General features: G+C 54.5%; 5 protein-coding genes across 16 annotated transcripts in view; 2 read left to right on the forward strand and 3 right to left on the reverse strand.

The window, feature by feature from the left end:
• The window catches only part of TMEM145 (transmembrane protein 145), a 21188-nt gene extending 19114 nt beyond the window's left edge, over positions 1–2074 (forward strand). The window contains exons 14-15 of the mRNA XM_044435299.1: positions 246–446; positions 1755–2074. Of these exons, the coding sequence (XP_044291234.1) occupies positions 246–446; positions 1755–1976 (423 nt within the window). The 3' untranslated portion in view covers positions 1977–2074. The remainder of the gene's footprint in view (positions 1–245; positions 447–1754) is intronic.
• A 2890-nt stretch (positions 2075–4964) lies between these two features.
• MEGF8 (multiple EGF like domains 8) lies at positions 4965–40705 on the forward strand. Of its 2 annotated transcripts, XM_044435110.1 has the most exons (43): positions 4965–5109; positions 5980–6247; positions 7279–7442; positions 8442–8648; positions 8833–9013; positions 9958–10046; positions 10921–11143; positions 12112–12292; positions 12386–12531; positions 13301–13420; positions 13513–13679; positions 14310–14417; positions 14629–14776; positions 15648–15811; positions 16421–16612; positions 17160–17360; positions 18122–18361; positions 19405–19523; positions 20102–20233; positions 21249–21362; positions 22038–22286; positions 23259–23452; positions 24077–24287; positions 24846–25065; positions 25196–25328; positions 25792–26006; positions 26980–27090; positions 27848–27966; positions 28051–28255; positions 28767–28938; positions 29245–29408; positions 30529–30673; positions 31669–31903; positions 32941–33073; positions 33693–33903; positions 34569–34783; positions 35037–35244; positions 35623–35785; positions 36044–36236; positions 36387–36557; positions 37278–37408; positions 38177–38309; positions 39089–40705. In XM_044435110.1, the coding sequence occupies exons 2-43, from the start codon at positions 6061–6063 to the stop codon at positions 40289–40291; spliced, it is 8217 nt and encodes a 2738-aa protein (XP_044291045.1). In that variant the 5' UTR covers positions 4965–5109; positions 5980–6060; the 3' UTR covers positions 40292–40705. The 2 variants fall into 2 exon arrangements, with proteins under 2 accessions (XP_044291045.1, XP_044291046.1); XM_044435111.1 differs by lacking the exons at positions 37278–37408; positions 38177–38309; positions 39089–40705 and adding an exon at positions 36865–37123.
• Positions 40706–41566: 861 nt separating this feature from the next.
• On the reverse strand, positions 41567–42817 carry LOC123026065 (cornifelin-like). Its single transcript, XM_044435301.1, has 3 exons — positions 42700–42817; positions 42328–42464; positions 41567–41596 (listed from the first exon to the last, which is right to left on the reverse strand). Exons 1-3 carry the CDS (start codon positions 42815–42817, stop codon positions 41567–41569), a joined length of 285 nt encoding a protein of 94 aa, XP_044291236.1.
• A 9722-nt stretch (positions 42818–52539) lies between these two features.
• Positions 52540–56024, reverse strand: LOC123026103 (zinc finger and BTB domain-containing protein 26-like). The gene is made up of 2 exons (XM_044435367.1): positions 55974–56024; positions 52540–54511 (listed from the first exon to the last, which is right to left on the reverse strand). Exon 2 carries the CDS (start codon positions 54498–54500, stop codon positions 53325–53327), a length of 1176 nt encoding a protein of 391 aa, XP_044291302.1. The 5' UTR covers positions 54501–54511; positions 55974–56024; the 3' UTR covers positions 52540–53324.
• Positions 56025–61984: 5960 nt separating this feature from the next.
• Positions 61985–67587, reverse strand: part of LIPE (lipase E, hormone sensitive type) — an 18012-nt gene continuing 12409 nt past the window's right edge. For all 11 annotated transcript variants that reach the window (XM_044434998.1, XM_044434989.1, XM_044434997.1 and 8 more), the window contains 4 exons: positions 66921–67148; positions 66292–66456; positions 63649–64025; positions 61985–63272 (listed from right to left, as the gene is read on the reverse strand). In XM_044434998.1, the coding sequence (XP_044290933.1) occupies positions 62739–63272; positions 63649–64025; positions 66292–66456; positions 66921–67148 (1304 nt within the window). In that variant the 3' untranslated portion in view covers positions 61985–62738. The remainder of the gene's footprint in view (positions 63273–63648; positions 64026–66291; positions 66457–66920; positions 67149–67587) is intronic.

Below are 67587 nucleotides of genomic sequence, written 5' to 3' on the forward strand. Positions count from 1 at the left end.
AAAGAATAGCAGAGGCAGTGATCTTCATGGGAAAATGCAATCCTATGCGAGCTTAGACTCGGTGGCTGAGGAATGCTGGGAACTGGGGAGCTTTCTTCTGTCTCAGCCTCCAGAGGATTGTGCCCCAGATTGCTTGCACACACCCTGACTGGGCACAGGAGGTGAAAGAAGAAGGGGCGGTCTCCTCCGGAGGAAGCGTGCACAGCCGAGCTTCCACCTGCTCACCCAGCTGGCTTCTTCTTCAGATTATGACGCGGCCCTCGGCAGCCAACAAGAACTTCCCTTACCACGTGCGGACGTCACAGATCGGGATTGTGGAAGAGGTGGTGGCGGGGTCCAAGTTCCCCCACCACGTGTACGGCAATGTCACTTTCATCAGCGACTCGGTGCCGAACTTCACCGAACTCTTCTCCATCCCGCAGAGCACAGGGAGCAGCACCAGCAACGTGAGAACCGGGGAGTCCTTGGGGTCCCCCCTCCCACTCTGCGTCCTGAGTTTGTGTTCTGCCACTGTTACGGATAGGTTTCTCCACGGGGTCTCTGACATCCCGGGGGGGGGGGGGCTGCACCTGGCTTGGCCTGGGATGGATGTGCTTGGGCTAGGTGGGTTTGCAGAGCCATGGTGGCTCGCCAGGTGCAGGTCGTCATAAGCTGGACATGCGCATTGTAGGCATGTCCTGAGCGGAGTCGGCTGGAGCCGGGGGTGAGAATAACGAATTACCAAGCTGCATCGCAGTCAAGCAGCTGCGCATCATGGCTTGCCAGGTGCTTGGGAAACCATGTTTTATTACTGTAGCCTCAGAGTTTTCCTGCACAAGGCCATCAGTCTGCTGTATCGACTCTTGGTCTTGTTGGAGACTTGAAATCAGAGCAGTGCCTGGAAAGCATCTCCTTTGCTGCTTTGCTGCGCATAACCTCTAGGTGGCACTGTGGGATAGCGGAACAATGCAGGTGCAAAAGTGAAGGGGAAAAAGCATTTCTTTCTTGCCTTTTCCAGAAAATACTACATTTCCCCTGCTGTAAAACAGCGCCGGCAACTTGCCAAAAGCGGTCTTTAGACACAGAAATGAAACTAGAGGGTCACAATTGTTGTCTAAACAAACTAAATAAAGAAATGAATAAATAAAGTTAGGGACTTAGTGTCCTGCAATGGCTGTGGGTTGGACCCAATGGCCTTCTGATCCCTTCCAATTCGGCTATTCTATGATTCTATAAGAACACATTGTTTCTAGTCTGGTACATACATTTTAATGAATGTATGTACTGACGTGTATGTAAATGCATGTATTTACGCATGTATGTGCATACTTATTTTAATGTATTCAGGATAAGTGATCCTTCCAAGGTAGTTTATAGTAGTCAGTAAAATCACATGATAAGATTATACCAAAGTAATATTAAAATATTAAAGCAACAGCAACACATAAATCAAACAAATCAGATAAAAATATCAGCAGCACATATGAATCACATTAAAATATTGGCCCCAGATAAAGCAGTTGACAGCACCATGAATCTTTCTCAAGTCAACTGGAATGAGAAAGGGGCTAGAGCCCATCTGGATTATTTATTTATTCATTTATTATATGAACTAGGCAGGCCTGTACTAAGCCTTATAAGCCCAAAGAACTGCTTTGTTCCCTCAGTACAATTGCAATCTGGTTTGTGGAGGGAAGCAGTGGTGGTTTTCCGGGGGGCGTTTTTTCACCCCTGCCAATGCTCACTCAGCTGTTCTTCTGCTTTTCCCCATCCAGCCCCGGAAACAGCTGGAGGAAACCTCGTCTGCCGATCGTAACCTGACCCCCAGCTGCGTGGTCACCACCTCAGAGCTGAGCGGTGCCCCTGTGCTGTTAAAACCCGCCCTGGGAAGTGAGAGCCAGCCACCGCCCTATCAGCTCCATGCACCCCAGCTTCACCAACACAATGGCTACACCGAGTATTTTAGCATGCACACCACCGGTGCTCGGCCTGTGTAGGGTCCTCTTCACTCTCCCGGTCCTTTGTGGCTTCCCTGCCTCCTCATTCCACATTTTCTGGGGCGTCCTGCCTCCCATCCCTCCCTGGTTTCTCTTCTGCCCCCTTCTTCCTAGTTCCCTCTGCCACCTTTTCTTTCCTTGGGTGCCCAATCATATCAGAGGGTTGATCTATCCCGTATCTCCCTGAATCCCGCCGAACGGCTCTTTTAGTGAGAGTACAGAGAAGCCAGGCGTATGGACTGCGATTCCTCTTCCCGTCGCTTGCCCACTTAGTAGGACAGAAGGAGCGAGTCCTCACGGTATGATACATTTGCTGTGCTCCCCCGTGAGAGGGACTTCAGCTGTCCACCTCTGGGAAGTTTTCCCTTGGGAGAAGCCAGAAACCAGGTGAACATGGGCAGTGATTCTCTCCTAGCTGTAGTTCATTTAGAGTGACAGGCCTTTTCCTGGAGACTGAGCAAGTCTTTCCCAACCACCTGTTTGATCAACCGATTTTCCCGTTGGATGCAGGCAGGAGAGGCTACAGACAGGCCGGCCCAGATGGGCCTTGTAATCATGCGTCCGCGCCCTTTTTGTGTCCCTTCCGTCTTACGCTGCCCTTCCCTTGCCCGCTCGCCTACAATGGCAAAAGGACTCTCCTCCATCCCTTTGCCCTGACCGCCTGGGGGTGATGGTGTTGCCCTCCCGGGGATGATGCCGTGGGTTCTGCCCCCTGATGACGGTGAATTTCTAAAATCCACCAGAGTGGGTTTTTTGCCAAAATAAAGAGAATTCTTGTGTTTCTATCTCATTGGGAAAGCATGTGACTGTTTTGGGGGAATCAGGCCGATGTGAAAAGGGGGAGAGCTATTTCCACGTGGTGACTGTAATTGTCCTCATGGATCCACTTAAAGAGGCTGTTAATCACAAAAGAGGATGGCCCAGGTGGGTCTGTCACTTGCCCCCCCCCCCCCGGGTGCTTGTGCGTGACTGTGAATTCCACACCTGGTTTTGAAGAGACAAATTAACCTCTGAGAAAGGACTAGGGAAACGCTCCAGATCTCAGCATCACTATGGTCACATTGCCTTAAAAATAGGTTGAAATTGGTAGTCTAGATGTGCCCTGATTAATTCACAATAGGACTGCTTCTTGCATTGCTGCAGGGTTGCCAATATGGCAACCAACTCTTGCAGCTGTGCCATTAACCACGACTTTATCAGCAGCGCTTCTGGTCTCTCGGTTGTGAATGCCCATTGATTTCTACACACCAAGTTGTGGCTAAATGTGAGAACCTACACTGCTTAGTCAGCATCCATAACCAGTGGAGATGGGGTGGGGTGGGGGAGATACCATCCACTTTTCTTCTCATGGTTCCCTCAAAATTCTGCCTGGAAAAGCTCTCCAATAATGATCCGTTTGTGGGGGCTGCTGTACGCGTGCTGATTTTGCCATTTTTCCTTCACATACTGCAGTAACCTTAAGAAAATGCCTCAGCCATTCTATAAATCCCATGATGAAACAATCACACAATCACTTCACTATGAGCAAAATTTATCATCATCATCTCTATACCGCCCATAGCCAAAGCTCTCTGGTTGGTTCACAACATTAAGTCACCCATCCACATTTCAACCTGGCCCAACCCCGCTTAGCTTCCTAGGTTAGGCAAGGACTCCACAAGGAATACCTGTGCAGTATTCACAAGTAAACCTTAAGCACTCCACAAGGAAAATACATCTGAGCAGCTAGATATGGGACCTTGCCAGAAGTTCTTTCTGTGAATTTCTTTTGGTTTTTTGTTTAGGCCTGCAAAAATGGGGGTGGAGGGTCAGTTGACACTCACCTGTACATGAGTGGTAAGTTTCATGCATCTTGATGACGCCAGGCGCCTTCAGCTAACACATACAGACTGGGTTCAAACGTAATGGGTTGAGTGTGGTTCGTTATTGAACTGTGACTAATGTGGATGCTGCGCGAGACAAGCACCCATGGGGTGAAGAGGGATTCCCTTGTTTACTTCCCTTGGCAAGTTGACTTGGGCAGAGCTGCTCTCACCTGGGCTGAAGGGAGACGGGGAGTCCCAAGGTGACTGCAGTAGGGAAGGAGTCACTCCAAGGGGATTGCTGCCAATGGGGGTGCCCAGCCATTCAGACTTTTGATGTACCTATCCAAACTCCCCCCCACCCCACTAATACACAATCTGCCAGTCTCAGATGAAGGGAACTCTTGCCACCTTCTCAGCTTCCTGCTGCTTGCAAGGTGGGGACGATACTGCTTTCAGAGGATCCAGACAAACAAATACACACAAGACATTAAAAGTTGCATGTGTGAAGTCCAGTGTAGAAAGGAACATTAGTGCTTCATCCCATCCCGTATTTCATGGAAGTAACGGCCTGCTTCTATTGCCTTTATTTTCATAAAGGAGAGCACCAATGCAAAGCAAGCTACTCAGTTCATATTCCTTGACACTGCAATAGTCGCTCCTCCCGTCATTTAAAAGCCAAGGTGGTGTACAGTTAAAGAAATAGTAGAAAAACATGATTATCTTACAAGATGGCATTAATATTTTAAAATATATTTCAGTAATGCAATGTATGAAATGACAGGCCAAGCTGCTACATGGCACCTTCATTTGCATGCACACTCGACTCATCAGGGAAGGTGGCTGAACCTGACAAGTCACAGTTGTAGCATCACCGGCAAGCGTTCTAAAAAGCAAATATGGGCGGCAAATTAGGAAAAGAAAACAGGCGTTGTTCCTAGTAAATGGTGACAGTTGGAGCATCCTTATTTATTTATATATTTATTTGATCATTAGCTTCATGCTCCCTTGTGAGGCGGGGAAAGCTTTTCTTTCCTCTAAACAGAAACCCATATAAATGCACATATGGTCGCTCCCGTTGCCAGGACAACCTTCCCGCCTCTAGAGCGTCGCTCTAGCCTCCAATTCCCACTAGCCTCTATGGTGTGTCTCGCCGATTTCCTTCCCGCGGAATCGAAGGAAAAGCGGATCTCCCCGTCCTCGGCCCGCTCTGTTCTCCGCTCTCTATGCGCCATTCCTCCCGCGGCCTTTCCGTCCCTCTCGTCTCTTTGCCCTCCGCCGTCCTGGGCTGTGCCTCCGTATGGGCCGAGGAGCCGCCGGCAGTCGCGGAGGTGGGTTACTGGGGCGGCGGCGGGGTCTCCCCTCCAGCCTCGGCAGGGGATCTCGTGTTTCCCCGCGGGTCCCCCACCTTTGACAGCCGCGCCCGGAGCGTCCCGTGTGGAGGTGCCCCTCCCCCCTCCCCCCGCTTTCCTCCGGCTTGGAAGTCAGCAATTTATGGGGTTTCTCCATATAGGTACCCCCGCCCGGCACTCGCACTCAGCTCCCCCTCAGCTCTGGCCTTTCCATCTGCAGGTTCCTTGCACAGTGGCATTTGCATGCATGAAGATGCCGTGCTGCAGTTTAATTGGGCATCTGTGGGGTGCCACCCCACATCCACACCCGGTTCTAATAGGGATCTGTTTCCCCGCGTCCACTTTAAAGTTTCCTTCTAAAGGGCCGTTGATTCCAAAGCAGCGATGCTTTTCCTCTTTGCAGTGGAACTGCGCTTCCTCTTCAGGCTTGTTTTGATGCCCAGAATAGCATCAGTTCTAGGGAGGGCTGGCGACTAGGGGCCAGAATCCATATCCCCCAGTCCCCATTCGAGCACCCTTAATCCCCATGCCACTTTGGCTTCAGCGGCCTGCCTGGTGGCCCCTTGCCCCATTTTCAGAGCGCAAGCAAGTGTGGAAGTGTGTGTCTGACTGGGTGGAGGTAGCTGGGAGGCATCTTGAGAAAAAGAAACCAAGGACACACATTTGTACTTCCTATTTTATAATAAGTCCTGGAGCAAACTATGCCTGAGATCAATATATGGGAATGAGATGTATATCAAAGTGTGCATGTGCTTAGTAAGGATGTACCGTCTCGAATACTTTCCTTATGGCCCCTCCAGGCAGTTTACTACACCTCCAAGTTCTAAAGTTCTCACCTGGTTCTTTTAGGCTCAGCTATGGCATTTCCTCCACCTTTTGGACTGTGCTGACTAAGCCTCTCCTGCCTGGAGGGGAGATCCGAAAACGATCATGGATCCCTCACAGGCCCGCTGCCCAGGGCTGCTGACTGCACTGCTCCTTGCCCTCTGCTGTATCCAGCAGTCCCATGGCGGTGACTGTAAGGGGCACCGCCAGGTGCTTCGCAGTGTATCTGGCTATGTGACGGATGGGCCAGGCAACTATTCTGTCAATGGAGACTGCGAGTGGCTCGTGGAAGGTGAGAATACGACGAGGGGCATTCTCTTTCTTTTGGGGGCTGGCGATGGCGGTTGACGTTTTCCCAAGTCATGGCACCCTCAAAAGCACAGGCCTGCCCACTTGCTGGGCTCCGAATAATGTTTCTTTCTCTGTGTCCCCTCAGAAGCCCTTAGCTTATGCTGGCTGCTTTAACCCTCCGATAGCAGAGACAGTCGGCTAGTTCACACCATCATGGAGGGAGACTAGGATTCCCTGCCTCGTCTCCCTTCACACATGCCCGAAGGATCCACATATTTGGTCTTGCCAGCCATATCATATGAGAAAGTGTATGTTGCTACAGTAAAGAAGCTCTCCAGAATCCTAAATCAGCCCATGGGTTCTGCATGGCAAGAATAATGGTGCAAATTCCCTGCAGAATGTAGCTGTCACTCACAGCAGGGCGAGCCAGCCATCATGGGCGAATCTTGCCAAGCCATGGCGTATTTACTCTATGTTCGTGTGAACCCAGTCAGGAGCCAGGGCTAACAGAACATAAGAACCTGCCCTCAGAAGTTGAGTGTGGCTTGTCACTGAACCGCCAGCAATTGTTGAAATGTAGATTATTGCCTCGACCTAGCTGTGCTTTGTAACCCATAAATAATCTATAGTTTACAACTCAATAACCAATCATGGGTTCTCTTTGTGTGTTGTTCATGCCATGCCGGCTGGGAATTATGGGAGCTGTAGCTCCACATACCAGGTTAGGGAACCTCGATGTACCTTGGCTTTATTTCTTAATTTATTGCCTCTTTCCTCAGTCAGTCAATCAATTATAAACTTGAGAAACCTTGTCAAGTATCGGCCGCAATATAATTGCAAAACAACACAAATGGTCGTGTAAGCGGGCATTCTGGGATAGCTGTGCATTTTTTTCTTTTAATGGAAAGAGGTTCTGTGCCTCTTATCAGAAGCATCTTTATAGGATTTTGGACTCTTGGGGACCAGTAAACAACTGCCCCATTGGTCCTGGGACTGGTCCTCTAACCCACCTCCCCTTTTGTACCCTCTCAGCCCCCAGCAGCAGCTACCGCATCCTCCTGACCTTCATGTTCATGGATACAGAATGCACCTATGACTACCTCTTCGTTTACGATGGCGATTCCCCCAGCAGCCCTTTGCTGGCCAGCCTCAGTGGCAGCACGCTGCCCCCCACCATTGAAGCAACCTCGGGCAAGGTACTGACCCGTGGGGCAGGGAACTGCTCCCACAGAGCTGGAGACCTAGATGTGCAATGCACCCTGCTCCCTTCAAGCAGGGGCAGGCAAGCAGCCAGCCAGTTAGGGCTGCATACAGCCCTCACTGAATTTTAAAATCCCTCTGCGAGCCATCGGTTTCACACTCTGGGCTAGCACTGTTAATCTTTCCTGGCTGCCATCTGGAGGGGTATGTGTGATGGTGGGGGAGTGAGAGCGGGAGAGACGAGGGTGTCATAAAGGAGTGTCAGAGAGAGAGAGAGGAAAATGGGGCGGTCAGAAGAGAAAGGGACTCGTCCCCCACATTTGGGCTCTGATCCCAGGCCAGAGGTGGTAGGAGGCAGAGGGAAGCAGAGTTTCTATTATGGGGCATTTCTCTGTGATGGGGACGCCATCCTACCCCTCCAGACTGAATACGCTTTATGCAAAGCATGCCTTCTTCCTCAATTGAAATTTCCTGATGGAAACTCCTCAACATCTAAGCTAGGAGAAAAGCATTCTGGCTGAATTCAGTGTCCCCAAGCTTGATCCAGAAGGAGTTGTTCAGCTCTTGCATCTTGGCATGACAACTTCTTGGCAGTGGTCTGGCTGAGATCTTAAGCCAGTGTTAGAGAGGAGCTGTGTTTATGCCAGACTTAAACACAATCCTACTTTCTGTTGTGAAATAGCAGACAAGTTTATTAACTCTGGAGTAAACTGGGAAAGAATGAATTATATGATTGGACAGGGCTTACTCCAAGGTAAATGCGCAGCAGATTGTCATAATTTGTGTCTCTAATTGTGCTTGGCCCTGGGGTCAGTATATATCGATGCTAAACGGTTGCTTCCTCAAGCATCACTTTGTATAAATGCTTTGTGGAACAGGACCCAGCCTTGGGCAGCATTCGGCCTGGTCCCCTAGCAGATGCCGGAAGCACCACCCTGGCACCTGGACTCCGGCATCCTGGGAGTGCTCATCGCTTCTTCCCCCACACTTTGCAGATGCTGTTGCACCTGTTCAGCGATGCCAACTACAACCTGCTGGGCTTCAATGCCACTTACACCATCTCGCTCTGCCCAATGGGCTGCTCGGGACACGGCATCTGTGGCAACGACGGGCGCTGTGCCTGCTTCCAGGATTGGGGTGGGGACGACTGCTCCGTGCCCACCTGTGCCACCTACTGTCAGAACCATGGTTCCTGCAGCCAGGTAAGGCCTGCTGCCCAAACACCAGCTGGTTGTGCAGTGTCAAAAAGCCCGTTGGCTTTCGGGATACAAAAGGCCGCATTTCCATCTCAGTGGGTTGCAAACCGGGCTGCCAGAGATCGCATGGTCGCGTCGGTTCCGTCAGCCTGATGGGATGTGTTTTGTTGCTCTCCGCTTCTCCCTGCAGGAGTCAGGGCACTGCCAGTGTGAGCCTGGATTTGTGGGCCGGGCGTGTGACTTAGCCCTGAGCGAGAACCAAGGAGCTGGCAAGTGGTACAATGTGAGCGCCTGGGATCCCCGCTTCCGGCCCCGGACAGCTGCTGCTGGTGCTTTCCTGCCCTCCACTGGAGCACTGTACATCTTTGGAGGTCAGGAGTCTTCTTCCTTGGGCAGCAGAGTGAAGGCAGCAGCTGGGCAGGTCCTTACGGTGGCTTGAAGCGGAAACGCTTAACTGGCAGGATCATGCGCTCCCACTCCTGCGAGGCTGAGCAGCTGCACACGCCAGGATTGCCTGATCCTTCATATTTAAAAAAAATCCAGCGTGAAAGCAAACCAAATGCCAGGGAGAATACTCCCTGCTGCTCTACGTATTACCGTTTTTTTTCCAATGGGAGAGCATTCAGCCACACAAGGCCCCCCCCCCACAGTCTGAACCGTGTGGGAAACAAAAATACCGCGTGCAGTTCCTGATCACGTGCCTCCGATTTTAGTTTAATTTTAAGTGGCTGGCCAAGCTGAGGCCACGGCTGGCGGAACAGCTGGAAGGGAGGCAAGGGGCAAGCGGGTTGTCTGGGGCTTTGCGGGGCCCCTTCAGCAGCCGGGCATTTGCTTCTCTCGATGGCCGAGCACCATGGCCCCAACTGCTTTAGGATGCTGCAGGCATGCCTCAGAAGGCAAAGACTGCATCGTCAAGAAGCCTGGCAGCCAGGGCTGGCCGGTGGAGGAAGGGTCTGGTAGCCACCTGGAGCAGCAGGTTCAAAGGACAGGATTCTGCCCCACGGGAAGCAGCCTGGCTTGATCTCACTGTTTGATTCATGCTGGTGGCTGATGGTGTTGATTCTCTAGAAGGTTTGCATCGTGCCTTTGATTCCGGTGGTCTCCCAGGTGGCTTGTGGCCTTCTCGTGGGTTTTGCATGGGCAGCTGGCAGGCCACTGTGTGAAGAATGCTGGACCTGTTCTCTGATCTCACATGGTGGTTCTTAATGTCCAGAAGTAGAGCATGATAATATAACATGCTTAGAGGCCTGGATCCTCCGACCAGGGGCTCCTTCCCCCTTCTGCTTCTGCAGGCTGCTTCTGCTTCCTTCCCCAGGTCTGGATTTAAACACAGCCCTCGGTGACCTTGTCTTTTATAACTTCACCACCAACGTCTGGCATCGACGAGTGCTCAGCCCCTCCCCGGTAAGTGCCCTTGCTGTTGGGGACCACTCTGGACAGTATCGTCTGATGATGCGGGGGCTGGGGGGGCTTCCCTTCAGAGACTGGAAGCATCTACCTGAAAATGTCATGTGGAGGTGTGTGTCCCACAGGCGCAGGCCCATCCTGGCACCCGCATCCCGGGCCTGGGCACTCTGCTACGGATTCTGCTTGCAGGGGTGTCTCTTCAGCTTCAAATAAGCAGGCCCCAATTACCAGAAAGGAGATTTTGACAAAGGGCTCTTTATTTATATTATTTCCATAAACTGTTTCCTCTCCCCACTTCTTAGTCAGGAGCTCTCCCAAGGTGGCATTCAGCCATAAAAACATAGCAAGATCCAACCTGGTCCTAAAAAGCAATAAAACAACAACAACGGTGAACCTATCGGGATGGTCAAAGCAAAATGATATGTTTGGGGGCCTTTGTCACAGAGGGGGTCCAGTGGGCCCACCAAGAACTTTTATTCTGGATGAGTGGGGCCACTGCAGAAAAGCTCGACTCTGACCTAACGTCTTTCATAGCAGGGCAAATGAGAAGGGCTTCCCTTGTTGATCTTTACATGTGGGCAGGCCGAAATGGGTAAGCGCGGTCTCTCAAATAGTTTGGGAGGTATTTAGGAGGAAATGCCCGATGATAATGGCTGTCTGACAGGAGCACTGTCTGCTTGATTAGAGATTTCAGCCGAACAGGAGTATATGGCCACCAATCAGGAAAATGGTAGCATGAGCTGTGGGTTGGTCTGGATGACCTCTTGAGGACCCTCCCAGCCAGGAGATGTTAGAATACTCAGGAGGAGGACAAACATCCTTGATCCACTGTGAATCTCTCTCACAGCTGCCCCTTTTGTTCCCTTTACAGTCGGCACGTCACTCGCACACAGCAGTGGCCTGGGAGGGGTTTCTCATCCTGTTTGGGGGAGAGTTGGCCAGTGGCTTTCTCGCCAGCGATGTCTGGATGTACCTTCCCCGGGAGGGGCGCTGGTGGGAGTTGGAGCCTCTCAACATCACGTGGTTCCCTCCCCCTCCCGGACTGGCCGGCCACGCATCTGCAGTGGTGGATGAATGGCTGTATGTGTTCGGAGGTGAGTCGCCGTGTCCCGAGTCTGGGCTGAGCTTGGCTCCGGGGTCCTGAGAATCTGTCACAGCCCTGAGTGGAGAGCAGGGAGGGGCGGAGAATTGCCTAGTTTGGATTCTGAGGTCCCCATGGTTGCCACCTGCACAGTTTTCTGCCCTGGATCACTGCAGCCCTACTCAGAGAAATGCCAAATTCTGTGCTCAAAGTACCTTATGTATTCCACGCAGCTCTGTTTGGCTTTGCGAACTGGATCCATTTGCACATTTAAGTTACAAAACTGAAATGTGGAGAGGAACGAGCAAGACATGGCTCAGGACAAAGGGAGCGTGTGCAGGTGTTTGGGGGGATGATGGTGGAAGAGAGGAGCAGCCCTTGGAGGCTGTGCTTCATAGGCAACTGGAGGACATTCCTTGCGTTGAGTTTATGTTTTAATTACTCCAGATTGGGTCCTGGAGACAGGAGCCCATTGTTCTGTGTGCTGCTTCCTAGCATGGGAAGCCAGCCTGCGTTTGAAGGGTTCCCCTGGCAGAGAAGTGCTTTCAAAGCACTGGCCATGGCTAAGTGTCAGAGTCCCGCTTTGCTTGCTGAGTACGTCCAACTTGATCCCCAGCATCTCCAGGTAGGCCTGGAAAATCTCCCAGGGCCTCCAAGCCACCTCTGCCACTCCATGTCGACACTCCTGGGCTGGGCAGACCAAAGGCCTGGCTTAGTGCGGGGCAGCTGCTGATGTGCTTGTGTCCAGCCAGGGCTGCTGTTACCTGTCACTAGCACGAAATACTTACGACGGCTTCCAAGCTAGCCTAGAAGCCAGCAGCAGAACCTGCAAATAGGACTGTCCTAATTCTTTCCTCGGGGCCTCATAAAGTCTAGCACTGAGTGGGCACGTCCCCCAAATTCCACTTGTAGAACAGGAATAGCTGCAGGGATCGCCATTTCAGTGGACGATGTCTCAGCCTCACCCATCCCGATTTGCAGGCCGCACCTCCGTGGACGTCTTCTCCGCGCAGATGTACCGCTTCCACCTGCGGCAGTGGCGCTGGGAGTCGGTGGTGCCGTCGGGGGGCAAGGCCCCTGCCGCAGCCGGCCACTCCATGGTTTTCCACCCTGCCTCCCGCACCCTCCTGGTTTATGGTGGACACCGGCCCTCCACTGCCCGGTAAGCGGGGACGAGCGAAGGAGGAGGAGACAGTGGACAGTTGGAAAGGGGTCCCGGGAGACCTGACTCGCCCGCACTCTTCCCCCACCTCAGGTTCAGTGTCCGAGTGAACACCACCGACCTCTTCCACGTGGGCCTGCGCTACTGGAGCACGTTGCGCGCCAAAGACTCGCACCGCGGACCTCGCGAAAGGGCTTTCCACTCCGCCACCGTCATCGGCAACTACATGGTCGTTTACGGTGAGGGCGGCGTGGCCAGCCAAAGGGGGGCGCTGGGATTCCTGGGCTGGCGTCATCCTATCTTTTGTTCTGTGCTAAGGCGTCACATTTTTGGCCCAGAGGGTTCGTGGAAGGGCGCCTACATTTCCCCCCTGCTCTTCTGCAGTCTGGTCCCCAACATCTTTATTCCATTTCCTTGCATGGTAGGGAAGTTTTGCGCTCATTTTCTTTATATTATGTTGTTAATAAAGGCGCAGGAGCAGAGCTGATGAGAAAAGATGGCAATTCACTTCCCAAACTTGGCACTTGTATTGCTAACTGTTCTATTTTCACCCCCATTTCTGCTTGTCACTCTTTTACTATAGGGGAAAAAAACTGGAGTTTGGGAAGGGGAATGAGTGCTTCTTCCTTATCTTTTAAGAGGAGAAGCCCAGGCCAGGGCATGCACGCTGTCCGCTCCTGAACCCCAAGAGACCCCCCCACTTTCTCTTGGGAGTACTTAAGACCTCTGTGCCTTTGGGGGGGGGCTTTGGGGTAGACACTATTTGTTTATTTTAGGCCTCAATGCTACACCTAGTTAGATTTTTAAAAGCCTGTGGAATGACTTTGTGGAATGCTGGGGGCAGTAGGAGTTTTCTCTTGTCTAAATGTGCCCAGATCCCTTCCTCAGGCTTTTAAAATTGTAAGCTGCCTTGGAGGAAAAAGGCAGTATAAGCATTCAGGAGATAAGTAATGATCAGGAGAGGCTGCTGCACTAACTGATGCTCCACACTCCCCTCCTGTCCGCCAGGGGGCAACGTGCACATCCACTACCACGAGGAGAAATGCTACGAGGACGAGATCTTCTTCTACCACCTGGGCTGCCATCAGTGGGTCTCGAGCCACGAGCTGGCCCCTCCGATCACGCACGGTGAGGGATCGCGCAGGGTCCGGCGGGCGCGGCCGTAGTCGATGCGCACGGCGGCCCAGCAACACCGTCTCCGCTGTGTGTCCCCCCCGCAGAGCACGAGGCGAAGGCCCAGTCCCCGGCGCGCGGGCGCTACTCCCACGTGGCCGCCGTGATGAACGGCAACGTGCTGCTCGTCGCGGGAGGCTACAGCGGGGTGCCGCGCGGCGACCTGCTGGCCTACAAGGTGCCCACCTTCGTCTTCCAGGTGCCGTCCCAAATGGTAGGTGCCCTTCCCTGCCTGAGCACTGGCCCGCCCGAGTCCTCTCCCCGTAAGGGCTGGTCTGGCCGGGGCTTCCGCGTGCCTTTCCAGGCCGCTCCGGGCGGGGTGGGTCCTTACAGAATTGGACGACGTGAGCCTCGTTCGCGCCAGAAAATGGGAATAGCTTGTTCTCTGCAGAAAGGGATGGTCCCGCTGCAGGTGTTCATGCACCCCAGCCTTCTCCAACCTGGTGCTCCCCGCTGCATTGGACTAGCCCCCCCAGCCTCTTCATGCTGGCTGGGGATGAAGGGGATCCTGCTCCCAAAACTCTGCAGCACACCACGCTTGGGGGAGACGGAAATGCACAATGCATTTGCCGCTCCTGCCCGTTGCCAGTTGCGGGGTGTGGGCTGCGCCACGCTAGTCGAATGGGATCTTTAACTCTCTTCGACCAAGAATCTTGATGCTTGAGGTGTCTGGCGAGGGAGGCCCTCCTCTGGGCAGCCTCAGATTCTGCCATCGGGCAGGGAGCTGCACCTCCGCCCCACCTGCTCGAGGTGCTTTGAGAGCGACCTGTCGAAAGCCTTTCTGGCCGCAGGGCTGACGTGCGGTGCCTCTGGCCTCCCTTTCCTTCTCTCCTCCCGGCCCCAGTACCACCTGGATTACTGCTCCATTTACACGGAGAAAAGCACGTGTGCCAAGGACCCCGAGTGTGCCTGGTGCCAGAGAGGGTGTCAGAGTGCTCAGCCCCACAGCATCGTGAGTATCGGGGCAGGGCAGCGCTTCCCCTTCCGGAGAGGCGTAGGCTGAAGAGATGGGTGCTGGGGTGCCTCTGGCTTGGAGCCCCGTGCTTGGGGGGTTCCTTGCATCTTGGGGGGCACCTGGGTCAAGACGTCTCCCGGAAGAGCAGCGATGGCTCACCAGGGGATTCTGCACACCCCCTGATGGGTGTCCCTTTCCTCCCACTTAGTGCCCCAGTACCGGTTGCCTGGGCTTGGCCCGCCTCTTGGTGGACTGCCAGTCCTGCCTGGCATTTGCCGGCGCCAACGCTTCCCTGCCCCGTGCTCCAGGACCCTTTGGCTGGTGCGTGCAGAACGAGACATGCACGCCTCTTTCTGGTAAGTGAGCCAGGCTGACTCTGCCCCCGGTGGCCACAGTGCTATGTTTCTGGCATGTGGCTTCAGCGTCGCTGAGACCACCTTGCGTCTTTATGCCAGGGATGCAGATCACAGGCTTCGGGCCAACCTTGAGCCTCCGCGGACCCAGTCTTGCTCTCCGGTGTTCCCCCAGAAGGCTGTGTGGCCCATCTTTGTTGGCAGAATCCTGGCTTTTGTGCCATTTCTCTTCTCAAAGTTGAGATGGACCAAGCAGCACCTCCAAACGCCACACTTGCTCTTCCGAGGGAATGCCACACTGTCCAGAACGGGCTGAGCACCTGGTCAGAGGAACCCCCCCACTGGCAGCATCTCAGTCTCCTCTGGACTGAGCCTCAGTGTCTTAGCTCTCATCCAGTCCTCCGTCGCAGCAGGTACCACTTTAGTGCACCTGCTGAAGAGGAAGCAGAGGAATAGAGCCGCGTGTCATTGGTGTACCGATGGCAACGCGCTCCAGAGCTCCGCATGACCTCACTCTGCAGTTTCATGTAGATGCTGGGCAGCATGAGAGCTGAGACTGACCCCTGAGGAACCCTGTACCTGAGAATCTGTGGGGCCAAGGAGTATCCGCAAGTACCACCTTCAGGAGCTGGCACCCCGAGGAGGAGCAGGGCTACTTCAGGGCAGCACCCCTCACTACCACCTGAGACAGTTGCCCCTGAAGGCTTGCCCATGGTTGAAGGGATCGAAAGGGGCAAAGGGATCCAGGACGATCAGCAGGGACATGGCACAGGGCAACCGCCACGGACATGTTCCATCACATGCTCTGTAATTCGTACAGCTTATTTGAAGAACAATTCTTTCTTAACTCTCCCATTTCCTTTTCCTTCCCCAGAACGAGGCAGGTGCCAGGTAGGAAAGCTTTCGGGAACATACGGCTGGTGGGGTCCACAGCCTTTCTTTGTGACCTCCTTGGCACAATGCCAGCATGAAAATTTCCTGCCTGGCCTTCACCTCATCACCTACCAGCAGCCACGGAACAACTCCCAGCCTGATAAGGTGAGGGGGCTGAACTCGCCATGCTCATTCCTTAATGCGCCTCTTGCTGGGGGAACAGAACGGTGGCTTTTTAAAATAAATAAGTACATCAGTAAATGCAAACGTTTGTGTCTTTTGTTATCGTAACTGTGCCACAGGCAATCTTAAATTGAAAGCTTTGAAAAAAGTAGCAAGGTTAACATTCAGAAGAATTCAGAGAAAATTGCAGTATTGCAGAGAAGGTGTGCGATAGGCCACACATCACGCTGGCAGACAACGGGGGCAGGTGGCTAGGCTGGGGGAGACGGGCTTTTCACTCTCGAAAGGATGCAGAGAACTCATTTGCATTGGCCATTTGTTAATTTCTGTGAACAAGGTAAATTAAGGCGTGTTCGTCAGCAAATTGTAAAACCTGTTGCAGAGCAGTATTTATCTGTGTCATAGCCTCCCCCCGTGGGTAGATGTGGAAGTGATGATCCACCGCTTGGGTATTGGCGGTGGTGTCCACGGCAGTTTCCCAAGTTCCCATATGTGCCCATGGGTCCAGAAAGTTTGGGGAGCCCCTGCCTTCGTCTAGCCCCACCCTCCACTCTGTAGGGCTCAGACCTGACCGTCGTGTCCCTGTCACAGGTCTCCATTGTCCGGAGCACCACCATCACCCTCAACCCCAGCACCGAGATGGACGTCTCTCTGGTCTACAAGGGGTTCATCCACCCGCTGGTGAGCAGCTCTGGGCCTGCGGAAGACATCTCCATCTGGGCACGCATCCAGCGCCTCTTTGTGATCGCCAAGCTGGCCCGAGCACCGGGCGCCTCTGAACTGGTGAGGAGGAGCTGGGCTCTCCCTTTTCCCCCTTCCAGTGATGGAGGCCGCACCGGCGCGAAGGTTGGGGGCCGGATCACTTGTGGGCCATTTCAGAGGGGCAGACTGCTGAGCAGATGCTGCCGGTTTTGTTTCCTGGTGGGAGGCCTTGTCTCGCTTTGCAGAGTGGCCGTCCGCTTTCTTCGGTGAAGTCACTGGTCATCACAAGTCCGGATTTGTTAACAAGTCCAAAAGTAGGGGCTTTGCAGGTTCAAGGCAAATCTTGCAACATGAGTGCATAAGTTGCCCAAAATACAAATGAGAATTCCTGTGATACACATCAAATGGTATCTATATTAGATGATCACCGTTACGAGAATCTAAAGTTTCCTGGAGTACAGGCTTTCCCCGAGTTACGAATGTCCAAGTTACAATCAACCTGTACTTAGAAACTAACTGCCATCAAGCTTCTATTCCATCATAAGGAAGTTCACTTAAAAATATTGAAGCCTTTTTTAATAGCATCACTAGAGCCTTTTCTTCCTGATCCTTCTGCCGTTTCTTTCAGGAGGAGGTGGGCCGCTGGGCAGTCCAGCAAGATAAGGAGAAGCGGCTGCTTCAGCGTCCTGGAGCGGAACGCCTCTTCCCCAGCACCGAGCGAGGCAACAAGTACACAGTGCTGGTGGAAGGCCACCTCAACAACTCTGGCAACGGCCAAACGAGCGAACTGACCCTCACCTGGGACCGTACAGGTGTGCCTGGGGGCAGCGTAAGTATCTTGGCTTCCCCAGGGTAAGAGCTGTAACTTGGCCAGTCCTTCTGGCTGTTGTGCATGTTAATTCTAATGTAAGAATTAAAGAATTCTAATTTCTGTTCTGGTAAGAATGGCGCAATCTTAGGGCGTATGTATGTTTAGTCTGGAAAACGGCCAACGAGCCTCAGCAGCTCCCAAGCAGCATGACTGGCTGGGGAATGTTAGGAGTTGTGCGCGCTTTTTCTGTTTCAACATGTGTTGGGTGCTCCCCTTGGTAATTCGTCTCTTGGATGCAAGTCTTACTGAATGATTTAGAAAGACAGAGCTGGAAGGTGCCTTGAGGGCCACCTACTCTATCCCCTTGCCTCTGTTATAGCATCCCTGGCATGTGGCGGCTCAGCCTCTGCTTACCACCTCTCTCTGAAGCAGCCTGCTCCACTCCCAGTCAGCTCAGATGTTCAAGTCCTTTCCTTGAAATTGCTTAGCTTAACCTCAGAACCTCTTCCGTTGGGTCCTGCCCTCTGGAGCAAGGGTAGGGACTGTGGCGCTTTCCAGGAGGTTTGGACTATGACTCCCATCAGCCCCAGCCAGCATCGCCAACTCTGTGGATCAAGGGGATTGCAGTCCAGAACCCCTGGAAGGCACCAGCTTGCCTTCCTCTGTCCCCTGCCTGTCAGCCCTGCAAACATTCGAAGACGGTCCTCGTAGCACCTCTGTGGAGCTCGGCTCCAAGGCGCCCTCATTCTCAAGGCTCCCCCCCCTTCTGTGCTGCACAGGAGATCTCCTACTTCTTCCTGGAGCCCTTCCGCTCGGAGCTGTGTGCCGCTTACCGCTCGTGCCTCGCCTGCCTGGCCGACCAGGGCTGCGGCTGGTGCCCGCTCAGCGCTACCTGCCACCGGCGGCTGGCGCGCGGGGACGACGCGGGGCCCTGCGGCGCTGGCAGCGTGCGCCTCGTCCTGGTCCCGGGCAACTGCATCCTGTGCGAGGACTACCGGGACTGCCACGCCTGCAGCAAGGTGGGGGAACGGCGGGTGGGGCGCTTTCCTTGGCCCAGCATCTGCATTGGAGGTGGAGAACAGTGTGGGAGCAGGGCAGCGCTGGGTGGAACCGCTGTGTCTTAGATGCTAAGCGCTCGTGGGGAGAAGGGCGAGCTTTGTCTGCATCCAGGCCCGGGATGGTAGAGTCGGAGGGGGCCAGAAGGCCATCAGGCGCAACCCGCTGCTCGGTGCAGGGCCGCCATCCCTCTCAGACGGCTGTCCAGCTGCCTCTTGGATCCCTCCAGCGTGGGAGAACCCACAACTTCCCTAGGCCATTGGCCCCGTTGTCCTGTTGCTCTAACACTCAGGAAGTTTTTCCTGATGTTCAGCTGGAATCCGCCTTCCTGGATTATGACCCCATATTACCCCGTCCTGCACTCTGGGAGAATCGAGAAGAGATCCTGCAGCTTTCCCAGTACTTGCAGGCTGCTAATTTCTCTCTCCCCGACTTCTTTTTCACACTTAACATGACCAGTTCAGTAAGAAATTCAGTAAATCCCCCGACCCAGGTGGTATCCATCCAAGAATTTTTAAAGAACACAAATCTGAAATAATATTTAGCATGTTCCTAAAATCAGCCATTGTAGCAGAGGACTGGAGAATGGCCAATGTAACACCAGTTTTTGAAAGGGGTCCAGGGAGAATCCAGGGAATCAGCAGTTGGCTAACATCTATTCAGGGTGACTTGCGTGAGAGTCATTAAATATAGACTCAGCAATCAGAGGAGCAAGCCCTGCTGAAAAAGAACCTGCATGGCCTCCGCAAGGGCTTGTCCCTCTGTCTCCACCCAGAGAGAGGGGCTGCTTTGTTGGGTACGAGCATTATGTGTGATGTGCGCGATGACTTGCCTTAAGCTGGGCCAGGTCTTTGCTTTAGAAGCACCGGATACGGTCTGTCCCTGCGGCCGGGGGGACACCCTTGTGATCCCGCACACGGGCTGCCTGCTGCCAGCTGCTTGCTTTGCCAGGGGAACCCCGGCTGTCGGAATCCCTTCACCATGTCCACCTCGTTCTTCGCCCCAGGACCCCTTCTGTGAGTGGCAAGTGAACAGCAGCAAGAAAGGAGATTTTCTCTGCAGCCGCCGAGGTCGCCTCCCCACTGCTATCCGCTCTCCCAAGGACTGTCCCAAGCTCTGCAATCAGTGAGTACGTGGTGTGGGTGGGGTGGCCTCTGGGGACTGGGCCGTGGGGTCAGGAAGCATCAAGCTGACGCCTTCCCATAGTGCAGGCTGGGCTGACGAAAGCCAGCGGGTGGGCTGGAGGTGCTGCAGACCTGGGCTCAGCTGCAGGCGGGTTCAGCCTCCCCCAGCCTGGTGCCCTTTAGCTGTGCTGGACTAGAACTCCCGCCATATCCCAGCCAGCCGTGCGCAAGGTGAACGGGTCCTCACTGGGCAGCAGGCAGAGGCACAAGAGTGGCAGAGACTTGCTGGAAGGTGTGTGTTGAGTCCCCCTGGCCGTTAGGGCCAGAGAGCTGCCTCTGGTCCTGGGAGCACCTGGAATGGCCAGGTGAGCATCCTCGCTCAGCCCGGGGAGGACCGTTTCTGACTTCCCCGCGTGTCCTTGTGGCCCTGGGTGGCGAACCGCCCGCTCGGCCTCCGCATGGGGAGCTCTGCTTCGGTGGGGGACTGGGCAATCGAGGAAGCGGGGAGGCGGGCAGGTGGCTGGCGGCAGAGAGGACGTGCCTCACGGTGGTTTTGCGCCCGCTCCGCTCTCCCCGCAGGCGCGCCACCTGCTCCGAGTGCCTCTCCAACTCCAGCCAGTGCGCCTGGTGCCAGTCCACTCGCAGCTGTTTCTTCTTTGCCGCCTACCTGGCGAAGTACCCCTACGGGGACTGCCGCGGGTGGTACGACAGGTGAGCCGGGCACACGGCAGAAGGGCAGCGGGACGGCCGGGGAGCGAGGCAGCCCTTTGCGGCTCTCCGGCGGAAAGGAGAAAGGCAGCTCCCCAGCGCCCCGAGGGGCAGCCCCCTCCAGTCGGGCGGCAGGTTGGGAGAGCAGCCCTCCAGCCCAGCGACGAGCGAGAAGCCTGGCGCAGACACGTGCCGCACGGGAGGGCTGCAGACTAAATCAGGCTCTGGATGCAGGGAGTGGAGAGCAGGAGGAGGCAGCCTGGCTGGTGGGGATTGTGCCTCCTTTGATTTTGAAAGAGGGGAGGCTCCACGTTAGCTTGAGTAGGATGCGGGGAACTGTCAGCACAAGGGTGCGGGACCACAAGCCCGGGGGCCATATCAGGCTCGCTTCCCCCTCCGGCTCTCTGGGGTCCTCCAGGGCCTCATGCCTGTCTTCCCTGGCCTGCCACAAGTGTCCGGCCTTGGGTGGGTTCCCGGCTCTTGCGCTTTCTTGCCCCTTTTGACAGACTGAAATGTGTCTCCTGAGGCTAAATTGCTGGCTTCGAGCTGAAATAGGGGGGTAGTGGGGGGTTTGGCCCTTTCCGGCTGGGCTGCAGCACCCCTGCTTCGGCAAGCCCCCTGTGGGCATAGCAGCAGCAGCAGCATCTCCTGATCCAGGAGAAACGTTCACATCCTTTCTCCTCCTCACGGTGTTCTGTGGTAACATCTGCTCTCCTCTCGTGAGTGATTCGATTCAGATCCCACCTTTCTACCAACAAATGCTGCTCCAGGTGGCTTGAATTAGAATGGATAAGACAATCCTTACCGCCTGGCCCCGCCCCAAGCCACTGCTGGCCTTGCCTCTGAAGGCTGCCCTCTTGAACGAAGGGCCTTTCCAGAAGATCTTAAGTGCCAGGGAGGATCGTGCAGGGAAAGCCAGGCCGGAGAGTCGTGCGGCTGTGATTTGCTGTGCCTGCAGCCTTGCAAGCACAGCTGGCTGAGTGCTCTCCTCCTCCTCCTCCTCCCCTCGTTGCCCCAGCGTCCATTCCGTGCCCCAGTGCCTGGACTGCACCCGATTCAACACCTGCCGTGAGTGCCTGCAGAACTTCGAATGTGGCTGGTGCGGCAACTCGGACAACCCAACCCTGGGCAGGTAAGACTGCTCTTTGAGAGACCGGGTCTTTCTGACTCTGTGATCCACCCACGAGCTTGAGGAATCCAGCCAAGGAATCTGGCTGCCGCAGGACCATATGCAGAAGTGTGACTCTGCCCACAGAACAGATTGCATTGAACTGGGAACTGGAAATTTCTGGTTTAACCTTAAATTAATAGCATTACAATCAAGTTAGTCCTTTTAATTTGGCACTCATTAGGTATTTGCTTAATGCATCGAAGCAGGGTCAGGCCTGGTTGGAATCCGGATGGGGGACTTCAGTGTTGTGAACCACCCAGAGAGCTTCGGCTTTGGGTGGTATAGAAATATAATAATAACTAATAATAAGAATAATTTCTATACTGCCACATTAGCCCAGGGGTTCTCTGGGCAGTTTACAGCTCTGAAGATTTCAGGCTCCTATAATTTCCCTGCTGAAAAGTTTGCCAGCTTTTTGCAACAGATGCTCCTGGCTTGATTTTGGTGCATTTTCTGTGGGAGAGCAAAAAATCCAGCAGACACACTTCCCACGTCGCTGCAATGTTGCTCCTGGGGAAAGTGGCCCCGTGTTGAATTTCTCCCTCTCGTACAGTTGCTGCAGGCTTGGGAGCGTTTGACTGGGAAGGCTTCGCTCGCACACCTGAGGCTGTTGCATCCATCCCGCTCTGTCTGCAGGTGCCTCTCGGGGGACTTCTCGGGCCTGAACACCTACCTGAACTGCTCGGTGGCCCTGTGGGAGTCCCACGGGCTGCTGCCCACCCATCCTGCCCAGTGGTCGTACGGGCAGTGCCCGGATGTGGACGAGTGTCGGCTGGGCCTGGCCAACTGCCACCCCTTCGCCAGCTGCAAGAACACAGCCGACTCCTTTGAGTGCCACTGCAACCGGGGCTATGCTGGCGACGGGGTGACCTACTGCAACCAGACGTGAGTTGGGGAGGGGGGGAACCAGCCTGCCGGCCGGCCCCTCCAATGTTTTTAGCCAGTCTGGGGGCTGATTGAGCAGGGAAACTGCAGGCCGAGACTGGAAAGGTGATAAGGCATTTTCCGTAGCCCCTGCGTGAAACCCCCGTTTGCGTTTGGCTGCTCTTGCTGAGTGAGGCTGCCCTTTGGGCGACACACCGATGGAAGGCACCGTCCGGTTCAGTGGTGTGCGCTTCTGGGTTCAGTGCTCCTTGCAGGCTTCCAAGCATGAAGGGAAATTGTCAGCTACTGTGCACACTTTGCTAGCCATTGCTGCTGTGTAGGAATTCCCGGAGAGGCAAGTAAGTCTTTACTTAGTGTTGGTGGCGAACTGGTTTCTTCGCTCACTGCAAGTGACTGTTCTGAGCGTTCCTGTGCAAAACTCTGCTACAGGGGTCACATTTCACGAAACTTTATTGTCATGCAGTGCTTTGAGCTTTTGTCAATTTAACTGGTGGATTGGAAAGCTCAGATCTTAGCAGTTTGGTCTGTGGGGGCACATTTTGATCACTGAATTAAGGGCAGGCTTGCTTTATTTTTAAAAACTTTTTATTCCTGGTGTGTTGTTGTACCAGGAAAGGAAAAAGTAAACCTTAAAGAGGGCATTTCCTTCTTGCAAGAGTGGGGGCGTTTGCTTACTCAGTTGTAAGCTGCCACACCTCTTCCATATCTCCAAGTTCTGCAACATCTCAAATGTTCTAGGCCTCGCTTGATGGATCGCTCCTTTGATTCCGTCCTCTGCCTTTTGACCGGATAATCAGCTATCAAACGTCTCTTGGGCTGGCTGCTCGGGTGTTGCGTGAATCCAGGCTCCAAGGCCCAGGACAAAAGTCTTCGTGGCCAGGGCCACGATGGACGTGGGCCAGCCTGATTCTGCCCCCTTGCTAACCAGCCTGCGTTCCTTCCTCCCTTTCTCTCCCCGCTCCCGCCCCACAGCTGCTACGATGAATGCGCCCACGGCGAATGCAGTGGGGCTCCCCACTTCTCCTGCTTGTGCGATTTAGGCTGGACCTCCGAGGTCATGGGGGCCACCCCTCCCCCCAACGGGGTGCAGTGCAACGTGGACTGTGGCTGCCACTTCCACAGCACCTGCGCGGTCAAGGGGGCCGGTTTCTGCGACGAGTGCCAGAGTGAGTGCCGCCTTGCCTGTCTCCGCCTTTTCAGAAACGGTTACCATCGGGATGCGTTGGGTGCGGCGTCACTGGTATTTGGGGTGCTGCCCGGCAATGGCAGGGGACACAGAATGGTTCCCCCAGGCCCCAGCGGGTCCCAGCCACCTTGCTTGGTGCTCACCGAGATGGCTCTTGGCACGTGTGCATATGACTTAGCGAACGAGCGAATGAATGAATGGGCACATTTGTGCAGGTGGGGGGGCTGTGGGGGGTGGCATCGGGTGTGCAGGAGTGCATGGGAAAGAGAGTGGGATTCCCAGCAGGGGGAGGAGGGAAAAGCATTTGCCGCTTGCAAAACCCGGCGCCTCCCGCCGGCACTGGAAGCTGTGGCTTGCACCGAGCGATGACGTGCACAGAGGCTCAGTCCCCCCATCCTGTGTGGAAAGGCCTTGGGTGGGTGCCACGACCACAGCGGTCTTCCCTGCCCCCCACAACGGCTGTTTCGAGGGGTGCCCGGGGCAGTTTCTCGAATTCCCAGGTGCCCCCAAAAGGCTGCCCGCCCCCACTGCAAGTGCACACGCTCTCGGTCCACCCCGTCCTCCTCACCCCCCGACCGGTTTCTCTCCTCCGCCTCTTGCACAGACTGGACCCATGGCGAGCACTGCCACCTCTGCCGGCCGGGCAGCTACGGCAGCGCGGTCAACCAGAGCGGCTGCTGGGAATGCAGCTGCAACGGGCACGGCCTGGCGGAGCTGGGCTTCTGCCACGGTTCCACGGGGGCCTGCTACTGCGCCCCGCCCACAGAGGGGCCGCACTGCGAGCGCTGCGCCCCGGGCTACTCCGGGGACCCCAGGTGAGAGGCCCTCTGAGCCGCAGGGATGCCGAACTGCACTGCTGAAGCCGGTTCCCAGGGTGGGGGGTCGGGGGTCACGGGCTGCTTCCTGCAGACGCCGAGCGGGACCTCTGGGTGCTGAAGGCCGAGTGCTGGCAAGAGCCGCCATCTGGACTAGCTGCTGCGTGACGCAGCAAGGCCGCCCTGCTGGCTCGGGGATGCTGGGAGTGGCAGCTCCCTCCCCAGGTGCAGGCAGGTGGCCAGGTGCAGGGAGGCCGCAGCCAGCAGCCTTTCCTATTTCTTCTGCCCCTGGCATGCGAACGGCTGCTGCATCAGCCTTGCAGTGTGGCGTGTCTCTCGGCCGTGCACCTTCTTCTCTCTCTCCATCACCCCTTGCTTAACGGCAGAACTCCAGTGCCGGTGCCGTCTGCCCAGCATTCCGGCGTCTTGGAGCAGGTGTGCCGTTTTGCAAGCGCGGGACGTGATGTGAGGTGCTGCCTGGAGCAGGCCGGAGAATGCGCTCGGGGCCGCCGTGGCTGCGCTGCCCCTGACTGGGCCTCGTTGCTCTTTCTTCTGCAGAAATGAGGGCGTTTGCTATCAGGAGTGTGTCGGGCGCTCCTTGCTCACCAACATCTCTTCCTCTTCCTCGCTGAGCTCTCAACGGGCAGGAGGGACCCCGCCGGGGGGGCTCTCCTACTGCGTCTGGGTGCTGTCCACTGGTGACGACGCACAGCCCTGTCGGCCCGAGCAGACCTGCCCGACCATCACGCTGACCATCCAGCCTGACACCCTCTGCGTGGTGAGCACGTGGGGCCGCGGGCGGGCGGGCGGGCGGGGGCCCAGGAGGTTCGTTGTGTGGGCAGTTGGCTCTCAGTCAAAGGCAGAAGCTCAGCATCGCATCAAGTGCTCCAGCTCCCGATTCTCCTTAGAATAACTACGTCTACATCTTTGACGGGCTGCCCGACTTCCTGGACACAGGCCTGATCCAGCTGGATCGCACTCTGATTGGGGCTTTCTGCGGCCAGGGGCGCCCCCACCCGGTCACCGTGGAGGCTGTATCAGGTAGGCGGGAGGGTGGTATTCCGAGGCGTGGGGGGAGCCCCGCTTGTGGCGTTGCTTCCCCAGGGATGAGAGATCCACCTGCCTCAGCGCCCTGTCTCCCCCTGTGGCCAGCTGGGGGCCACGGGGCCTTCCGCATAAGGGAGGCCATCTTCCCCCCATACTGGGGAGAGACATCGATGGTTCCTGGACATTACTGTAGCTCTGCTTGGAGCAAGGCTGAGGCCGTGCTCCGTGGAGTAGACAAGCACGCTGCCTTTTGGGAAAGCTTGGGTGCCGGTGCTCCTTTCCACACCGAGGAACGGCTGACAATCCCTGGAAGAACGCAGTTTGAAACCTTCTTGGCTTCTGGCCAGCAACTCCCCCCCTACTAGCAGTTGTCCCCCCACCCCACCCCACCCCAGCGAACCTTTCCCTGCTCACAAACGTCCTTCCCTGATTCTCCACCCTCGCGCCCCCCTCGCAGGCCTCCTGGTCATCTACTACGAAGCCAACTCCAGCGAGTCTTCCGGGTTCAATGCCACCTACACGGTGCACCACTGCCAGCCCGGCTGCCACCCCAACCAGGAGTGCCTGGAGGGACGCTGCGTTTGCAGGGCGGGATACACCGGCCCCGGCTGCCGCTTCCAAGTCTGCCCGGCCAACTGCAGCGCTCACGCTGGGCAGGGGGTCTGCAACAGGGTGAGCCCGGCAGGGTGCCTGCCTGTGTGAAGGGCAGGGCTGCTTGAGAAAGGGCCGGGGAATGGGGTGGTCTTGATGGCGCAAGGAAACCACGAAGCGGATGGGTCCTTCTCCAGAGTTTGGAAGCTAACTCGGCCGCCATGTCGGAGAATAGCAAGTTAGAAAGGCGTTGCGCTCCAGGCTTGGTCACTAATCATATGGACGAGTAAAGCATGAACAAATAAATAAATAAAGCCTTATTCACACAGTTCTGCTTCCTAAATACCACGATTCAGATAGTTCTAAATCCAAGTTTCAAGCAGGTGGGGCAGAGGGCTGGCTGAGCTTAACCATATAATTATTCCGTAAATGGTTTTGAGTGGAACATGGCGGGAGGGTGGGGTCATTATCCTGCATAACATTCTCCCATTGACCAGCGACGAAATAATAGACTGTGCAGCGCAAGCCTTGAGCAGACCCGTCTGCCAGTTCTGCAGACTGCTGCTTCTGCCCTTTCTTGCTATAGAATTGATGTTTTTAGTGTGCAGCTTTTCCTTTTCCCATTCTTGTTGTGCGCTGTTCTGCAATCAGTGAAAGTACATAAAAGCTCCAGGTGAAGGATTGAAATGGGCAGCAAACGGAGCCTAAGTTAAATCGTCTTGGACTCCCCCTGTGGAAAGAGTAGATCCATATATCCTGGGAAGGGTAAACATAGGCAGTAGGAACACGAGCATTGCAGTAACCTCACTGGTTGCTCAGACAAGGAGTCAGACTTGGGTAGGAGTTCGGGGGGGCAAGAGCCAGCTGCATCTGGCAGTGCGTTCAGCCAACCTCGGTGGGCTGACGTTGGCCTTAGACTGGCCAGCCAGGGGTGAGGAGGTGCAGCAGCCGCCCCAGCTCCCCAGACCCGTGCCTGTTGCACCCGTGCTTCCTGCAACGGTCTCACCCTGCCTTCCCGCCCTTGCTCTCTTTCCTTCCTCACGTCTTCCTTCAGAGCTTGGGCTTGTGCGTCTGCAGCGAGGGGTTTGCTGGCGCAAATTGTTCCATCCCACTGGATACGAACAAGATCGTCTGGGAGACGCTGACTGACACGCAGCTCACAGCGGTAAGTGAACCTCTTCCCCTGTGAGCGCCCCCGAGAGCGTGTGGCTTCTGGTACTCTCTGGTGGGCTTTGGGGGCCGGTGCCTTTGCTGGCCACTGTTACCCAGACGCCTTGCACAAGCGAGTGAGTGTCCGACTTCAGAGCCGTCTTCACGCGTGGGCCTGAGGGGCACTTGCCCGTGGGCCCCACACTAATCTGTGCATGTTAACCCTCGGAAAATCAGGAAACTTCCAAAATTAACAGTAGTTGTCGTTGTCGTAGGGGCCCCAGGACACTGCCTTGCCCGGGGCCCATCATGCTGTTAAGTCGGCCCTGTCCGACTTCTGGAGCCATTGCAGGCAATCGGCGGCCGGGAGCACTGCTCAGGGGCAGGGCCACCGTGGCTTGACTCTTGCTTATCGCAGAATGTTGCAGCGGTTCTCCAATTCTCGGTTGGATTTTGGGGTCATTTTACCTGCCGGTTGTACTAAGGACTCTGAGCTTCGTGGCTGGATGCACTGATGCATTTGTGCCCTCAGCAGATAGAGGAAAGGTGCCCGTCTTGACACTCCCCAGGGTTTGGGCTCTCGGGACCTGCTGAGGGCATCCAGCCAGGTCATCTTCTGTGCTTGGGGTTTCTGTGGTGGCAGGACCGATCCGGTGAAGCGGACGTGGACGGTGAAGGCCCCGGGCCCCACAAGGGGCGTGTCCTGGAGTCGGCTCCCGCTCCAGGAGAACGCTGCTGTGTCAGATCTAATGATCACCTGTGTCTGTTCTAAGGACACGGCCAGCCGGTTCCTGCACCGCCTGGGTCACACCATGGTAGAAGGACCAGACGCCACACTTTGGATGTTTGGGGGCATGTCGCTGCGAGAAGGAATGCTGGGCAATGTGTACAGGTGAGCGTTTCTCCCCTGCCCTGCCCTGCCCAAGAGCTTTCCCAGACACCTATCGTGACTGCAGAGGCTCCTGTCTCTCTGCAGGTACTCCATCGCCGAGCGCCGCTGGACGCAGATGCTGGCAGGGACCGAGGACAGAGGCCCGGGGCCCAACCCCCGCTACTTCCACGCCGCCGCCTACATTTCCTCCTGCAAGGCCATGTACCTGCTGGGTGGGCTGACCGCCGATGGCGTGGCCAGCGATTTCTGGCTGCTCAACCTCACCACGCTGCAGTGGAGACTGGCGCAGGTAAGGCTCCCCTGGGGAGTGCGAGCCGTTAGCAGGCCTCTGCTGGTGCCAGGGCCCAACAGGGCCGGGGGGGGGGGGGGGGGGCGGCCGGTCCTGTGCCCGCTTCCTTCGTCAGCCAGCCACGGACTGGCGGCCTCCCATGCGGGTGTGAGGCTGAATTCTTGCTGGAGAGCATGTTTTCCATATTGTGAGCCGCATGAGAAAAAGCATTGCTGGTCCCTCTGAATGCTTCACCAGGAGGCAACCTGGAGCAGGGGGCTCACTTGTGTCACCCTGCTGAGCAGTGAGGACTGTCTGACGGCTCGCCTAAAATGTGATCAGAAATCCAGGGGTGCTGGTGCTCATCGCTCGGGAAATGATAGCGGGAGAGGTTGCCGTCCGGCGCCTCTGGAGGGGTCTGAATTGGGGCTGGCCAAATGCAGAATGGTGCAGAGAGACGGGGGTGCGTTGCCCTACCCCTTCCCTGTCCCTCCCTTTCAACCCCTTTGCCCTTTTGCCCTCCTGCCCCCAGGACCCTCTGATCCCTGCAGTGGCTGGCCACACGCTCACCGCTCGCCGTGGCTCTTCCCTGCTGCTCATTGGCGGTTACTCCCCTGAGAATGGCTTCAATAAGAAATTGCTGGAATACAATGTGGCGTCGGAGAGCTGGCATGCCGGAAACCAGGCCGGAACCCCCCCGACAGGTAGGGAACTCACAGGACTCTCTGAGAGGGTCATCCGCTGGCTGTAGAACCGGAAAGGCCCTCTGGCCACCCATTGGGGGCACTTTCTCGCGTATAAGTGAGCCATCTCTTCTCCAAAGCTTCCACAAAAGGCAATTCCTTCCATTCCTGGCAGCACCCAGAAGTACCTGCATAAACATCCAGGTGTGCCTGCCTCCATATTTCTAGTAGCGAGGTCTGACAGCCAGGTGAGCGGGGAAGCCCTGTTCTAAACCCCTCTCCCTGGCAAACATAGGCTCAGTCCAGGAAATTTCCTTTTCCTTTCAGGTCTGTACGGGCACTCGGCCGTGTACCACGAGGGCACAGATGCCATTTATGTCTTTGGCGGCCACCGCTTCCACGTGGAGATGGTTTCCGCCTCCCCCGAGCTCTACAGCCTTTACTACCCCAACCTGACCTGGAGCTTATTGGCCCCCTCTCAGGGACCAAAGGTGAGCGGCTGTCGGAGCCAAATTCGTTACCTTGCCGGGTTTACCTGAGAGTTTCCCAGGGTGAAGAAACTGCCCATTTCGGTTCCACAGAACCAGCCCGGCCTGCATTCTTTGAGATAAGGGAACACAGAATAGTATCATTTGGCCAAAGGAAAAGGAGGTGGCAAGTTCAGCAGGCAGAGCTTTTGCAGTTATGCACGGTTTGCTCTTGCATCTGAATTCATTTATTTCCTTCCTGTACTGCCTAGGCAGCTCATAAAAATTGCAGCCTAAATACACCCAACAGAAGAAATACTTACTCTAAAAATGTTAGCATACTTACAAAATGCAGAAAGAATTTAAAGCATCTGAAAGTTAAGACCTGATTAAAAATGGACATTTAAAATCCCATCCTGTACCATCGAATGCCTGGGAGGAGGAGGACGTGGCCCACGGCTGAACACGACGATGACAGTTTTGCAGCAGCTGGGACTTGCTGCAGTGAGCATCCCACTGTCGGGGGCTACCATCAAGGGGGGCCCCTCCCATTTTGCCACCCCCGGGGTCTCTCTCTCGCCCAATTCCTGCCCCGCCTACTGAACTTCCTTAGGAGATATTCTCCAGTTTAACATTCTCATGGGATGTTTCTTTCTTGCCTTCCCCAGCAATTGTATTGCTGTCTGTCTATCTATCTATCTATCTATCTATCTATCTATCTATCTATCTATCTAACTATCTATTTATATATTTAAACATTTTTATGCCGCCGCATTTGCCGAAGCCTCGGGGCAGCTTACAATGTTAAGTTAAAAAAAATTATAATATTAAATTAAAAAATACAAACATTATGTTATGTGTGCAAGAGTTTGAAAACTGCTCTTTCTTGCCCTGCAAGGCATATTAACCACAAGTCTGGGAGAAAAATGCACCCCAAAGGAAGGGAAGGAGAGACGAAGTCTTCCAGCTTCAGTGCTTACCTTTCCTCCAGCATCAGTGGATCACATTCTAGCACATGGTTCTCGTCCCAGGGGCGTTAGAGCAGGGAGATGGAAGTGTTGGGTGGAGAAGCAGAGCTGGGGAGCGGGGCGATGCGTGGCTAGGTGGTGTTCCTCACACGGTTTTGCTTCCTTCCCCCTTCCAGCCTCTGGCTCATTTCTTCCACGTTGCGGCTGTGCTGAAGGACACCATGGTGGTGATCGGAGGGCGCACAGAACGTGAGAATTTCACCAACCACGTGTTCTTCTACCAGTTGAACTGCAACACCTGGATCTTACCCAACAGCACAGGTAAAGGCTGGGATCCGGGCATGTACAACTGGGGTGCAGAATCTGGCATCTCGGGCACTTCCACTTGCAGTTTAAACAAAGAAGCTTGTAGGGACCGGGATGTCTCGCTCCAGCCGTCCTTCCTCCCAGACAAATAGAAGCAGTACAAATCATGCCAAGTGTAGCCTTTCTCCAGGTCGCAGAATTTAGATTTCCTTGACTCGGAAGCTTTGGTGGATCACCACGGAGCGCTAGCCTTGAAGCCCTAGAGGGCCGTATTTATAGATCCCATCATGGGGAAAGGAAGTGCATCCCAGAGTCGCTCCCTTGTCCAACCCGATCGACTGGCCTGTGTTAGGCTTAAGTTCTCCGCTGGTCAGAATTAAGCAGTGGGGAGCGGTCCTTGGACTCAGGGGCTCCCTCCACTTCGCCTCCCTCCCCATCCCTCCCCATCACCATTCGGTCGTTTTGCAAATGCAGAGTGTAAGCCAAACTCCCTGCTAACCGTGGGTTTGATCTGTGGCTTGACGTTAACTGTGGTCAGTGGAAACACCAATGCAGACAGAACTAGCTATACGTAGGTCGCTCTCCTCTGAAAAAATGCCTGTGGTCCCTTGTTCTCACTGGGTGGGGGCAATCCTGTATCTGTGGGGTGGGGGGTGAGGACCTTCAAGCCTGAGGAGCAGCCCTCTTGCTGCAGCCCCTCAGCCTTCCCCACACATCCACGTCCCCTTTTCCCCAGCTAGTGGGCACCGAGATGCCCCGGGCTCTGTCAGATGGCCCAAGAGGACGGGCCATTATGGCTCAAGAGGATGGGGTGTTTGGCTGCACCCCTCTTGCCCCCAGTCCCACCCACCTGTGCAATGTGCCCGCAGGAAATCCCCCCAAACAGGATTTGTCCTTAGGCCCAAAAGAGACTGCCCACCCCGACCGTGGCCACTGCTCCCCATTAAAAGCAGCTTCCTCGGGTTCCCTTCGCGTTTGCTCAGTGCCGTCTTTTCTTTCCTCCCCCGCAGTAGATGCCGTGGTGGGCGAGCCCATCATGGAGTCCATCGCCCACGCTGTGGCTGCTGCCGGAGGCCGCATCTACCTCTCGGGCGGCTTCAACGGGGTGGCGCTGGGGCGCCTGGTGGCCCTCTCGGTGCCCTCCGACCCTTGCCTCATCTTTTCCAGCGTGGAAGCGTGCAACGGATCCAGCGCCAGCTGCGCCTGGTGCCACGGGAGTTGCCTCTCTGCCGACGCAGCTGAGAGGTGCGGGCGAGCGGAGGCAGGCGGGCCAGGCTGCGATTGGCCTCTGGGAACGGGATGGTGTGACTCCCCTGGAAAGAGGGACGGGGCCAGGAGAGACGCCTGTTGCTCGCCTTTAGCGGGGGAAAGATGAGGGGTGGGTGGGCTTCTCAGGACTGGGGGAACAGGGCTGGTTGTCCGGAGAAGGAATAAGGCCTTCAGACTCAACCCCACCTGCAGTCATTCCTGGAATGAGACACTGCACAGGAGAACAGCAGTGGCTGTTGGGTTTATTTTGAATAGTTTTTCATTCTGCCCTTTTATAATTTCTGCCAAAACACCATCTGATGTCCTCGGGCTTTCTAACCATTCCAGGCAGTCCTTAGCAAATGGATTTTACTCCAGCACATTCCCTTTCCATAGATTTAGACATGCTGAAAGGCAATGATTCTTTTGGGTGTTCAGTTCTACCAAATAATTACATTTTCACAAAGACCCAGGACTTTCAATTAAGTTATCCTTTGCGGATTCTTTCTGTAGAGCCTGCAGCTTTGCAAAATAATTTTCTTCATCTAACTGAACCTCCATAACCATTTTCAATCTGTTGAATTTGTTAATCCAACTGATTTAAGTTTTAGAACTGCCAACTAATAGATGGCCCTGGATCATTTCTTAAAGTTAGGGTATGACCGATTTTTAGAATTTCACCACAGATCAGGGTGTGTGTTTTTGTTTTTTTCTGGTTTTTAGGGAAAGACCTTAATCCACAGGGATCCTCTTTTGTCCAGGATAACTTCCCAGCATCCACAACTCAGCCAATTCCATTATATTTAATATGAAGGCCTTCCTTCTTATCCTAGATTACATTACTTTGAAAACTCATCTTCCCATTCATTTTACAGTCTTTCTTGACAGCGCGTTTCATCCCAATAAACCTTCATTTTGAAGGCTTTGCTCCCTTCTTTGAAACCTGGGAGGTTGCGAGGGACGAGCCTCGCTTGGGTGGCCCAGGAGCAGAAGAGAGGCCCCTCGCTCAGCCTGGCTTCTCCTTCCTTCTGCAGACACGGCTGTTCTCCTGGGGGGACCTCCTGCTTCCCCACCCCACGGTCAGCGGACGAATGCCGGCGGCTGAGGACCTGCAGCGAGTGCCTTGCTCAGCATCCGCGGGCCATGGCCCACAGCCTGGGCATTCCGGTGAGTGGCGCGCGGCTCGCTCGCACCCCGGGAGCATCCCTCGGAGATGGAACTCTGCACAGCAGCGCCCGCCTCATTGCCGACTGGGAGGAAAACGAGGGGAAGGGGGCTGCCTTCCGGGAGGGGCTGCAGCTCGGGGGTGGGGCACTCGCTGTGCATGCAGAAGGCCCCCAGTGCAATGCATGCCTCTGAGGAGGTGCTGCCCGTCAGTGTGGGCGACACTGGCCTGGTCTGGCCTAGTGCTGGACCGCCACCCATGTCCTTCCAAACGTTTGGTTTCGTAGTCACTTTTCGGGAAGCACTGCAGGGAGGTGTCATTAGAATCGCGCTGTGGGAAGGTGTCGTTGAGATCTCCATGCGGTTTCCCAGCCCGGATGGAGAGGAGCGGCTTTAGTGGCCTGGGGTTCCAGTGCGCCAGACGGAGCCGAGGGGCAGAATGTTGCCCTGGGGCTGCAGCTCTGTGCCGGAGACGAGAGCCCACCCTGCCGCTCGGCCCCAGCACAAGGCACAGCCCACAGCGCCCGAGGGATGGCGGTGCTGGAGGCTGGGCGGGGGGAACGGCTCCAGGCCAGCCCCTCACCTGGCGCGGCCGCCCCTGGCCCCCGCTTTCTGCCCCCAGGCCTCGCCCCAGTGCAAGTGGTGCACCAACTGCCCCGAGGGGGCCTGCATCGGCAGTGCCGGCAGCTGCACCTCGGAGAACGACTGCCGCATCAACCAGCGGGAGATCTTCGTGGCCAGCAACTGCTCGGAGATCTCGTGCGAGGCCTCGGACTGTGCCAAGTGCACGGCCTCCGGGAAGTGCATGTGGACGCGGCAGTTCAAGCGCACGGGTGAGGGCGATGCGCCGCGAGGAGCCTCTGGGGGGCGGGGGGGGGCGGCTGGGCTTGCCGGGAGGGGGGACGCTGAGCTCGCAGGAGCGTTCTGGGGCAGGGAGAGGCAGACGAGGGGGGCCTTCCAGGGCATGCGGGTGGGGGGGAGTGGAGGAGCCACTGGCTGATGAAGGCACCAGTGGAGTGACAGGCGGAGGGTTGTTTGGGGAGCGAATGAGGCACAGTGCAGGGTTTGGGGGTGGCTCCCCAGCTGGAAAGTGTCTGGAGAATATGGTGCCTTCCTGAAGTCCTGGACTACAATTCCCCTAATCCCCGTGGCAGTTTGAATCATGGGAACTGGGAATCTGGGAGTTAGAGTCCAGTGCATTTGGAGAGCCACGGGTTGGAATGGACTGAGCCGATCCGAGAAGTCTCATTCCTGAGACGGAGCATCGTGCGCCCCACTCTGCGACCGTCACGTGTGAAGGCGCGACTGCCCCTCCCAGGGGGGCTCGCACTCCAGGAGCGCAGCCCCTTCATCCCGGCCCTCTTCTGCCCTGAGTGGCCTCCGGCCTCGGATGCCGAGGGCAGCCGGCATGCCCGGGTGCGCGGCAGGGCTCCTCCTGGGGAAGGGAGGGCCTCGGCCGTGGTGGCCCCCTTCTCCATGCCGCTCTGCCCGCGCCTAGGGGAGACCCGCCGCATCCTCAGCGTGCAGCCCACCTATGACTGGACCTGCTTCAGCCACTCGCTCCTCAACGTCTCCCCGATGCCCGTGGAGTCCTCCCCTCCGCTGGCCTGCCCCACGCCCTGCCACAACCACAGCACCTGTGCGGAGTGCCTGAGCTCCAAGGGGGCCGACGGGGGCTGGCAGCAGTGCGTCTGGAGCGTCAGCTTGCAGCAGGTACCGGTGGGGCAGAAGCCGGCGGGCAGCGGTCCCCCTCCGCGCCGGGTGGCCTCTCCCTGTGCGGGTCTCCGCTGGCGGGGGCACTCGTGCGCAGCCGTGCATCTTCCTCACGGCTGGAAGTCCCACCCGGCAGCACACGAGGGCACAGATCCGCTCTGCTCCGCTCGCGGAGTTCGGCCGTGCACGCCGGTCGGCCGGCCGGCAGCGAGGCCTCACACGCTCCTCCCGCCTCCCTCTCATCTCCTCGCAGTGTATGAGCCCCACGTACCTGCCCATGCGTTGCGCAGCTGGGATGTGCGGCCGCGTGCTGAGCGGGACCGAGAGCTGCGCCCCGTCCTGCTCGCATTTTCAGCAATGCGCCCTCTGCATCCAGCAGCCGCGCTGCGGCTGGTGCGGCTTCCGGGACGAGAACGGCAGAGGGCGCTGCCTGGAGGGTGGCCAGAGCGGTCCTCGCGACGGTGTGTACTGAGCAGAGCCTGTGCCTGGGTTTTCCGCTTCATCTGCTCTGGGCGTTCACAAGTGGGAGGTCCGTTCTCTTAAAGGGCGGTCCCCTGTGAGTCTGGAGGGGAGGACTACAATGCCCAGGGTGCTTTGGTCACCGTGGCAGGCCAGGGCAGGCAGAGAATCGCTGGCCTCTTGTTTCTGCATGCAGTCGTTTGCCCCCCGCAGAATGCTTCTAAGCCCAGAGCATTTTGCCGTCTCCGCTGCCCTGCGCCTGAGAGGAAGGCAGGCTGGAGGGACCGCCAGAGACGTGCCTCCTCCGCGCACAGCCTTGCGCCCCGGATCTCTGCCCACCCGGGCAGCTCACCGCCCCCCATGCGCCTCGCCCCCCGCAGGGCTGCTGGAGTCCTGCGGCCTGAAGGCGGACTGGGCCTTCATGGCGTGCCCCGCCGAGAACGAGTGCCGCAACGGGCATCACGACTGCAACGAGACGCAGAACTGCAGCGACCTGCCCCAGGGCTACAGGTGCACCTGCAAGAGCGGCTATCTGCTTGACAAGTGAGTGCTGGGCGGCGGGGGCGCGATGGTGGGACCGGGGCGACTCTTCCGGAGTGGGAAGGAGGAGCGCCGTCGGGCAGGCCGACGGAGCCCTTGCCCGGCGCGAGAGGCCTCCCGACCGACCACTGGTTCGGTTCTGCACGAGCCCGGGCGTCCGCGACTGCGCCGGGGGGGAGCAGGCTTGCTCGGGGAGGGGGGCGCCGTGGCGGTGCCCCGGAGCAGCGGCGCTCACCTTGCCGTGGGCCGCCTCTCCCGCAGCGCCACGGGGCTGTGCAGGCCGGTCTGCGAGCAGGGCTGCGTGGACGGGACCTGCGTGGAGCCCAACGCCTGCCGGTGCCACTTCGGCTTCGTGGGGCGGAACTGCTCGGTGGAGTGCCAGTGCAACAAGCACAGCGACTGCCGCGGCGTGGAGGCCCGCGACCAGTGCCTGCAGTGCTTCAACAACACCATGGTGAGGCCGGGCTGCGGGTGGGCTGGCGGGCGGGCAGGCGGGGGGGGGGGGGGGGTCCCTCGGGCGGGGCGCACGCGCGGATCCGGGCCAGCCGCTGATGGCCTCCGCCCCGGCTCGCTCCCTCCCTCCCTCCCTCGCTCCCTCCTGCAGGGGCAGCACTGCGAGAAGTGCCAGCCGCTCTTCGTGGGCTCGGCCGCAAACGGGGACTCCTGCCGCCCCTGCCACGCGTTCTGCCGGGGAAACAGCAACGTGTGCATCACGCGCGAGGAGTACGAGAGAGCCAGCCAGGACCCCGCCCGCTTCCCCCTGGACCCCGCTTTGGTGAGCGCCGGCAAGGGGCGGGGGGAGCGGGGCCGGGCCGGGCCGGGCCGGGCCGGGCCGGCCGAAGGCGCCTCCTCGTCGGGCAGCATCTCTCGCGTCGAGCCAGCCTGCAGGGGGCGCGTGCAGCTGTGTCTTCCGCGTCCTGAAGCAGCTCTGGGGACAGCCATCAGCTGCCCCCTGTTTACATCGCGCAATAATGGGAAAGGGGGTCCCAGGTTCAGCGGACTTGGGGCACGATGCTGTGCCAGCGTAGATGGAAAGGGGGCTACAGCCTCCAGCAGGTACCTCCTTGTTGTGCATGTAATAGATCGGCATGTGAGACGTTTCACGAGTTGCGGCGTACCCACCGGCCGCATTTGCCCCAGATGATAAGCCAGAGGAGTCCCCATGGCTGAAAACAGGCAATGAAGCAGGTGCTCTGTCTGATCCATTCTGCATTTCCCTGTGACATTACTACGTTTCTAAGTGCTGGGGCCATTGAGGGCTAGAACGTTGCTTTTTAAAGGGAGTGCTCAGCATTCTGGTGAAAGCCGGGGGGGCCGTGTGGGTCACAGGCTGTGCACAGCTCCTTTCCACACGTGGAACCAGCTGCCTTTCGGTGAGATTCCCGGGGGAGTACAGCCTGCATTCGGGGTGCTGGGGGGAGGTTGGCCCCAGGGCCACGAGCCAGGGAGGGGGTGCCTTTCCGGTCTGCCTGCCTCACCCCTCGCTTCCCCACAGATCCCCCAGTGGGTGGCGGAGGGGCCGGTGGAGGAAGCAGCCGTGTGCGTGAACTGCCAGAACAACAGCTTCGGGGAGAAGTGCGAGAGCTGCCTGCACGGCTACTTCCTGCTGGAGGGGAAGTGCACCAAGTAAGGGGCTCGGAGGACAGGCCTGGCTCCGCCCTCGCCCGGGGGGCACGGGTGGCCGCCCGCGGCCGGAGGCATCGGGCACAGCAGTGCCTCATGCCGCTGAACAACTCCTTGCGCCGGGCCTCAGGCCCTGGCGAGGCAGTGCGAAAAGATTCCGGAGCATAAATGCCGGCTGACGGGGAGCGGAAAGGGCTCTTCCATAGGCCCCTTCCTGGGGGACCGAGCGGAGAGTAGGGGGCAGAGGCTTTGCTGACAGCTGCCTAGAGATGCTGTTGAGACAGTGGGAAGCATGTACATATTCTGCATGAATGAAATAAATATAGCCAGCTGCACCTATCAAGTGGGGTGCACTTTTGGGGGGGGGCTGTGCAAGAAACGCTTTGTGCCCCCTGTGGTTCCACCCCTCCCCTTTGCATCAGAGGGGGCCTTTGACATGGGCTTTCCCTGGGCATTGCGTCACTCGCGTGGGAATTGCTCCTTTTCCTGCTGTGAGCGGAGCTGGCGAGAGCCGGGGGTCAGACTAGATGGCCCGGGAGGCCCCTTCTGACTTGCTCTGTTTCTATATTTCTCCTGACTCATCCCCCTTGGCCAGGGCCGATCCTGCACAAGCAGGGGGCTCACAGATCATTAAGAAATGCTTCGTGCAACAGTTTCTAACTCCACCGCCTGCCTTCCGCCCTCAGCACGAATTTTAATGCAGCAGGCAGGACTGGGGTGTGGCGGGAGCGCTACAGACCTCGCCCCGAATCCCCCACCCTCTTTCCTCAGGTGCCAGTGCAACGGCCACGCGGACACATGCAATGAGCTGGACGGGACCGGCTGCCCCTGCCAGAACAACACGGAGACGGGGGGCTGCCAGAACAGCGCCCAGTCCGACAAAAAGGACTGCTACAAGCAGCAGGTGGGGCAGCGCTCCGGGTGCAGTGGGCCGGCGCTCCGCAGCGACGGGGCTGTGCTGGGAGTGGGGACGGAGTGAGGGGAGAATTCGGTCGCAGAAGGTAGGGCGTGGGGTGGAGAGAAGAGAGGGCAGATCGGGCCGTCCCCTTGTGCCAGGCCCCCAAGGAAGCGGCGCGTGACCGTCCGTGTCATGGGGATCGAGCTGTTTCCGCAGTTCGGCATCCGCAGCCCATCCAGGAAACGGCCCGCAGGGGGTTTTCAGACACATGCACCTCACCACCCACGGAAGCAACCGCGGAGCCTTTTGCATGTTGTGCCAGCCAGTGACGCAGCTTTTAGAAGCTGGGCGGAGCAACTTCATGCACCGAGGTTTTGCGGATGGTGACTAGCCGTGATAGCCAGAGCCTCGTTCTCTGCGTTCAGAGCTTGGGCGCCTCGGGCTGTCGGACGCCAAGGAGCGCGTGGGTGTGGACGGCAGCCGGCTGCCCTCTGCATCCGCCCCGGGGAGCTCGTCCTGGTGAGCAGCCCTGTGTGCCGCAATCCTCTGCCAGAGCAGAACGGAGCGCAGGTGCGGTGCATTTCTGCTCCCCGCAGGGCACCGGGCCCTTCCGTTGGCTAAGGAAATGCAATAAAGCAAACTATTTTGTAGCAAGAGCAGTTGTTTAACTTGCATCCCTCAGGAAGGGTTCACAATCTGGGCAGAAGGAAGAGGGCTTAAGATGCCCACGCAGCTGCCAGATCCCGTTAAACTGACTGCCTTGTTCTGCCCCCCCCCCCCCACAGTGTGCCAAGTGCCGTGAGTTCTTCCACGGGAACCCGGTGGGTGGGCACCAGTGCTACCGGCTGATCATTGTGGACCAGGAGAGCTGCTTTGACCCGACCTCACAGCTCAACTGCTTCCACGAGCCCAACATCAAGAACCTGCCACTCGGGCGCTCCGTCTTCTTCGGCGTCCAACCCAAGTTCACCAACGTGGACATCCGGATCACCATCGACGTGACCTTTGGCGGGGTGGATGTGTACATCTCCACCTCCTACGAGACCTTTGTGGTGGACGTCGACCAGCTCACGGGCATCCACTCGGTGCGCATCGTGCCCCCGGGCGACGACATGGGGGGGCGCAGCGGCGCAGCCAACAGCAGCCAGCCCTCCCCGCCCGTGCGGGAGGCGCACGCCCACGGCCTCATCACGTACATCACCGTGCGGGAGCAGCAGGCCGTGCTGATCGTGCGTGGCGTCCGGGACCGCGTGGTCATCACCTACCCGCACGAGATCCACGCGCTCAAATCCAGCCGCTTCTACGTGGTGCTGCTGGGCATCGGGGGCACCAGCCCCAACGCCTCGGAGTCCCAGGGGCTGCTCTTCTTCCGCCAGGACCAGGCCCACATCGACCTCTTCGTCTTCTTCTCGGTCTTCTTCTCCTGCTTCTTCCTCTTCCTCTCAGTTTGCGTCCTGCTTTGGAAGGTCAAGCAGTTCCTGGACCTCAGGCACGAACAGCGCCGCCACCTGCAGGAAATGACCAAGATGGCCAGCCGGCCCTTCGCCAAGGTGACCATCTACTTCGAGCCGGACGCGCTGGGCGCCGCGGCCGAGCTGGTCTTCCTCCCTGCGCGCCCCCACAAGCACCCCGCGCTGGCCGCGGCCCAGCCGCTGCCCAGCCGCCTGAAGCCCTACCACGAGGTGCCCTACCCGGTCGCCCACTTCCGCCGCTCGGAGCCCTTCCTCTCGCACCTCATGGGCTACTCCTACTCCAGCTTCCGCGTGGGGCCCATCACGCTGGAGCCCACGGACGACGGCATGGCCGGGGTGGCCACGGTCCTCTTCCAGCTGCCGGGGGGGCTGCAGGCCCCCAACCGGGCCTGCCTCGGCTCCGCCCTCGTCACCCTGCGCCACAACCTGCAGGACTACTGCAGCGGCAGCCACGGCGCGAGCAGCTCCCGCAAGGGCCTGCTCAGCCACGAGAACCTCACGAGCATGTCCCTGTGAGCGGCTGGGGCGGCTGCCACGCTCCGCGGGGAGGGGGCGCCGCCCGGAGGGGCCTCGCGGAGGAGGGGGCTGGGGGGCACTTTGTGAGGGGGTCCCAGCGGGCCTCTCAGGAAGGCAGCGTTGGCCCCTGGGGGAAGCGGCTCTTCCCTTGCTTCTCGGCGCATGCACAGGGGGCCAGCGTGCTTTCTCGCCCTCGCCTGTTCCCGCGGCCCCCCAGCCCACCCTCCTTGCCAAGGCTGGAGCTGCACGGGTGGCGGGGAGGGGGCAGGCAGAAATGGCTGGCTCTGCTAGCCCATGGAAGCTCAGGGGCACGCTTGGAAGTTCACCGCAGGGGTGGGCAGCGGGATCGGACCTTGATGCCTCGCAGTGTTATTCCTTAAGTACTGTTTCCATTTCACTTTTTTAAGCATCTCCCCTTCCGTTTCTTTTTTGTTCGGTTTGGTCGCACTGCGCTCCCAGCCCTCTGGCCCCCCTGCACTCACTCACACTGGTAGCCCGGAGTTCTCAAAGGCAATAAAGATGCTTCCTGGCCAGTGCTGTCTTCCTGGCTCAAACTGCCAAGCAAAGTCAAGCGCTAAAGCTTTTCCCGGAGTATAATCTTCCAGCGTTCTGGATTGAGAGAGACTCCCTGTGCATATCAAAGCAGCATACGAATGTTCCATGCAATTCCCTTTGCCAGGTTGCTTGCTATACGGAGCCGTGTTTTTGCGAGCATTCCCACACACGTGTCCCTGCTCCACTCCAGCTCACAAGTGTTTGGAGAAGTTTAGGAGCTGCTTCTGCTGAGATAAACAGGCTGTTTGTCCTTCTGCTTAGCATCTTGGAAATCGCTCCCAGTGCCACAGCTCTTCAGCACTGTACAAGCTCTCTTTTAGGAGCACAGCTCTGCACGCCCGTGCCCTGGTGCCCGGCGAAGGGTCCAGTCCCTCGCTGCTGAACTGCCCCCTGCAATCGCTTTCCTCATTTTTATTGAAGCTGCCAGCTGCCTCCTCGGTATGTATCTGGATGTAACACAAGCGTGAGGCAGTTCTGGCTGTGCTTAGTTCATTGGTTAAGTAGCACCTCAGGCGAGCTTCTCCGGTCCAGAGTTCCTCTTTCGGAAAGGGCTTGGCTCCTGGACCAGCAGGGTCCATGCATGACCAGTCTAGCACTTGCTCCCAATTTTCCCTGGGAAGATGTCGCAAGTGATTCCGTTCACTCCGGGGGCCTGAGGGCTTCTTGCCCGGACACGAGGGAGTAGCCGACCCGTGGGGAAGGTTCCGGCGTGGAAGGAGGCTAGCACGAACTCTTCAGCTCCCGGGCCAGCTGGCAGAGAGCACAGGGACAGCAGCAGCAGGCAGCCAACCAGTCAGAGCACACACAGCCCTGGGAAAAGAAGACGACTGTTGATCAGGGAAAATGCAAAACGCGTTGCAGAATGATTCATGCTGGGCAGCTGTGGCTCTTTCCTGGCTCCCAGCCACCCCGATCAAGCATGGAAACCCGATGTGCTCTGCCAGCTTAAATCCCGGCTGCCAGTCACCGGGTTCTGCTGCTTTCCGAAAAGAGAATTCTCAGTATCCTCTTTCCAATCAGTTCCCAGGACCAGGGCTTGAGGTGGGGGAAATGATGGAGTATGCCTCGCTAGCTATTGTGCATGAGTTCACGGGCATGCCCCTTTCCCCGCGGAGCCTCTTGGGGCAAAGCTTGTCCAGACCTGCAGTCGTTTTGCTCGTTCACGCACGGAGTGTGTGTCTGTTACAAGGCTGGCATGCCAAGCGGTGAGGGACTGTGTGCCGCCTCTGGAGAGCTGCCATCCCAGTCCAGGCCTTTTCCAAAGAATCCAGACGAGAGTAGCCGAAATGCAATTTCTAGCAAAAGGTGGGGAGCAACATGAGCTGCTGGGGGGCAGGGGCAGGGTAAGGGGTAGAGTCCTGATTCCAAATGTAATGCTGCAGAAACACAGTATTTCTGGAGACATCGCTCTAGCTGGCCTGTACTCTATCGGACAAACACAAAGTAAATCGTTCACAGAAATCTTCCAGGAAACGGAGTACCTTTATGCGCAGCTGTTCCCGCAGGCCCGTCCGCATGCCGACAAGAGCTCCAGGCAGGTAGGGAAGGCAGCAGCACTCCCCATAATCGATGGCCACCTTGCAAGCGAGGATGCACGGAATGAAGGCACCGCAGGCACCTGGTTGGAGGGAGGGGAGGGAGAGAGAGACTCTTAGCAGGGGGTGGCACTGGCCAGGCGCATCTCTGAGCCCTATTGCTCTGCCCTGGTACTAGAAACTCCCGTGGGAGCCCTTTCTCATCCGGGGTGCGGAACGTGTCCTCTGCAGCCAGTCCCGGGGAGAGCGAGAGCTGGCTTCGCTATCAGGCAGGAATGTGGCACCGCTGCCATGGCCCAACCGCACCCCCACACTCACAGATGGTCCTGTCCGCGGAGCAGTCCAGTAGACCGGTCCTCCAGTCTCTGAATGGGGATGGGTAGCATCCTCTGGTGGCTGCTGGCTGGGTGAACACGGGGCACGGCTGGAATGCCATGGAGAGAGCTGAGCTGGGAAGAGGAGGCAGGGGGAAGCTGCCCAAATGTTCAGCTCTGAACTAGCAAGGAGCCACCGCTGGCTGCTTTCCCTGTAAAATCCGCACAGAGCAGAGGTGCCTCCCTTTGAGTTTGCTGGGAGAGCCTGAAGGCGCTTGCCAGTGTCTGGTGCTGGAGCACAGCGCTCCCGTAAAGACGGCAAGCAGCGAGGCAGGGTCTGCTCGCAAGCGGGACGAGGCCGCGGAGGGCCATCTCGAGGGAGCTCTGGGTGGCAGAGAGAGCAGCAGGCTGGAGAAGGGCTTGGGAGGGAGGGAGGGAGGGAGGGAGCTGGGAGTGCCAGAGAGGAGGTGTGTGAATCCGAATTTGCTGACTCAAGATTATCCTTTGCCGAGTTCTCATGGACCCGTTGGTGGTTGCATTCTTTAAAGAGGTATGCCGAGGCCGGAAGTTCCCCGACCCCTAATGTGCCAAGGTAATCTGCAGCTCTTTTAATTGGGGCGAGAAAAGCTGCTAATTCCCAGAAGCTCGGTTCCTGTGCTCCAGGCTTGAAAACGGCACTCGATGCTGGAGAATGGGAGAAATGGGATGGTCAGAAAACAGTGCCAGAGGGTACCTGCCATAACTAGCAACATGCAGGAGGCTGTGATCCACGGTAGCTACAACAGGGCTTGAACTTGAATGTGTAGCAAGCAGCAAATTTAAAAATAAGAAAGTAGACTGAGGGCGCTTCGGAGTGACCGTAACGTACCTGCGCAAAAAGCTTTATTGGCTGTGAATTCCGAAAAGGTCGTCTGAGGGTCCCAGTAAGAAACCCCACGGCTAAGCCCCCCAGCCTTCTGCGCTGCTGAAGGAGCTTGACCAATGGGACAGGAAGTGGCAACTCAAGGTAGTGTAGCAGATTCTTAAGAGTGTGAAAAATGGAATAAATCGAATGGAAATATGCTCAGAAATGGAAATACGCTCCTCCTCTGCAGGGAGGTGATAAGACACCTGAGCTGCATCTGTTTTGTGAACATGGAATTGTTTCATATTCTTTCCTTCTGGGGGTTGGAAGGAGAGAAACGCCACCACATCAAAGTAGGGGATGTCTAGGTCTTTGGAAACAATTTGAGCACTTAATGCAGAATTATAAAAAAGCCTCTTTTGAACTTGTATTTTTGCTTATATTTATTTACAAGAGACTTATAGAAAGGAACAGCAATCTAGAGGGACTGGGAAAAAGCATGCTGGGAGGAGCTGTTTCCTATTGAAGGGGCACCCCCTCTAGCCATCAGTAAGAAGATGCTAGAAGCTGTTACATCTAAAGAAGAAGAATATGTAGTATCCAGAAAGGGCAATAATGTCAGTTACCTTTATGGAGAAAGGTGTAAGAAGGCACAGAAATTTTAGCACAGAAAAATAAGAAAAAAATCAATGCAAATTGGGATGGACCTAAACATAGTAGCTCTGACTCTTCTTTCTGAGCTTCTGTAGTCTGTCCAATAGCTTTTGCGAGTTTTGCTGTTGTAAAAATATGCAAAACCTTTTCATCCAAAGATCTTACTGGGGCAGAGAAAAATAGGCATGTACACTGTGATAAATATTTTTTGTTTAAAACTGAAACCTGTGTAGCAATAGTAAGATGAAAAAATTATCAATGGCTGTAGAGTAACGCCGTCAAGCTTTCCTCAAAGCTGTCAGCTGCAAACTGCATGGAATTCTATGCGCAGAGATACAGAGTTCCTCTCCCTTTGAAAATGCTAGAACTTCGAGGCTGTATGATGATACTGAACTGGTGGGACAAAAGGAAGCACTGCTGTATGCAAAATACCACTGCAACAAGATTTGATGACCAGAAAATTATCCAACTTGGTGAAAAGTATTAGATAAGCAATACCATTTTATCTCTCCGTGGCTATTTGTCACAACCGTTATTTGTCTAAATAATTTTCCATCCTTGCACCCCTTTCAGAAGGACAGTTTCCCCATGCTGAAAGCAAGTGTGCTGTGGTGGTTAAGTGACACAGAAGATCTGGCTTCAAGGGTCTACTTGACCATGGAGCCCCCTGGCTGGTGCTCGGCCAGCCGCTCACTCTCAGCCTCACAAGGGTGCTGTTGTGGGGGCAAAATGGAGAGCAGAAGAGCCTTGTAGGCTGCCCTGAGTTTCTTGCAAGAGGAAAAGAAGTGAGGTATGAATTATTATAAATATTATTATAAATAATTTCTAATTAAAATATAAATGTTATTACACAATAGGCCCAGCCCTTGCAGTTCCTCTTTCCAGCCACTGGCTGTGCTTCACTTGCGGCATGTTAAATCGTGTTTCATGACAATCCGCCATTGAACAAGGTTAGAGCACTGGATTGGGCCAGTCGCTGATTCCCAGCTTGACCTGTGAGGGCTGTTGTGAGGATGAGAGAGAGAGGAAGGGCTGGACAAGGTGACTTGGTCTCCTTGCAAGAAATAAAAAGGATAGGATTGAAATGCAACATGCAACATTGATCTGCAAGGGAATATTCCCCTGCTGTGATGTACAGATGATCTGATTAAGTCAACCTTATCCAGTGGGTGATTTTATCTCCTACAGATTGTCTAGCCCAGATCCAGCCCATTGGAACTGCTATACAGATGCTTCCAAATGAGGAAGCAGAATGCTAAACTGTGTCTCTTTAGACAGGAGGAAACACTTCCGAATGCTCACCCACAGACAGTTTGTTCCACACGGTTAATGCAGCATCTCAGAGAGAGCTCTGCCAACTCTTCCTACCACCCGTTTGATTTCTACACACTTGCACACAAATATTTGCGTACACTCAAAGTTGGAAGGCTGCCATCTCTCTTTATCATGCGTTGTAGATTGGCCACCAGATGCTAAAGTGAAATCTTCATCAGTGAGTCCACACCTGGGTTGCTGAGTTTGACTAATTGGGATTTGCAGGTACAGGAGCTTCTGTTGAAATCAAACAAGTCAAAGCTAGTATTTATTTATTTATTTATTTATTTATTATTTATTTATTTAAAGCATTGGCATGGCCACCCAATTGTGCCACGGCACCTCTGGGCGGCTCACAACATGAGTTAAAAACACAATAAAACGTAATAAAGACCATAACACGTTACACACTCAAAGCAACAATCAAATACAGCAGAACATGCAAAATAAAAGATCTATGGCAATTAGTTATTAAAATGTATTTTTTTTAAAGGAAGGTCTTCACCTGGCACCAAAGAGAAAGTAAAGAAGGTGCCAGGTGAATCTCCTTGGGGAGAGCATTCCAGATATGGGGAGCAGCTGCAGAGAAGGCCTTCCTCCTGGCCCATCCTTAAGGGATGGCTCACGCAGGAGGGCCCCTGTGTCGGTCTGAAAGGCCAGGCAGGTGCAGATGCTTCCCAAGTTAACTGGGGCCTAAGCCATATGCCAAGACAAAGCAGCTTGCTGGACAGAAGCACATCTGCATTTAAGGGAGTGACAACCTCTGGATCTTTTGCCCTCAGTTTGCCGTGCTCCCTCTTGAAATGCCCTGGGAGGACAGGGAGTTATTCTCCCCACTTTTGGTGTGTAAACTAGCCAGCTGCTTCGACTGCATCAGCCACGAGAGCATGCCTCACCCCTGAAATCAAGAGGCTTTTAGGGCTTACAGCTTGCTACATCTTTAGTCTGAAGTCGTGGGTATATTTTACCAAGATTTCATGACGCGGCCAAAATATGACAGCTTTGGCTTGGTCGTTTTTGCTTCTAGGGAAAGGTTTGCCTGATCTGATCTAAGGACCCACTAGTTCGTCTTACTGCTGGCCCATGATATTCCCAAAGCTCTCCTTAAGTGTTAATGCTTGGAGTGCATCCATTTTTGTCCTGTTTTGGGCTGAGGAGCAGGATAAAGGTACCTTAAATATAACACTGGGGTGGCAGAAATGTGACCCTCCGCATGCTTTTGGACTACAACTACCACCAGTTCTATCCAGCATAGCCAATGGTAAAGGCTGATAGGAGTTGTAGTCCAAAATATCAAGGGCCAAAAGTTACACATCCCTTATGTCTAGATGGATGAATGAAGATATATGTATGTATATGTATATATATGCGCTACATCACCTTAATGTTCTGAGAAAGGCCCAGATAAATATCAGCTTGGCAGAAGAATATTTCTCTTTGGAAATGGACTCTTCTAATGAAGAGCTTTGTGTAAGCTAGAAACTTTCTTCTGGCACTTTAAACTGAAGCTGTGCCAAAGGTGTTGTCTCACTGGCTTCGTTTCTGCAGCTATTCAAATAAATGTACTAGATGTAAGCAAGGCAATTAACAGAGATAAATGATCCTTGTGGATAAATGATCCTTGCAAAAACTTTACTCACGTTGAGTATAAGCTTACTGGGAGGAGGAAGAGATGCCTCAGGTAAGATTACTTTATTCTCTTCTGCCTGCAGTTGCAGGTGCTGAGTGACCAGAAGCCAGAGAGATTATCGGAGCAAGAAAGCTGCACCTCTGAATGGCCTTGTGGCCAAACAAGCTGAGCTGGACCAGCCTACATGTGCTACTGCTCTGCCAGGCTGAGCATCAGCTATGCTGATATGTTCTGTCTTCCTACATAGTTTGCCTAATCCTTTGTGTTTTTAGAATCATGGAGTTGGAAAGGGCAGAGACCCAGCCCAATTTCCTGCTCGGGGTAAGAATCCTGTTTAACGCATCCCCGACAGATGGCAGCCCACCCTTTGCTTGAATACCACTAGCAACAGTACCCCCCCCCCCCCCACATACACCCACCTCCCAGTTTGGCTGCTCTTTTAGGAAGTTTTTCCTGCTAGGCAGCCAAAAGCTGCCTTTCTTGAATTTAAGCATGTTATTTCGCAGCCGTGGATGATGGATGATAGAGAAGAGGTCATACCCCTCCACAGTGCGAGTTTTTTAGGGACCTGAAGAGTGCTGTGCCCCCCTGCCCCTCCCCTCAGTCTTCTCAAGGCTAAAAACCTATAGAGTTCCTTCCATCTTTGCTTGTGGGACTTCGGGTGCCATCCTGGCATGGCTGTCTGGAAGATGCTGGGAGCTTTAGGGCTTTTTCTGTCTAATGAGGCACAGAATGAGTTCTCACTCCCCTAGTTCATTTCAAATGCTGAAGATGTTAACAGCATGCAAGTCAGCAGTTTATCGGTGGATCTCCAGCTTACTGCCTACCAGCTTGCCGGGGCAGTTTTCCTACATGATGGAAGATTAGTAAGATAGGAGATGAAGCACAGCTGCCGACAGGGAAAGATAAAGCAGGGGTCCACCCATGAAGAGAAATGTTACTTATCCATCAAGCACGTTTTTTATTTTCCCCAAATGCTGAGGATATGACAATGTAGAGCAGACAACCCTGCAAGCCAGTAGGATGAACCCGGAATTTCTCAGAACTTTTTCCGCAGAAATGTCCCCCGTTCCAGTTTTTGGCCAGACAGCATGTTTCTCTGCGAAGCAACAGTGAGACTAGCCGAGACTATATACTGAGTGGCTGAAAGTAAACCTGTATGTACTGTATTGCTGTTATCTGAGATGAGTTTAGGGAAGTTAAAAATGTAGTGTTTTGCCTGACCAAAACACAACAGAGTTACACAAACTTCCAAAAGCTTTGGGGGTTAGGATACTGAACAGATCCCCTTCCCAGATGTAGAGTTGCCCGCTCTGTAACCTGGAGACCCTGCTTCTGGTGCTGTCGTCTGCGGGATGCTGGTTCCCACTGTGCCCAGGCCGTGGCATCCCCTCCCCCTTGACATGTGGCATGTTTTAAATGCCACCTTTCCCCCAGGCCTTTCGTGACTGGGCATGCAGTCCTTGCTTCATGACCGTCCATTCTTGAATTCATGTTTTGAGGGTATTGATGAGGTAATCAGTGTTGATTTTAAACTTTTAACTGTAAATGTTTTTATTTTCCATTTTCAAATGTACACCAAAGTCTGCCTGGTACAGCATTCACCCTTGAATGGCAGTCAGCCCAGTGCTGTAGACAGAAGACTCACTCTGTCCTCCAAAGCCTTCTATTCAGAGGTATACGATCTCGGTACATGGAGGCTATGTACACAGTGTCTTTTGTCTCAGTACTCTGAATTCGTCTCTGCAGTTTTGGGGCAGGCCTTTGACTACTTTCGAATCCTGTCAGCATTTTTTGCACCAAAAATTCACTAATAAGACAAACTATCAAACCTGGAGCTTTGCTCACCTAAGGGATGGCATCCTGCCACATTTCTACCAATCCTTCATGTGGCATTTGCAAAATCCTTGCCTTGTTAGCACACCCTTTCAAACACTTCAGAATGTGTTTGTGGCTTCCAGATTTATGACTGTGACAGGTACATGTTCATTTATCCGTGTCGATTACCTGCTGAGGTGTGAATACTGGCACTGCTGTAGTTTCTATTTCCCCGAGCTTCCTCATTGCTGGGCATGTCTATCTCCATCAAGGTGCTGTTGGCTATATTTAACTTTCCTGCTCCCATCTTGTCTGTTAACCTTCTCTTGAACACCTTCTGTCTGGATGGTGAGTCAACCAATCTGGGATTAGTGGTAAAATCCGAAGGGTCAGAGATGGACGGAATTAACATCCGTCTCCGAGGAGCCAGGAAATGGCAAGGAATCCAGGGCGAAAGAGTCGGCTGGAGACATTGGTAGCCAAGCAACAAATCAGAGCTGTTGGGGAGGTGGATTACTGAGAAACGTGGAAGGGAGAAAGTTTGTGCTGGGAACACAAACAAAAATCTGGGTGGCGCAGAGACAGTAGCCATAAGGCCAGGTAGGCTAGGAGAAGGCAGAGCTGCCGGAACTAAAGATGCCGTTAGGTTGCAGTTTCCCTTATCATGACTTCTCACCCTGACCTTTCATGTCAGTGACAGCTGCAGCGCAGGTAACTCAGCTGGCACCAGTTTCAAAATGGAAGTATCTTTATGTTGAGAGAGAGAGAGGAAACGGAAGGCCTATTACAAGTCTACCTGGTGCGGCACGCGATGGTAGCAATAAGATTACTGAGTCAGAGTTCTGACACGGACAGAAGCAGCAAGCGGATTAGACTCTCGTGTAGATGAGATCATGAAACCTCAACGCAGAGTTCTGACAAGTCCCATGCGAAGGCGCCACGTGGGCTCCACTTCCAGCACAGAGCCTTCCGCCTCTCCCATCTATAGATGATGGGATGTAGGAGATGGACTGCCACCTACATCGTTTGCCTGCAGCTGACGCCGCCTAATTAGAGAGCTTTGGTTGTGGGCAGTACAGGAATAGTATTCTTGCTGCATCGCATCAGCCATTTCCCAGTTCATTTGTTAGCAGGATAAGTCAAGCTGATGATGCTCAAGTGTAAAAGAGCAGAACATGCCCAAGCACAACCTTATGTAAGAAAATGGGACACAGAAGCTACCTGGAAGGCAGGAGGATCCAGGAGTTCTGGCGTACCTTTCCTCTACAGGGGAAGGGAACTTTTACTCTAGGGCAGAATTTCTCAAAACTTGGAGCAGAATTGCACAAGGAAATGCAGGGTTTCCTATGTGCCTTGGGCTTGTTTCTGACTTGTACTTCTTCCCCTAAGTGGGCTGGGAATGATGATCATCACAGTCCTGATTAGCAGCACTGAACGTAAGAGTCATCACTGCCTTCTTTCTTAACTTCTTCTTCTGTGGCACCTCAAAGCAGGACGCATACCTATCTAACTCTCCTCCCTAGCCCCCTGAATGCTCTCCATGTGCCCCCCATTTCAGGTTTGCTTTCTTTCCACAGGGAAGGCCAGTCTAGCAACTTCAGCTACTGCAAGTTTTTATCTCACAGTGAGGGAAAGACTTAAAGCAGCCCTGCCCTATTCACATCAGATACCGCAAGAGCATTACAGAGCACTGGGGCAAGGATTAGATGCAAAGAAGGAAAAAAGGCAGCACACAGCTGCCAAAGCCCAACCTTGCTGCCCAGAAAAGAGCCGATTTTCAATTTGCAGCCTGCAGCTTTCATCGTACAGGTAGGTTTTTAAAGTCTGCGGCTAGGGAAAGGCCTTGGTGCCGAAGGTGGATGTAAGAACGTGTAGGGAAACCCTGCAGGAGCAGACCAGACTACAGGCCCAGCTAGTCCAGTGACTAACTTCCCACAGTGGGCAGCCACGTAACTCTACAAGTCCACACACAGCATGTGAAGACTTGCTCTCCAGTAACTGGTATCTGGTGTCATGCTGCCCCTAAACATGAAATCTTCATCCAGCTAATAGCTGTGAAGAAACCAGTAAGGACTGGGCCTGCTCCTCCCATACTGCAGCGTTGTCTTGGATTCCGATTCAGAAGTGATGGGGGTTGGGTTTCGCAGCCGAAATGCCAAGGCCAATCCTCCCCAAGCCAGCAGTCCCTGAGAACCAACCGGCTTCCAGTTGAGTGGGAAATGCCAGCGAGCAAGCCGGGATGGCTGGGGGCAGAGTTGGCATCGTGTGTTGTCAGGTTGAGGGTGGACCAACTTGAGAAACATCAGACAATCCAAGCAATTGGTCCATGATCCCCCAAGGAAGGTAGAATCAACTCTTTTCAGTGTGGAAGAGGAGGAGAGGGTCCTTCTGGAATCAACTGTGTAGGTTAAGCTGCATTTCCCTAATGGCTAGTATTCAAACTTGGTATCTTTGTTATTGGCCTCTGTATTACAAAGCTAGCTTAACTGGTCACATTAACTGGAACATCATAAAGACTTTAGCTTTGGTTTAGTGTGGAAGAAGGGAGAGAAGATCTCAGTTGACACAGAAGTGAGTGGAGCCTTTTAATTTTGTGGCCATCACCATTCCTTGTGGCCATGAATTCCAGAATACAGACAGTGCTTCCTTCGTCCTGAATCTCCTGTCCCTCAATTAGATCATGGCTGAACCCAAGGTTAAATGTTAGGAGAAAGGGAGAAACACTAATCATTTCCCCACAGCATGGGTAGTCTTATAAATCTCTATCACTCTCCTCAGCTCATATTTTTGAGGATATTCGGATCTCCAAATGTCCCAGTCTGAGACTCTTACTCTGGTTGCCCTTTTCTGGTATGTGATATTCCAAATGTGGCCAGGCTATGTATTCAAACCGAGATATTTACTAGCAGCCTTATTTTCAATCCTTTTCCTGATCAACCCTGGCATGGAGTTCACCTTTTTTGTGGGTCAATGTCCGCATTGCGTATCTACCACAACCCCAAGATCTCTTGGCTAGCTGGTCACCAAAAGTTCAGATTTCATCAGTGTATTGGTGAAGTTAAGACTTCTGTTTTTCCCTCCTAATGCGCAGCATTTCGCACTAATTACACTGAACCTAATTTGGTGTGTTGTTCGTTCACCTAACCCGGAGAAATAGTTTGAGAACTCAGAACAGTTTTCTTCTATTTTCATCACTTAAAATTTTACTCGGTTTTTAATCAGTCACTGATCCACAAGAACCATTCTCTTATAACATGACTCCCAGGATTACACAGGAGTAACCCTTTTGCTTTGTGCAAAACACTTTGGTAGCCCTAGTTTATGTTAGATTCAGACTTAGTGATGATTAGGCAAACAGACTTAGGGTCTATTTCTGGATCCATCTCAGTGTCTGCTATCTAAACACCTGTGGACAAAGAATTTCAGAGTTTGATCATCCAAGACTTCACCGTGAAGAAGTCCTTCTAAATTCTGTCTTTGGTCATGTTTCCCCTCCCGATACCTGGGACAGACTGTGTGCTAACTGGCCAGCAGCAGCAGGCCTCTGGTTTCCTTAGGAAAAAATAAATCAGCACACTAGCAGCTGTCAAATCTTCTTGCAAACAGGCCAGTTTCAGTGACAAGTTGCATATTTTTTATTTTGAGATCAAAAGGTCTGCATTTAAAAAGCTCATTGGTAAATGCCATCTGGACCCAGTGGCATTCATTTTAATTTGCTGATTACCTCAAGAATTACATCTCTTGCCACATCTATCTGGGTCAGTTCTTCGCCAGTTGTGTCAGATGGCCTGCCAGAACCAGAACAACAACGTTGCTGTGCCTGAGGTAGGAAACCTAAAAAGTACTCCCATTCACCCACCGCGAGGTACTCCTGCACAGAGCCTGTTCAGCTGTAAGGGGGCGGTGCAAAGCAACATCATCTTCTTGCTCAGATCCCCCTGAATTATGCAGGGCTCATGCAGTGTCCCGTCTCCGTCTCTCTGAGCGGAGCTAGCTCCAAAGCCGTAACTCAAGGCAGATGCTTCACCTGGCCTAGTGACAGAGCCCTCGGTTGAAAATACGCCCCACCTAGCGTAGGCCAAGACATCCTCTTGCCGTCTCCCCCCCTACGCCGTCTTGTCTCCTGTACAGGAAATGATTCAGTACATATTCTCGGCTCTCCCAGAGAAATCACTCTAATCACATCACTTCCTTCGCTCCTGGAGAAGAAGTAACTTGACCGGCGGCACTCCCACGCCGACGTCTTCTTGCAGCACGGCCCCTTCCGGTCCATGTAGCTGCTCTCTTGCCGAGAGGGCATTTCCGCACACCCCCAGCCTCACACGGGGATTGCAGCCCGGATCGCAGCCCCCGCCCCACCGCTCTCCCATCAGTCAAAGTCGATGGTGACCTGCTCGATCTCCTCGTGGCTGTTCTGGACAGTGCTCTTGCCATGCATCTCCTTGAGGTGGCGCCGCAGGCCCGGCTTGTGGGTGAAATGCATCTCGCAGTAGTTGCACTTGTGGGGCTTGATGCCGCTGTGCAGGTTGAGGTGGTCCTGCAACGTGGCGTTCTGGGTAAAGCACTTGCGGCAGACGGGGCACTGGAAGGGCTTGAAGCCCGTGTGGACCCGGATGTGCCGCGTCAGGTTGCTCTTCTGCGAGAAGACTTTGCCGCAGCGAAGGCACAGGAACAGCTTGTGCTCCTGCACGTGGCTCGCAAAGTTTCCCAGCTGCTGGAACACGCAGCTGCAGCGCGGGCACCGGTAGGGCCTCTCCAGCCCCGGCACCTTCCACGCGGCCGCTGCGCCACCCGTCCTCCAGTCCCTGTAAGCCGCGGCCGTGCCGTGCCGGTGGCGATGCAGGGGGTAGTTCCGCCACTGGGAAGCGGGCAGGGGAGCTGCGGACGGGAAAGGGAGCCCCTCGTTGCTTGTTTCGTCATCGTAGCAACCTTGCAAGTAGCTGCGGGTGATCTCCACCGCAGAGTTGATAAGGGAGAGCGAGATGGCGGGAGAGGCGGGGCCGTGGGAGCCGCGTGGGGCGAACTCGGGCCCCTCTGCTTTGCTCTCCTCGGAGTCCGCTTCCCCTGCGGGGGAGGAAGACTGCTTCTCCTCCTGCTCCCCATCCTGCTGCGGGTAGCTCCCTTCCACGTGCTCCTCCCGGAGCAGGGCATCGGCCTTGGGGACTAGGTAGTGGGAGACCGCCTGGGCACAGCGCTCCACCACATGGCCCATCTGCAAGAAGGAAGCCGCCGTCAGGTAGTTGACCAGTTCCTTGATGGGCACTTCAAGGCATCCTGTGTAGCAAGAGAGCAGGAGCTGGCGGCCGATCTCAGGACTCTGGAACAGTGAGACAGACACCTCCTGGGAGTCGTTGAGCAGGAACTGGTCGCGCAGGAAAGGGGAGCAGGCGGCAAAGACCACACGGTGCCCCGGAACCCGCAGCTCGTTCACCTGCACCGTCACATCACAGAACCGCCGCTGTTCCCGTAACTGGTCCATGCGGTGTAGCACTCCATCGCCATAGCCAGGGAAGCGAAACTGCAGCCGTTCACAGGCCGGAGCCATTTTTGACACACCTGGAGAGGGGACAAAAGGCAGGCGGGGAGGAGATCTCTGAATTACACAGAACACTCCAGATGAGAGTCACCTGGATGTCCATGTACGTGAACTGGGATTTCAGAAAGTACTATTTCAGTACAGGGTGTTTGATGAAACCAAACCAAGAGAGTACAATGAAACAACAATCTTAGTTAAATGGCTGTGGGGGGGTATAGAAAAAGATTGCCAAATAGGAAAATTCTGAAGTACTATTCTTAATTCAAAAACTCCATCTCCATGTTGAAAACAATGCCATAACAATTCTGTCAAATACTCTAATGTTCAAAAGATACCTGAAAGGCAACTATGAAATTTTGAAGTATGTGCCCCAAGAGAATTTGCACTGAGCTGCTTTGCATATAATGGAACCAAAACCAAGCTGCTGCTTCTGCAGAACTTGCTCATCAGCCAAAATCCTCACCAGAGCACCTTTCTCCAGATGTCCCTCCATTTCAGAGATCATGCAGGTAATCAATGGAGAAAAGGCTTTTTTTTGGGGGGGGGGAGATACTGAGGGTGCTAGGATTGCGTTTTTAGTGTCTGTTTATTTTATTTTAAATAATGTGTTTCGAGGGGTTTTACTGGTCTCACAAGTTCTTTTAAGGGCACTTTTACTAGAAAGAAAGGAAGCATATTACAGAAACAAAAACATTTAACTAGGTATGACACTATCTATACAGCTGAGTATCTAAAAGTTGTGATCCGATTCTGCAAAACCCTCTTGTAAAACCGCATTTCCTATCCCAGCAGTGAAAACGCTAAAGGTACCTCAATATTTTATTGATTTGTGAACTTTACTAACCACAATCAGACTGACTGTAATTGAAGTCCAGTTGCACAGGTACAAAACCATAACTAATACAAATAAGTCCTGTCTATGCTATCTTTTTAATCCAGTTCATTTTTCAAACGAAATTTTCTTTTGGGGGGGGATTGTGGAATGGAAAACTGAAGAAATAAATATTATTCCTCTTGATATGAGACGTTTGCGTTAAAGGATGAGAACGGCTGGGTTGTTTTCAATTTGGCACCTGCATATGGTTTCTTTAAAACGGTTTCGTTCAACAAAACAAACAATGAAACCTCAATGACCCAACAAGGATATCGATTTCCGCCCCCCACGTGCTCCCTTACTACTATTCCCGAAAGCTTTGTGAGCGACTTGCGTAGCACACGCCCACGTCCTTGCCGGCTTGCTCTGCTACTCTACGCAGTTTGCGTCGCGGACCCGGCCGTTGCTCGCTTCAAACTCCCGAAACGGCGCGCGCAGCGACCTCTGGAGGCCGCTTCGCGCTCCTCGCTGCGCTATTGACGCAGCTCGCCGCCTCTGCGAGCGCTATTCATAGACGCTGCCTACGCTCCTCCCCTAACGTGTACCTCTCTTCTTCTCCTGCACACCCCTGCGTAAGTTACGTGAGCGCCGTTTCTTAAACCACTCACCCAAATTGCCGCCTCGCAAGCCTTCTTCCCTCGTTTCAGGGGCCGCCCCCGCCTCTTAGGGTCTCCGAGGGGCCGCGTCACACCCGGCTCCGTTAAGGATCCTCGCAGCACCTCGGCTGCTCCGCCATCTTGGAATCCGCCTCTCAGAGGGTCCGGGACTTTTTCTCCCAGGCGGGCAAGGGCAGGGATTGCTCCGCGGAGCGACCCGCCGCTGGGGCTCCGTACGAGGGGACCCGAGTGAGTAGAAAAGGGTCACAGTAAGAGCCGGTATCCCTCCGCTGTGAAAGAGTCCCCCACAGACCCCCATTCACAAGCCATGGCTTCCATTCCACCCCATACAAACCTCTAGCTGCTTCCTGGAATTTTTCTTGACTGGCTGAAAACAATCCACTCCACTCTACAACACGCACAAGCAAGCAAGCAAGCAAGCTTCATTGTGTAGTTACTTCCTTCACAGCACAATACGTTGTTCCCACATTTACTCAGAGTAGACCCATTAAAAATCAGTGGCATTTAATTCATGGCAAAATCAAGCCCCATTTATTGCAACGGATTTTCCTGAAACTTGGCTTCACTGGGGACAAACCCAGTATGGATCTGCAGTCCTCATTCAATATTTTATTTATTTTACTATTTTCGCACCCTGTTATATCCCCCCTTCCAAATATGAGACTTGTTCCTAAAGCTTGGACTTAAAATCCCCATGGGGCAATCCTCTGCATGTTTAGACACTTGCCCCACACATAGAAGTCCGCTCTAATCCATTAGTTGCCTCACCTTTCCCTGCCCTGTAAAATGATCATCTGCCAAACAGGTAGGCATCCCACTGGTGCAACTTTTTCTGGCATGAATGTAAAGCGTGAGGAACTGCCATCAACTGCACCTATTGTGCCACAGTCTGAAACAAAAGACTATTGACACACACAGAAAAGCAGTCACAACATTCTTTTGTCTAGCAGCTTTATTTATTCATTTAAAAACATTTTTAACCATGCACTTCAGCCAGACGGGCTCCCAGGGCAGCTTACAAAGATCAACACTCATGTCCCTGCCTTCAGACACGACACAAAAGGAAAGCAGGGTTGGGATGCAGGAGGAAAAAAACCCAATCAGGCATGAATGCATAGCTATGATGTTTGTATAGCAAGCAGCTGATGTGCGTACAGTGGGAAAAGAGGAGAGGCCCCAAGCTGGTGGTCTCCCAGCAGGGTCAGACTTGGTGTGTGTGTGTGTGGGGGGGGGGGTCCAGCCTTTGCCTCCTTTCCCTCAAGTTGTCTCTCACTTTGGAGAGCAGCCCTCAAAATGGCCGTCCTTCACAGCCCCGCTCAGCCCTTGGGCACCCACGACCAAGTCTTCCTAGCCTGTATGGAATCGCTCCATCTTTTACTTGGCCTTCCGGCCTTGGCTTTCCCAAGCGTCTTCTCCAGAGAGTCTTGCCCTCTCGTGATGCGTCCACAAAGTACAACAGCTTCACATTCTTGCTGTTTTTGCTTCTGGGGAAAGTTCAGACTTGATGTGATCTAGGACCAACTTGTCTTTCTCTCTGTCCAGGGAATCGGCAAAGCTCTTCTCCAGCACCACATCTTACATACATCAATTTTCTTCCTAGTATCTTTCTCCGCTGTCCAGCTTTCACCCCCGTACATTATTATTATTATTAGAACATTTCTATGCCGCCCCTTGCCGAAGCCTCGGGGCGGCTTACAACACAATACAATACAATATAAAAATAACAATATAAAATTAAAATTAATAATGTAAAATAAATAAAAAATATAAACGATATAAAAGAAGTTATAAAAGAAAAGTTGTAAAAGAAAAGAAGTCGCCCTGGCCAGATAAATAAGTAAATATTGACCAGGAATACAATAGTTTGGACAATCTTGGCCTCTCGGTGAAAAGTCCTTAAATGAACTTTCCTAGTTCCTTCACCAATGACCTTCCAAGTCTTAGCCTTCTTCGAATTTCTTGCCGCTGTCTCTGTTTGAAAGCACCACTGAGCCAAAAGAACTTTCGCAATTTCAATTTCGTCACTGTTACCAGTAAAGTTGTTGTGTAACTCAGCACAACATCTTGGTTTTCTTAAAGTTTCCCTTAGTGCAGTGGATGGTTAGGGTTTTTAAATACTGTCCAATATTTAAAATCAAATAATAAAATAAAAATAAAGAATTTCAAACAAAATTAAACAAAAATAAATAATTAAATTACAATTAAATTATTTTAAATTTTTTTAATACTGCCAGGTCACAGTGACTTCATTGCCAGACAACTCCCAAACCTCACTTGCAAACCGTTATTGATCTGCTTCAGGCGGCATCACACGGAACTGAACAAGAGTTCGCACTGATGTCACATGTAAAACAATCCAACACCGAAGCTATGCAAATGGAAAACAAATTAAAAGCAAAACTAAAACATTCTCCTTTTGTGCACAGTCCAAGAACTGAACTTCTTTCGAAGGCAAATGATTGACGACCCAAGATCAGATCAGCTTTCCATCCCCAGACTGTGTAATACTCTGTGTTCAGTGCTTAATTCTGAATCTGGCATGTGCTGATGACCTGACCAGCCCCTTCCAAATTCTATTCTGCATCTCTTGCCTTAGGAATGCAAGAGCCAGGCTGAATCAGCTCAAAACAAACACTTTCCCCACAGGCTTAAGGGAGCCCCACAAGCAGGAGGCGAAACGCACAGTGCCAGTTCTGTTCAGAGGCATAGTACGTACATAGTACTTTGCCCTCCATGAATTTGTCTAATCTTCTTTTAAAGTCATCCAAGCGGGCAGCTGTCGCTACATCCTGTGGCAAATTCTTATGTTGATCTGCCCGGAAGCTCCTGCCTGAAGCTTTGCATTCAGCACAGGCAGAAAACTGTGTGATGGCGCCACAGCACATACATTTTTCTGTGTTGCCCCATATTCGCTGTTTTTTCCTAAGCGACCAAGCCCCAAAGCTAGTAGTCTTTCTCCACAGGAAAGTTGCTCCACTCAATTGTCTTAGGACACATCTTACATACGGTTGTCTGGGTAACGTGGAAAGCTGTAGACATGTTTTTCCCGTCTAAACATGTATAAGTTTGTACCCTCAGCTGGCTTTTCTGTGTCTGCAAACAGTATTCCAATGAGCTTCCACTGACAGAATGCATAAAGACATCGTAATAGGAGTTTTATTTTTGGTTCTTTCCTGTTGATCCCTTGCATCTATATTTGCAAGTTCTATAGATGGCCTTATGTATGTATGTATGTATGTATGTATGTATGTATGTATTTAAATCATTTCTATGCCGGCCCCATCGCAACAAAGCCTCGGGGCAGCTCACAACAAAAACAAACAAAATCATACAAATTTTATACACTAAAAATATTAAAACCTGGTGCATCTTGGCTTAAATTTTTAAAAAATCCTACATAATAAATTAACACTTAAAATAAGTTTTAAATAAAAAGGTCTTAGCCTGGCGCCGAAAAACAAGTAACGACGGCGCCAGGCGGACCTCTCTGGGGAGCGCATTCCATAGGTGGGGTGGATCTTTTCATCAAATTATCTTTCAGGGCTCCAAGATGTCTTTCCTGGTCAGTCACCACCAGTTCAGGTCTCATCAGCACACAGGGGAAGTTTGTGTGTATCTGTATCATCTCGCAAGGTCTGTTGCTAGATAAAATAAGCATTAACCTCTCAGTGCCATCTTTGAAGCAAGCCTGTATTTTTAAGAAGCCCACATATCCTGGAACCAAATAGGGGCTGATTTCGTGATTCAGGAAACCCAGGCAACCAAATAATCCCATTAAGATCATTCTGCTAATTACTTGGACAAAAACCCCTCATTTGTGGAGCCTTTCTGAGTGCAGCACTAGAACCAGAGGAAGGGAGAGTAGAAAGAACATTTCCTGCCCGTCTTATACTAAAATGACCTCTAACAGGGAGCAGGGAATTTAGAACTAAGGCCTAACACCCATATGCCAATACACTGCATATTATATTAATCCTGGATTTTATACAACTAGGATAAAGGCCACCCTGGGCTCTGCAATCTATTTTTGTACCATAACAGCCCAAGGCACCTGCCAGGCAGGCAAAAAGTCAGAGCCGAGTCTGATTTCACATTGCAGAACCCTTATTTGAAATTGAACACATACAGAATATTATTACAGCTTTGTTTACTGGTTTGGTTCAGCTTGTGACCACGTCCTTTTGGAAAAGACAAGTGGGAAGCAGAGTAGGAACTCTAGTGCAATGTCTTGGTCAGGCCATCAGACTAGGATGAGGGAAATTTGGGGTGTAATCGCCACTTAGTGGGTGCCCAAGAGTGCAGGGTATCCTTGGGCCAACTAGTTCACAGGGTCATCTCCAAGACAAACATGGGGAGAGGGAAATAATCTGTATTACTTTGAAGCCTCTGGAGAAAAGGGGGTGATGCAATTGCTAGAGACAGAGACAAAGCCTGACTTTTCAGCTATACATAAATAGGGGTGGGGAGCAGTTTAGATACTGATCTTTGGTGTAAGAGTAAAGGTTGCGTATCTAAGTCCCTATTTCAGCCATTAGGGGGTTTGCCCACGGTTGTGGATATGGTTTTAAAAGCCAAATTCAAGGTTTTTCTTCTATTGCCCAGTGAAACTAGCATCTGTTGAATTTAATATACCTCCAGTCACTCATTCCCACATACAATTGAGCCCAATGACTTGTTAAACTTTAAGAATCTAGTGGTTTTCTGTTTTCCCTCCCTCCTTTCAAATACCCTTTTCATGTGGTGTAAATTCCTTTAGCCTGTAAACCTGTGGTCTGATTTCATGCTGCTCTCAAAGGGTAAAAAGCTGCAAAGAGCAAAAAGTACAGCAAAAAGTAGCGTAGGCCATAATATAGGATATACTTTTCTCAATTTCAGGGCTTTGGGGACAAAAAACCAAATTCCCAGGCTGCCTTTTCCTTTCTCCTCTTCTGCGGTCTGCCTGGCCTCACACACAGGGCAAGAATAAGCTCTACCTGCCATCGGAGATATTTCAAAACCATTTGACATTCAGGCTTGCTAAGACAAGACTGGCCCAAAGATGTTCCAGGGCTTCCTGGTGGAGCAGCTGCCTCAGTTCTTCTGCTTCTCCTGCATGATGCGTTGTAAAAAGCCTTTGGGTGCAGTGTGTTGGTAAACTATTTATTTCCAAGTCCCGGCAAAACTTTTTTAATAAGGCCAGGGGGTAAAAAGTTTCAGTGGAAGTGGTGCGAAAGCCCTCCCCTCCCCTTCCATGCTCAGCCATTTCCCCCTGAAATTGCTATTGGGAATTCTTCAGCTCTCACCTAAAGGCCTTTGAATTTTTTTTTGCTTCCCATACCGGGGCTCCAACTGTTCCTCCACTGCCTATGCTTGCTACAAAAAGGAAGCTCAAAGAACTGCCACATTCCTTGAGGAAACATGGGTCATGCTCAGAATGCAGCAAAGCAAAACTCACTTGTGCAATTTTTGAGGCTACAGCCTTGCAAAGTTTCAGCTGCCAAAGCACACCCTCTGCATTTCCGAGATTCCGGCCTCAATCACTGCCCACTCCAGATCAAGGATCTTGCTGAAGTGGCCTAGAGCTCTGCACATAAGAAGCGGTGCTGGCCAGAGCATACAGCCCCGAGCCGGAATTGACACAGGATCATGGAATGGTTGGAAGGAGCCATGGAGGCCACCGAGTTCTTGACTCAGCCCACAGCACTTAAAAAAAAGACCCTGTAACCTCTATAGCTCAGTCACCTGCAGTAGGCTGAAATCCCCTTTGGGTGACCAACTAGGATAGCTTTCTAAACCGGCTTCATTCCGTGTCCCCTTTAGGCTGCATGGTTACGGGCAGTGGGCAAACAGCAGGGTTTGTGTAGGCACCCACACTGCTTGCTTATTTCTGTAACTCTGAATTTGCATAGTATCTTCGCTGCCAAATCTCACCTCAAGGGATGTGAGGCTTGTTATACTGCTCCAACCCACCCACCCCGACAAACACAAACAGAGGATTCCAAGTTGGCAAGTACAGAGGAAACTTAAGATCAAATAGGTTTTTATTTATAAAAATACTCTGTTCCCTTTGTCCCCGAGAAAAAGGTGGAGAGAGAAAACCACAGCCCTTCTCCGGAGTGGGGGAAGCCCTTGTTCTCCTCTCAATCCCCCTCCCCTTTTGGTTCACAGCAGCAACAGTAAAGGCAGGAGTGTTGACGGGGGAGAGGAAGCAGATCTGTGCAGGAAGAGCCCCGTCGGTGCGAGCCGAAGCCGGCACGGAGGAGTGGTCAGGTGGTCCGCCTGATGACGGGACATGGCAGTGCAGGTAACGCGTGTCACGCAAACGGGAGCGGCACACAGTGCGTCGGAGGGGGGTCTGTGGGGCAGCGTGGCAAGGAACGGTCCCCCAGCTGAATGAACCACCCCAGCCCCAAGCATGAAACCCCTCCCAAGTTGCTCAAGTCATAGTGCAGAGGACCCCGGAGGGTGAGGCGGGAGGGGAAGCTGCGCCAGCTACAAGGCCTCGGGCAGGTAATGGGCTGGAGAGTTCAGTGCAGTTCTGAAGCGAACCCCAAGTGCATAAAAGCGGGATCCCAGTAAGTGGGGCGAAAGGGGCCACCCCCTTCACCCCCGCCTCAGGCTTTGGTAGCAACAGGGGGCCCCACCGACGGGGGTGGGCAGGCTCAGGGTCATTGTGCCTATGCATCTTCGGAACACAAGGAAAAAGCACCGAGGGGCGTTCCCTCTGCAACAGGACGCCACGCCACGCAGCCTCAGACGCGGCCGTTCCGGCGGGGCTCAGGCCCCCACGCCACGGCCCACCGTGCCCCCGGAGGGGCTGCAATCTTGGCCGGGTGTGACAGCGGCCTCTGAGGAGGGGCTGCGGGTGGGCACAGCCCCACCTCCAGCGCCACTTGGCGGTTCTCCTGGGGAAGTGCTCCGGGGCTCCTGGGGGTCGGGGGCAGCGTTGTCCGTGGTGCTGGGGGCAGCCCCGTTCAGCCCCTCCTGTCCCGTCTCCGGGGCAGGGGCATGGCTGGCCCCCTGGCTGGGGGCAGGCCTGGCGGGGAAGGTCCGCTCCACCTTGCGATGCTTCCGTGGAGAGGCGGCCGCAGTGGGCGCTTGGCAAGCCGCCGGAGCTTCAGAGGTCAGAACGTCTCGGATGCTCTCTGTGCAGACAGCCAGAGCTTCGCGCGTCTCCCGGCTCAAATGCGACAAGCTGAGGAAGCCGTGTGGCAGGTCCTGCACCACCCGTAGGGTCACCGGTTGCCCCAGAGTTCGCAGCCGCCGGGCGAACATCACCGATTCGTCCAACATGGGGTCGAGGGCGCAAGCCTGGCAAGAAGCGGAGGGGAGAGTGGGCCCGCTGCAGCCCTCCAACACCGTGTCCCCTTGGGGACCGCGACTTCCCACGTGCCCCTGCCAGGGCACCCTCATGGCGCCCCTCCCTCGGTGCGACCCTCCCCGCAAAGGCGCCTGGGAGGCGTCCCTGAGAGAGGCTGCTCCCGCCCCAGTTACGCATCCTCCTCCCTCGACTGGTCTTTCCGCAGCTTTGAGCTACGCAGAGAAGGGTGTCGAGCTGGCGATGCCCAGCAGGGCTGCTCCGGCCTTCTCTCTCCAACCCATCAAGAAAGCCCCTTCCTCACCCATGTGCTGCTGAAAGTCCCCCCGCCTCCGGGCTGGCCAACCACACGCCCTCAGGCTTGCTCACCACTATGTGGATCGGCGGTAGTCCCTTCAGCATCTCGTCCGGGGCCAGGAGAGGCGACACAAACGGGTTCTTGAGGATGGGAGACAGCTTGGGGAGCAGGTGGATGGCTGGCTGGTCGGAGTGCAGCGGCCGAAAGCCGTCGGGGAACGTCATGTGGTTGTTGGGGGTCGAGGATGTGGCCTCGTGTTCCCTGTTGCTCGAAGAGAAGCCGGGCTGGGGCTCTAAGCCGGGGCTGGGGCTGGGGCCGGGGCCGGGGCCCAGCGGAGTCTCAGAGGTACAAGAGAGGTTCTGGCACGTCTGGCTCTTGCAGGAGTCTTTGGAACACGAAAGGGGCTTGGACTTGAGGCCCCCCTCCGAGACGCTCTTCCTCACTGTGCCTGCAGGGGAAGGGAGGGGGAAACGAGTGCCAGTGCTATTTCGGCTCCCTGTTTCTTCCTCGCTGGGGCCTCTCTCCCCCAATCCTGGCATCCTCCGCCTCTTTCAGAACCAAATCCTCCCTCTGTGTGCTCAGCCTTAGCCCCCTGGGTACCGTCCAGGTGCGTTCCACTGAAATAATTTGCAGCCTCAAGGCTGCTTTCCTCCCTTCCCTGTCCAACCAGTCGCAACTCATGGCCCTCACAGGGTGATCTGGGCTAAGCGTCCCCCCTGCTTTCCATTGTCAAAACAGGAACTGAGCATCTCCTGTTTCCTGGAGCAAAACCTGATACGGAGCTTGGAACGTGATACGTGGATGTGAGCTGCCTCATCTAGGGCAAAGCTCTGAGTGTTGTCATGAGATGCTTCAGCTTAAATTGAGCCATGCATCTCCACCTTCCTTGGAGATGACCAGGGTTACCATGGTGTCCTCCTTCCAGGACCACTCAAACTGCTCCCGGCTCCCACTTCTGTCCGCCTTGCTACTGCACCAGGTTTTGCCAGTTGCCGAACGAAAAATTAGAAAAATGACAATGAAAAAAGCCCCAGAGAGATCCCTCCAAATGGTGGGTGGTATGCAAAATAAAGGCAGAACCTGCCTGGGGAACAGAACAGAACAGAAACCTGTACACCTTTGATCTAGCGCAGCCTTCCCCAAGCTTGCGCCTTCCAGAAACGTTTGGACTGCAGCACGCAGAATTCCCCGTCCATGGCTCTGCTGGATGGGAATTCTGGGAGCTGCAGTCCCAATGCCTCCAAAGACCAGCAGGCCGGGGAAGGCTGAGTTAAAGAGACCAAGGTCTGAAGCTACATCCTTCAGACAGACGGTTTCGCTAGGACTCCCGCCCCCATGAGGACGGCCCCGCTTCTTCGGCAGTTCACTTCCCAGCATGCTTCTACCAGGACGTCCCCCCCTCCCCCGCACTCTGTTGCTCCAGGGAGCGACGGGCTGCCTCCAGGACGCGCTGCGGCAGGCCACCACTGCGTGCCAGGCAGCGCCACTCTGCTTTGTCTGGGGCCTCTTGCGACAGCACACAGTCAGGCCAGCTGCAGAAGCCACTCCTGCTTGAGAAAGGGAGGGACGTGGCACAAAGCACAGAAGATCCCCGTCTTAGCCAAATTTGGAAAAACTCAGCCCTTCCATGAAGGTTAGAGGGATGCAGGGGAGAAAGAAAAGCAAAGCAAGTTTCTAGCCCTCAACATGCCAGCTGACAGCTGTGGAGGAGGGAAGGCAAGAACTTCTGGCTCATTCCTGCGAAGTCTTTCAAAACACGAGAGTGAGGCCAACACTGTACCTATATTGCTGCTTTCCTCCACTGCTGCTTTCCAGATGTGTTGGACCAGGTGTGGAGGGTTGGAGAACAAGGAGGAGGGGAAGTACGAGCAAATCAGGAGAAGCAGCAGAAGCGAGCACTCTGCAGATGCTCTCTGTGGTACAGCAAGACAATGTCTCAACCGGGAGGGACTTACTCCCTGGCAGGACGTAGACAAGCCTGGCTTTCACAGCAGAGGAGGCGATACAGCTGCTCAAACACACTCTGCCCTTCCACCATGGCAGAATGTCAGCTGCGGACGGGGCAGGCGCCACGTGCCGAGTGCCACGTCTCCCTCTCGCCCAGCAGCCTCTCTCGCGCCAGCCCACCTGTTCCCTGAGTTGTTGAACAGCAAAAGCAACGTCCTGGGCCCCATGCTAACAGGCTGGATCTGCAAAAGTATCCGCCCGATTGCAGAACCTGACGCGTACGAATGGGGGGGGGTTGCAAAATGTTAGATGCCCCTTCCCTAAAGCACTGAGCAGTCTTTCCACAATGGCCATGCAGAGCTAGCAAAACCAGCCAGCCAGCCAGCAGCCAACTCCTCCCACAAGCCCTGCCAGGCCGAGACCGCTGTACATGCCCTCGTGGGCCAGCTGCAGCCCCCGTGCCTGGGACCGTGTAGCCGGGAAGAGCCGTTCGAGCGCCACGCTCCCGTCCTCTCGCCCCGAGCAGCAGGGCGTGCTGTCAGGGACAGAGGGGGCTCCTACCAGCTGCCGCGTTGGCACAGAAGGGGCCCCGGGACCAGTAGAGTTGCGCCAGGGACAGCGCCAAAAAGAGCTGGGCCACAGGCCGCCTGAAGTAACCCTGCAGGCCCTGGGAGGGGGGCCTGTGCCCTGTGGAGACAAGGGGGGGTCAGAGGAAGGCAGGGCGGGCGAGACGGACGGACGGACGGATGGACAGCAGGGCTGCTTACCAGATGCTCCCCCAGCCCCGTTGATCTTGCTGGTGTTCTCCAGCCGGGAGCCAAACAGGGCGGAGGCGCTCAGGCGCAGGTCTCGGAAGATCAGGGCCGTGTCTCTGCGCACGTTCATGGGGCTCAGCTTCACCAGGGCGGAGTCTTCCGGCTCTTCCTCTATCCCTTGATTGTGGGGCACAAAGATCAAGGGGAAAAATCCAGCCCTGTAAATACCCTTCCCAGCAGAGGCTTTCTCCACATTCCTTTCGACATCCACACAGAGGTTGTTCGCATGCTTGCACTCTGACTCCTCCCTGGGGAGGGGGGTCCCCTCTAACCTACCTTGACTTCAGAGCTGTCAAAGGATCCAACTCCCCTTCTCTCCCTGGCTTCAGAGGGCCACTCCAGATCCCCTTGCCCGGCTCCCAAGTTACCCCGTGACAGTGTCACTCAACCTTTGCATCCATCTTGTAGGGGCAGCCCCTTCCTGACCCTCTGAGCCAAGCCCTCCACGAATTTCCCGGCCCCTTGCCAAGGTGCGGCGTGCAAGGCCGGCCCACCTTCACGCCACTGCCCACCCCTGCCCCGCCTGGCCCCTGAAGCCTCTTTCCTTCTCCCACCTCCACACCTGCCCGAGCTGCCCTCACCTGCATAAGCATTGAGGCACTTGCACAAGACGCTGAGAGGCAGGAGCGGGTCAAACAAAGTGAGGAGGCGGGACGGCGAGGCCACCGCCTGCAGGAGTGTGACTGGATAGGCGGCCATGATCCCATCCGGCATCCGGATCCCAACGGCTGCCGCTCGCATGGAGACAGTGATGCACAGGTTCCCGCCGGCACTGTCTCCCGCGAGACAGACCCTCTCTGCTGTGGAACCTGGGCAGAGGTGGAGAGATGTCAGAGTCCGGGGGCTGGAAGAAACTGGTGGCTGGAATCAGGAGGCTGTTTGAAACCCAGAGGCAAAGTACCTGTGAGTACCTGCCGCTGGGGACAAAAACAGAGGTCCCCACCTGTAGGCACCTGGAGACACCTGGCTGGCTGCTACTGGGGAGATCATACGATGAGTATGATACACCACCCAATGCACTCCAGTTCTGAGGGGGGGTTCAAAATCCCAGGGAATAAATTTTAAAAGCTTAGACAGAAGCATGCTTGGAGTGGCCAAATCTGACATTTTAACACACCACTTCTTTAGTTCAAGTATTTCCTTTCTAATATGTGGCAGAAAGAGACATGCTGCTAAAATCCCATAGAATTTTTGCTCTCTGGTACTTCACCTTTCCATGTTTTGTGCATGCTTTTTTAAGATCCTGGA

The sequence above is a fragment of the Varanus komodoensis genome, unplaced genomic scaffold (genome assembly GCF_004798865.1).
Source record: "Varanus komodoensis strain SLA01 unplaced genomic scaffold, ASM479886v1 scaffold29_1, whole genome shotgun sequence".
NCBI classification, from domain to species: domain Eukaryota; kingdom Metazoa; phylum Chordata; class Lepidosauria; order Squamata; family Varanidae; genus Varanus; species Varanus komodoensis.

What these genes read in the sequence shown, in the direction of transcription:
- LOC123026103 (XM_044435367.1), bottom strand. Translation starts at nt 54,500, where the DNA reads ATGGCTCCGGCCTGTGAACGGCTGCAGTTTCGCTTCCCTGGCTATGGC.
- MEGF8 (XM_044435110.1), top strand. Translation starts at nt 6,061, where the DNA reads ATGGATCCCTCACAGGCCCGCTGCCCAGGGCTGCTGACTGCACTGCTC. An exon ending in ACTGCCACGCCTGCAGCAAG is followed by an intron (nt 18,362 to 19,404) that starts GTGGGGGAACGG and finishes TCTTCGCCCCAG; the next exon opens with GACCCCTTCTGTGAGTGGCA. An exon ending in AGGACTGCTACAAGCAGCAG is followed by an intron (nt 38,310 to 39,088) that starts GTGGGGCAGCGC and finishes CCCCCCCCACAG; the next exon opens with TGTGCCAAGTGCCGTGAGTT.
- LOC123026065 (XM_044435301.1), bottom strand. Translation starts at nt 42,817, where the DNA reads ATGGCATTCCAGCCGTGCCCCGTGTTCACCCAGCCAGCAGCCACCAGA. An exon ending in CTCCGCGGACAGGACCATCT is followed by an intron (nt 42,465 to 42,699) that starts GTGAGTGTGGGG and finishes CCCTCCAACCAG; the next exon opens with GTGCCTGCGGTGCCTTCATT. An exon ending in GGGAACAGCTGCGCATAAAG is followed by an intron (nt 41,597 to 42,327) that starts GTACTCCGTTTC and finishes GCTCTCTGCCAG; the next exon opens with CTGGCCCGGGAGCTGAAGAG.